The 72,089-nt window shown below is 35.4% G+C and overlaps 4 protein-coding genes across 6 annotated transcripts; 1 reads left to right on the forward strand and 3 right to left on the reverse strand.

Moving 5' to 3' along the window:
* Positions 1-22,117: 22,117 nt before the first annotated feature.
* On the reverse strand, positions 22,118-23,165 carry LOC122275899. The gene is made up of 2 exons (XM_043085220.1): positions 22,669-23,165; positions 22,118-22,458 (listed from the first exon to the last, which is right to left on the reverse strand). The coding sequence occupies exons 1-2, from the start codon at positions 23,072-23,074 to the stop codon at positions 22,397-22,399; spliced, it is 468 nt and encodes a 155-aa protein (XP_042941154.1). The 5' UTR covers positions 23,075-23,165; the 3' UTR covers positions 22,118-22,396.
* Positions 23,166-35,148: 11,983 nt separating this feature from the next.
* Positions 35,149-38,824, reverse strand: LOC122275900 (uncharacterized protein At5g39570). Of its 2 annotated transcripts, XM_043085222.1 has the most exons (2): positions 36,402-38,824; positions 35,149-36,132 (listed from the first exon to the last, which is right to left on the reverse strand). In XM_043085222.1, exons 1-2 carry the CDS (start codon positions 36,415-36,417, stop codon positions 35,381-35,383), a joined length of 768 nt encoding a protein of 255 aa, XP_042941156.1. In that variant the 5' UTR covers positions 36,418-38,824; the 3' UTR covers positions 35,149-35,380. The 2 variants fall into 2 exon arrangements, with proteins under 2 accessions (XP_042941156.1, XP_042941155.1); XM_043085221.1 differs by having other exon boundaries at positions 35,149-38,824.
* Positions 38,825-38,968: 144 nt separating this feature from the next.
* LOC122275901 (DAG protein, chloroplastic-like) lies at positions 38,969-42,298 on the reverse strand. Its single transcript, XM_043085223.1, has 5 exons — positions 41,875-42,298; positions 39,975-40,072; positions 39,816-39,881; positions 39,524-39,700; positions 38,969-39,277 (listed from the first exon to the last, which is right to left on the reverse strand). The coding sequence occupies exons 1-4, from the start codon at positions 42,228-42,230 to the stop codon at positions 39,528-39,530; spliced, it is 693 nt and encodes a 230-aa protein (XP_042941157.1). The 5' UTR covers positions 42,231-42,298; the 3' UTR covers positions 38,969-39,277; positions 39,524-39,527.
* A 19,129-nt stretch (positions 42,299-61,427) lies between these two features.
* LOC122277663 (transcription factor bHLH112-like) lies at positions 61,428-64,635 on the forward strand. 2 transcript variants are annotated; one of them, XM_043087750.1, is made up of 7 exons: positions 61,428-62,072; positions 62,256-62,874; positions 62,988-63,104; positions 63,252-63,317; positions 63,430-63,489; positions 63,701-63,757; positions 63,871-64,635. In XM_043087750.1, exons 1-7 carry the CDS (start codon positions 61,714-61,716, stop codon positions 64,024-64,026), a joined length of 1,434 nt encoding a protein of 477 aa, XP_042943684.1. In that variant the 5' UTR covers positions 61,428-61,713; the 3' UTR covers positions 64,027-64,635. The 2 variants fall into 2 exon arrangements, with proteins under 2 accessions (XP_042943684.1, XP_042943683.1); XM_043087749.1 differs by having other exon boundaries at positions 61,430-62,072; positions 63,430-63,495.
* Positions 64,636-72,089: the final 7,454 nt, after the last annotated feature.

Consider the following 72,089-nt stretch of genomic DNA (forward strand, 5'->3'; position numbering starts at 1 on the left):
CTACGGGCTTTAGACTGATTCATCGAGGCCCAAATCACTTCTATGGGTCGGAATGAATCTTTTCCCCATTTCGACCTATCGGGAGATTTTACGTACTGGCAATTTGTTTGTTCTTTTCTAATTTCATCGAGATGTTTTGAGTCTGCCGATCGAAAACATAAGTTTTCTCTAGAAATGTTGTACACTTCCATCACAGGACGTAAGTATGCCTCACCATTACCCTCTCTTCCCTTCGTGTCCATTCACCTCGATTGCCTTCCACTATCGTTTTTAACACGTTGATCTGATCACATGCCGTCACAAATGCTCATCACACTCCGCGTGTTAATTTCCTGAGTCTCATGAAAACTCAGATTCTATATATTCACTGGTGTGCTAGTAGCAGCCACTAGTTCTTATTCCGACACAAGAAATGAAGATTTTTGTCGGCTGCTTCACTCCATTATACGGGGAGGAAAATGGTCGATCGGGTCATGTTCTACAAATGTGTTCTTAGTGTATTTTATTTTTTTTATTTTTTTTAAATGTTTGAAAAAGTTATTACTAGTGAATTTGTGTGTATATTTTTTCATATTAAAAAAAAAAGAAAATAGTAACACTAGATCGAGACACTTTTGAGGGGCATATTTAGAGGACATCCTAACATCATCCATACCGGAAAATCACACTTTATTTCCTTAAACTACCATTTTTTTAAGTATAATTTGTTGTAATTCACTCCCTTGTTAGTACCATATATTTAACTTTTAAGGTAGATAAAAAATTGGTGACATGATATAATTTTGATAATTTTCTTTTTTAAAAAATAAAAAAACAGAGAATAACTTTATTGATTATTATGAAATACAAACTTTGTCTTTCACTACATATTCTATAAGTGAAATTGGTGCTTCTTCTATCATAATACGTTCCTCTTCACAATGAACTCCAAGCTTTGCAAGATGATGAGCCACTTAATTGATTGCATTCCCTATACGATAATTTCCACAAAGACCTCCCTTGTAGAAAATCTTGAATATCATTTATAATCTGCCCATACCAAGACCAACATTCTTCATCATTATTACATGCCTGTATAACAAATTTGCAACCCCTTCCAAATTACCACATTAAAAGCCCAAATCTGCACAAAGTTGTAATTTCTTAAGGGCCAAACATGCTCCTAATACAGGTTCAAAGTTAAAGGTTTTTGAAGCACATAGAGAAACAAGAATATACCATCACTATCTCTGATAACGTACAGAACCAATCCCTATCTTCAAAGATTTAGAATCAAATAATGCTTCCCAATTAGCTTTAACTGAATTCCCATAAGGTTTTCTCCATGTATATAGATTTTTGTCTTCCATTCTTATATTCTGATATTGGGAGGTATTGGCTTGATGATATTATACTAATTCTGCTTGTGCTGATTGAATCCCTACACTCGGACTCCAAAATTGATCATGGAAGACATAGTTATTCATTCTCAAACAAAATCCCCTCATGGTGATAGCTATACGGTCTTCCACCTCTTCATTTTGCAAGTTTGTAAGTAATTGTTTCCAGAGTTGTGTGAAATCCATCTCATTGCTAGACCATTTATGAATTGGACTATATTTATTTAGCCACACATCACTAGCTATTGGGAAGCTCCACAAAACATGTGTAACTGTGTCATCTTCAAGCTAACAAATTGGACATAATCCATTTTCAACAATTTTTCAACTAAAGAGATTTTTCATTGTATTCAAGATGATATTTCCCTTCCTTCCACATGACATTCTTCACCTTACCTAGTACATTCATCTTCGACAACTTATTCCATCTATCATCCGCACAAATTTTGTTTTAGGTTGCAGTTTATGCTGCCATCTTCCTCATCAAAGCCACATAATATGCACTTATAGTGAATTGCCCACTCTTATTATAACCCCAAATGAATTTCTCGTCGTTGCCCCTCTTACTTATGGGAATGTTACATATTATCTCAGCTTCCTCTTCATTAAATATTTCTTTAACATCGTCCCCTTCATTAAATATTTCTTTAACATCATCCTCCTTCCAGCATTTAGAATTCTCATCAATCAATTCACAAACAAAAGACTCACTACCCATATTTTTTTGCTTGTGATTGGATGCTAAATGATGTTGGCACTCACTGCCCATACTGTGGAATATGATCCTGGACTTATCTTTGATACAACTTGACACTTCTACAGTTGAAAGAGCATATTTGGGACCACGTCAGGTGGCGCAATTAATGTGGCGTAGCTCCCTATCCCTTCTACTCTACAGGTCCACGTAATCAAGCTCTTCATCCTCTATCTGTCAAATGATCAAAGGTTCTCTGTGTTTTGCATCCCTTTGTCTATACAGTGATATTTGAGGCTAGGCTCCATAGGGGAATGCCAAGGTGGTATGTTCCTCCTTTCCTTGTGTTATGGGGGTTTCCTGCACGTTTAGGGTTGTGGGCCGACCTCTACTCCAGTGCGGGGCTCTAATGGGCCAATGAGTCGCTGGCTAGTCTGGGCCTCCTGTATTTGGGCCTACGCTTTAAGACTTCGACCAGAGAGGAAAAATCTCCTTATAGTTACCCTGCCAATCCCCATCAGACCTGTTCGATGAGAATTTCTCCATGCCTTTGCCTTCATGCCTCCATGCGGCCTCCCTTGTTTGATATCTTCTTTCCTTTGGAAATGGGTTATCCTTTTGCTTCTCAGTCCTTCCACGTATTAGGCTCTGAGGCATCCTTACTCTAGTTTTTTCATCATTTGATACAATGTGTGACGATTCCCTTTTGACTTTATTGGTATTTCTTTTTATTGTTGGGCTTCGATACTTGATTATGTCCATTATATCCCTTTTGCATTGATGCTATCATGCGGCACTCCTCATGTTGCTTTCTCACTCTCTCCCTCTTGACTCCTCCTTCTATCTGTTACTATCCTTGTTCTTAACTCCAATGGCTTCTAAGAAGACCATTCAACCCAAGATTCCTAGGGAGCTAGACGGGCCTAAGTTATGTACTGCGAAGCAAACCTACGCTAGTTATCACCGGGTCATGGAAGCCACCCTTGATTTCTTGGTGTCACTGATTTCTACCTACCATGTCTCCGAGAAGGTGGTCTTCAAAGTTCCAGGACCACGTGAAGGGGAAGTCAACGTCAAGGGTTTTTCCTTACATATTGCCCTCTTCCCCAACATGTTCTCCTACGAGTTGAAGTTGCCCTTTCCTCACCCCGTTTGCGATGTATTGGACCTCCTCGACTTGGCTCCCTCCCAGCTTCACCTGACATTTAGAGGATTATGATGCATTGCTACATCATATGGTGATGTGCCTTGCTAAACTCTGATCTAGAGTACACTGACCTGACCGACTGTGAATTCCTTTTAACCCACAACCTCATAAGGCATGATGGGAACCTCTGTAGCTTTAGGGAGATGCCCGCTGTTCTCGTCCTTAAATCAAGATACAGCAAGGTCAAGGATTGGACCAACAAGTTTTTCTTTGTGTCGAGTCAATGATGGGAATTTTCTGTCGTGCAGATAAACAATACAGAGTTCCTGGTTAGAGTCTTGTGGGGGGTTGTCCCTGATGATAAGGTGGTGCGACCGACAGCTTCCCCCAATGAGTTCCACCATATTGCCATCGTCAAGGAGTGGGTGACAAACGTTGTTCTCTCGGAAACCCACCTCAAGGAGGAAAACAAAATGGCTCATCTGCATCACCTCAGTCATACTATCTTTGGCGATTAAGGCATTCCCATGCGATCGCCGACTGTTCCAGCAAGGAAGCATTCCCCCAGCCTTCCCATTGTAGGCAAGGGGAAGAAGCCCCCCCCCCCCCCCCAAGGGTTGATAGCAACCCCAAGCTCCCTCCCAAGTTCCCTCTAGGTCAATCATCAATAATGGTCGAGGTGTAGAGGTCGTTGCCAGCAACGCCTACTCTGCTCCTAGCTCCCCTAGTCCATCCTTTCAATCCTCCCCATAGGCTGGAGGGAGAGAACCTCACAAATCTAAGCATGCCGGTTGCTCCTTCTCCCGTCCTTGCCTTAGTCATGGAGCCCGTGATAGTAGTTGCTTCAAAGGGGCCTGCTGCGCCCACAGGCCCTCATGAACTGTTTTGGGGGGCCAATTTGCTCCAACTGCATTTCTATGGGGGCCTTTTAGAGCAAGCTCTCTGGTGATTGACTTTGGTGGAGCCCCTTCTTGAGGTGGATGTGGAGATGATCCCCTCTTCTTCTTCTACTACTCAATCTGCAATCAGGGGCCAAGTCTTTAATGATGCTACCGAAGACCTTGCGGAAAGGCCCACCCCAAACAAGGAGAGAGTGAGTCCTGCTGAGCCTCTTCACCTTAGAGAGGGTGCCAAGCTTGCTATTACTGCCGTTAAGCATACAACGGCCCCGGTCAAGAGGGCTCCTGAGGGGGAGACGAGCCGAAGTTGGCCGCAGTCCCTAACCATGTTCTCGAGGCACCAGTCACCCCAACCTCTCCATCGCTTACTGCCGACTCACCAGTCGTTGAGATAGATGGCCATGGAGATGAGGAACGAAGAAGGAGGTCTACACGTTTCTGGTGAGGGGAGAGAGCACTCGAGTCTCCAAGAGGGGCAACCACCCATCATTGTGAGCCCTTCTCACTCTTCAAGCATTGAACCTGTTGAGGAGGCCATGAGCGTGGTTGAGAATGTAGAAACGGCCATGCGGCCATCTCCTGTGGATTTCCCAATGGAGGCCATCCTTCTTTCCACCCGATCTAAAGCTTGGGGAGCTAGGGAGAGTCCTTAGAGCAGGTGACAAAGTCCCTGATGGACTTCTACATTAAGGTTCCCTTTTCTCTCCTCGATCTATCTTTTTCCTTCTTTTCTTCTTTTTTCTTTCTAACCTTTCTAGTAAATGTTTTTGTTGGCGACAGGGAGCAACCCAATTAGCCACCTTCGTAGTGAGTGGCCAGAATGCAGTTTAAGAGAAGACTCGGGCCCTTCGCTCCTTGGCATAGCTAGCCCTCTGATGGGCTTGTGGAGAGAGGGAGGAGAATGGGCGCTTGGAGGATAAGTTGGTTGTGGCTCAACTCACCCATTCATAGAGCCAAGAGTAGATCAAGCCTCTTCACCAGTGGCGAAAGAACCTAAAGACTAAGTTGGCCTCAGCGAAGGAGCACACCGAGTTGGCTTGCAATGACGTCTTGACAGCTTCAGTGGTGACCATCTCAGCCTAGGAGTCAGTGGTTGTTGATTGCCAAGGTGACGACCTTTAAAGAGATGCTGGGTCAACTTCTAGGGGAGAATACGTGAGGGGCCACCAAGATTCTAAGGCTTAGTGGCTCAAGTCACTGGAGGAGGAACGTCGGTCCTTATTGGATGCTTTGAAGAGTCGGGAGGGGAGGACTTGTTATCAATCACACAGGTAGTGGCTGGCTAGGAGAAGAAGAGGGCCGAAGAGGCTTCGAATGAGTCAAAGAAAGCCCAAAAGAGGGCGGTTGCCCAGGACATAGTCATTGAGGACTTGTGAAGTGACCTATCCCAGGTCCAAGAGGTCATCCCCGCTTAGAGGGACAGCTGAGATGGGCCCTATTTGTCATCCTCAGGCAGATTCAAGGGTGCTCGAGGCATATTTAAGTGCCCTCGACATCCACAAACTCCTTCCAGATCCCGATGCCCTTGAGCATTGCTGTAAGTTGGCTCGAGACAAGATCCCTGACGCCTTCCTGTCAACTCCAAAGCTCCTGCAGATGATCTTGAGGGGGCCGCGGCAAACCTTGATGCTTCTGAAGTCAACCCCATCATGCCCAAGGTAGATCTTGATCCCACTCCATCGTAATTTTTATATTTCCTGCTTTGTAACACTTCTATGGTGATATAATTTTCCTTCTATTTCTTCTCCATTTGTAAAGACTTTAATCGTAAATAAACATGGATTTTGTCTCTTTTTTGCTCTTCGTGTGTCTTGATTTGTTGCTTTTGCTTTACTTGTTAGCTGGCCAGCTGGGTGGGCTCAACAAAACCCTGCTCTCCTCGTCGATTTGTCTGCCAAGACAATGATTAAGGTAAGTCCATGGAGACCTTGCTTCCTCTCGCCGCCTCTTTTTAAGATCATTTCCTTCGCTTTCTTCTGATCTTACCTTGCACATATATTTTGCATGCTCCGAGTGGGCACATTGGGTGAGAGACAGCACTGTCAGCACTATGGGTGTGCATCCAGATCCAGCTTTATAATAGCGGGCAAATATCCGCCTAGATTACTCCGGCCAAAATCCAGGCGGCATATGTTAAACCTGGATATCTAGATTGTAACCGGACATTCGGTTTTATACCTCTCTTTTTTAAATCTTATTAACTCTTTTTAAAAAACTTTTTGGGGTTTTTTTATGTTTAAAATCTTATTAATAGAATTGTAACTGGACTCATTCTATGTTTATTATTTAAAAAAAAAAGTTAAAAATTCATTATTCTGGCTTTTTTTGGGCCTTTTATGTACACATTTTTTAATGGTTTTTAAATTACTTTTTTTAAATACCTTTTTTATAATTCTTTTGTGTTACTTATTTTTTTAGATTTTTTTTTTTTGAAAAAACTTTATAGCCAATTCAATTTCTTACATGAGAAAGATATAAATAATCTTGAAAAAATACATGCAATAACAAAACACAAGCCAATGGCGTATATTTAATATTTTCTCCACCAAAGCTATTTTGTTGATGTGATAGCTCCTTTGGTTATGAGTAATCCCTTTGAAAACAACATATGTGAGATTTTCCTTTCCTTTGAAGCCAATGTGAAACTGTGATCAGAACTTAAATATCTTTCAATCCTCAAATTGAATAGAAAAACTAAGAAAGAAATGCAAGAAGTTTAGTGCATAAAAAATGAAAAACCATCCAAAGCTCATGCCACTTTCAATCCTGCAAAAGAAATCAAAGAGACTTCAAAACCCCTGTTCACTCGAGATTGGAAAGTGATTGGCCTAAGCAACTTATTATGAAATTAATTAATTGCCCCCTCACTAAAATATTACTAATCTAGTGAGTTCACTAAAAATATTCATAGTTTTAGATGCTGCATTGTAACATTTTTTAAAAGTTAGTCTAGAAACAAGTAAATGTAAGTCTATCTTCATTGGGTTCATCCAAACATTTGTTAGTGTGGTTTTAAGAGTCATTTGTCTAGTGAAAACAAATGACAGGATTTGTTAGTCATTGCAGTAGCCTCCATCTCTAACCTGACCATGTCTTGACTATACTTTGAATGAATGTCTTAGTGTTTTAGCCATGTATCATGGAAATATGATAATGTAGCAATGTTGTACAGTAGTAAAGCTTCAATCGGGTCTAAGTAGAAATTTGTGGTATCGTACCATGCTCTTTGTGTGCCACAATTGGGTGAAATTTTGCAATCTTATTTTGGGAATTAAAAAAAGTGAAGTTTTAGATAAATATAGATAAAATTCTATCAAATAAGATTACTAACAAAATCTCCAACTTGGATTGCATCAGATTGAACTATAAAGAGTAAACCAGCCTTGTTTTGCAAGTATTTATGTTGATTATAACATATTGTAAAACAATAACATATTTAGATAAAATTCAAAACCCGGATCAAATGAGCAAGCCAAACCCCTGCTCCATGTGTGCATGTCAGTGATGTTATTTATTTATTAACAACTTGATGCAATCTCATCTTCATACATACTTACCCACGAAACTTCCCAAATAATTACCCACGAAACTTCCCAAATAATTACCCACGAAACACTCAAACTCCTATGGCAAGTGATAGAAAAGACTTGTTCAAAACTTTCCAAATAGTTACCCACCAAACAGTTAAACTTCCCCAATATTCTTCATGCCCTTTCCATAAACACTCATAAGATACAAACACAAACAAATGATAGAGGATTTGTTAGTCATTGCAAAAGCCTCCATCTTTGACCTAACCATGTCTTGACTATACTTTGAATGAATATCTATATGGAATAACTCAAATGTCTCAAATCAGTTCTTATGTAGCAATAATAGATATAGTGGGTTACAAATGGAGGTCTAGGTGCAATGTCTATGTGGAACTTCACTGCCAAAGTTCAACACTGTAAGTGAGATTCAATGTATATGTGCAAAAATATATAGTGGGTTACAAATGGAGGTTTGGGTTACAAAAGTCAAATCATGTCTTCTTGCTCTAGGTTACAAAATTTTCAAATAAACAACAAAAAAATGGTCTCAATAGAAAAACAAAACAATCCACAAATACAAATCCAAACCAAAAGGAGGGGGAAAAAAAAAAGAAGAAGAAAAGATAAGCTGACAGATTTGAGATCGAACAAAAACAATTACCATATCGACAGATTTGAAAGAAAAGGAGTTAATCACTTAATACAACGATTCAAGATTAGAGAGAGAGAGAGAGAGAGAGAGAGAGAGAGAGAGAGAGAACCATACTGGCAGCAAGGACGGCAAAGGAGTTAGGAACTTAGGGTTTTGGCGACCCTCAGTTGGATTAAGATCAAATATTTCATAACAAACTCTTAGTTGCATTAACAATAGATGAAAGAAACCATGGCAGATTAAAATTGAAACCACCAAGTCAATGGAAACTGAGAGACAAAAACATAAATCATACCTATGAATCTAGGGATTTAAGGTTCTGTGATGGCACACACAGAGAAAGCAAGTGAGAGAGTGGTATACCTTCAAGGGCAATGGTGCTACATAGTGGGTGAATGGTGACAACATGAGGTAGAGAACAAATGAAAACTTAAAAGGAAAAGGAAGGCTTTTACAATGCGGGTATCTGGTATCCATACCTCCAATCAGCATCCAGTTAGGTTGTGGGTGGGTATAATATTAGTTTTACCCAACCAAGTGTAACCCAGATTTCTAGGTTTCGAATTGGATTGGAAAAAAATCTAGTCCAGATGCACAACCCTAGTCGGCGCCATGGGTAATCCGCCAGTGGGGTTGACCTTCTCTTCATAGTTAAGTAACCTCAGGTGGTCTCAACCGCGCATAGTGAGCACAAATGCGGCCGGGTGGATAGGTGACTTACATGCCCTCTTGGGCACTTGGTGGCTGGGCAGTCCCTAACCTTTCCTACTTGTTAACTTGTTATGAGACCAATGACAAGCCAGGTGGTTAAAGGGGAAGCGACTTGCTTTGACACTTCAGTGAGGGTCGAGCAGTGCATGAAAGCTGAACTCTCCTTTTGCCTTTGAAGAAGGTCAAGCAGCGCGCTTAGACTGAAATTGTCTCGCTTACAATTGCGTTTGGCAAGGGGCCAGGCATGCATTAAGGCTAAATTCACCGTGAGCTATGTCGAGCAGTCGGGGGACTGAGCCCGCACATCCCTGTGAGGTAGGTCGAGCCAACTTGTCGGTCCTCAATGGGAAGGTAAGTAAAATTGTTTGTTCAAATTGTGAAAGTCAAACCAGTTAGTATAAATAATCCCTCAAACTTGCAAACCTGAGCTATCTTCCTGTAGTGTGGCAAAGGTTTGAAGTGTTCCATTGTGGGAGATTGCATTCCGGAGTTGTGTCGGGCAATCAATAGACTAAACTTACACTTCGCCGAGGAAGGGGCTGGGATGCCTTAGGCTAAGTCCTCCCCTTTGGTCCCCTAGAGAGGTAATCTATTGAACAACTGAGAAGCTAATCCACACTTCAACTAGATGGAGACAGGTTAAGTTGTTCGGGTAGCCGAGAGGGTGGACTTGCTCTTCTCAATTAGGAGGTCAAGCCACCACAGGGGCTCATCCCTTTAGTATCTAGCGGGGAGGTAAGTTGTTGCTGGAAATAATGTTGGTGGAGATAGCGTTGGTGAAGATATCATTGGCGGAATGTAAATAGACACACATTATAATCCTAAAAAGATCATGCGTTCATTAACAGAGTTTATACAAGAATGTAATCTATAAATTACAAAACTTCCCCCGACGAAGAAGGGTTATAAGAGTGAGAATTTCCATTCTATTTTCTTGTTTGTGATATGCACCCCCCCCCCCCCCCTCCCCCACTCCTCCTCTAGTCGAGGTTTCAAGCAAGGACCATATTTGACCCCTTCTGATAGCCCCTTTTTGCTTCCTCTTCTTTTATGACCAGGGGATGGACCACGTGTTCCCCCACCAGATCTAGCCTTCAGTTCATGCATGTAACACTCCTGCGCCATAACCTATTCTCCTCTAATTTCCCCCATCCATCGAGAGGTGGGGAACATCACCTTCAAGTGGTAGGTGGAGGTGATTGCCTTCAGGTTATTGAAGGTCAACCGGCCAATTATGGCATTGTAAGACAACAGGGCCATCACCACCAAGAAGTCGACCATGACAGAGGTTGTGTGGGGACGCTGCCTGCTAAGACGGATAGGGCTATGGTGTTGACTGGTTGGACTACCTTCCTGAAGAGTTCCTTTAGTGGCATGAGAGCCGGTTTGAGTCAAGCAGCGTCTTTCCCCAACCGAGTGAAGGCTTGCCAGAAAAGAATGCTCGTTGAACTACCGTTGTCAACAAGGATCCTTCTGGTAGTGGAGTTGGCTACCAACATGGTCACTATGAGGGCGTCGTTGTGCAAGTAAAGGACCCTTTCCTCGACACTTTCTCTAAAAAATATTGTGAGGGCCGGCTCACTTGTTCGATACTTGTTTTGGGGGGGGGGGGGGGGGGGGGGGGGCAGTACTCACTATCCTGTAATGAGCCTCCCAAGCATGCGCTTTTTGCTTGGGCGACGTTGCACCTCTAGCAGTTAACCCCTTACAATGGTCCTGATTTTTCCAAGTGGGGTCCCTCCTGACGCAGCGACTAGGGGAGGTGACGAGGGGGGCCTTTGCTCGACTTCCCATTTCCTTGAGCTTTCTTCCCTCCTCGACTTATTGCCCCCCTCGGTAGTGAGTCAACACTTCTCTCTCAAGACCACCTCTTCCACACTTGCTTTAGCCAGCGAGTGGGAGGATACCTCTGCCTTGGCCAATCTGCTTGATCCCTTCCCGGTCTCAAGGAGTGGTAGTCTTCATTATTATGGGTGGTGGAATGGTGGTAGGTGCAATAACAGTGAGCTAGCTGGCCATCTTTTTTTATGGCGAGCACTAACTAGTCAAGCTAAAATCCCAGGCCATTTGAAGGGGCTTCTTCCCTCCTTCCGTCATGCAGCCCTCTCTCTACTTTCTCTCAAGCTTTGCCTTTGGATGGGGCCTTCCATTTCCTGTCTGTACACTCCAGCTCCTTCCTTCTCGGCTCGGTTAGGGCAAGAAGCGTGTCCTTGGCATTGATGAAGTTGTCAGCTTGATCCATGAACTACCGTAATGTGGCGAGAGTCCTCCTTACCAACTTCTCCATGAACTAGGACTGGGGCCATACACCTCTTAGCAATAGGGCTAGAGTTATCTTCTTGTCCTAGTCATTCGTAGTCATGTACTTCTTATTGAACCTAGAAAAGTACGCCTTTAGGCTCTCATCCTCCCTTTATTTGATGGTGAGGAGGTATGCTGTAGGGCGCCTTCGTTTCTGCTTGCCATGAACTATTTAAGGAACAGGTGGGCTAGTTTCCAGAAGCCGTCTATGGATCTAGGCACTAGGGACCCAAACTACACCCTCGTTAGGCCTTTCAAAGTCAGTAGGAAGGCTCAACAGGTCACCTTCCTCAAGAAACCATGCAGGCATATGAGTAGCTCCACATCATTTCCTGGCTCGTTGGTGGTTCCTTTGAGTATTTTATTTTCTTTCTAGAGGGTCTCCACCTTAGTGGTCAACTTTCCCACCAACTGTTCCATTGCCACTAACCTAGCTTCTATATTCATTGATGTTGCTTACTCTTGTCCCCGGGTCATTTAATAACGGGTTGTCGTGGGTATACAAATGAGACATGAAGTTTATGGAGATGCCACAAATGGTCCCACTAATAACGTTGTGTTTTGCACACTTTTAGGTCAAGCTCCAAGCAACTTGAGACTTCCGTCTTGGGCCTACAAATACTGAGAAAATATAAAGAGATGGAGGCCTTAGTGAAGGGCAAGGAATTCTAATGCCTAAGTTAGTATCGTATTAGTATTTTGTGCGAGTGAATAGAGAATTCAGAGATACTTCTTCGTACCTGAGAATTACCTTTTTACCTGATTTCTGGGGGTCAACTGCCCATGATCTAGGTCTGGGGGACATATCCCCTCAACAGTTCCTTTATTCAAATTTCTTTAATGCGGCGTGGCTCCCTATCCCTTCTAGCCTAAGAGTGCACGCCGCCAGACTCTTCCTCCTCTGCCTATAAGACAATCAAAAACTCTCTTCATTTCGTGCCTCTTTGCATGTACAGTGCTATCTGAGGCTAGGCTCTGTAAGAGAATGTCGAGGTGGTGTGTTCCCCATTTCCTTGCATTATGGGGGGTTTCTATAGGTTTACGGTCATGGGCCGACCTCTGCTCCAAGGCCGAGGGACTCAAATGGGCCGATGGGTCGCTTGACTGGTCTATGCCCCCTATATTTGGGCTTGTGCTCTAGGCCTTCAGCCCAAGGGGAAAATCCCCTTATACACAATTTTAATAGTTGAGCTAGTCTACATACAGTTTCCATTTGGAGATTGCTCATGTAAGTTCATATAATTATGTTTAAAAAGATTTTAAAATTACAATAATATCCTTTACAAAATGATATTTGTTTTTCCTTTTATCTTCATTTATCAATTAGACTATATACGCAGTCTTCCATTAAGGACTGCAAATAAAATTTCTCTTAATAATTTGAATTCAAGGAATAAGCAAATTAGAAAATGACTAAAAGTTAGTAAAGTAAAGTAGTGACTTTCACTTTAAAAAATAAAATAGTGACTTTTGTATTTTAGTGTCCATATTGCAAAAAAAATAAAAAGTACAAAATAGTAGTTTAAAGGAGGAAAATCTAATTTTCTTATAAATAAAAGCGGACTCCCAAGATTTTTCTAACAAAAGAATAGTCTTCGTTCCTCAAATAAAATTTGGATGAATCCGTGGATCTCCTCCCTACCATATATATTATAAAAGGGGTACGTTACTCTTTTGGTTTTTCACAATTTCAACTAGAAAATTCCGTAGAAATGTAATTCTTGTGTATTACTATGTCGTAGGTGAGCTTGCTAAAACCTTTTACAGAAGCTACAGGGAGAAGCACAATAACCATCGTTGCATGCATGCCACCGCTACTTTATCGAAATAAAAACCAAAGCCAGATAGCCCAGACCATTATTAATGTTGCAGATCATGATGTACGTTGTGTTGGTAATTTTTTAATAATATTTATTTTTTTTACCGTTACTTTTTTCCACTTTATGTGTCTGCATTCAGGTAACATATAATGATATATGTTTAAGTGCCAACGGGCTTGTTATTTAGTTGCCATTGCTTCGGGATTAGGTATTAAGTTAGCTTATTTAAGTTGTAGGCGTTGGCCTATTTAAGTTCTTTACGTTGGCCATTTATTTTAGGGATGTAAAAATAAATTGAAAAATCGAAAAACCGACTTGGTCAAGATCAGATCTATTGATTTGGTCCGATTTTCGACCGATTCGATTTGGAATCAATGCCTCTATTTTAAAAACCGGTCAAATTCAATCCGAAATAGGTTTTATATTGTTTAACACCAGACCGGTTTACATATTATATATATATTTTATTAATTTTTAAGATTCTATATAATATATTTTATATTATATATAATATATATAATTATATATGAAATAATATATTATAATTTATAACATAACATTTTAATCTTAAACATGAATATTTATTTGATTATATGTTTTAAATATAAAATATATATATTAAATACATTTTATTACCTAATAAACTCTCAATATATTTCTTTTGATAAATATATTAGTAATACTAACATACTTAAAATATTAAAACCAGAAAACCGGACCGGAATCAGTAAAATCAGACATACCGGTTTAGAAGGTAACCAGTTTGTAATCGGATTTTAAAAATACAAAACCGGTACATACCGATTCGGTCTTAAATTTTGTCTAAAATCAGACCAGACCAGATTGATTACACTCCTAATTTATTTCTATTTTATTATTTTCCTGTTTACGTTTTTGTACGTCCTAGTTCCTTCTAAGTCATATGTATATTTTTTTTTTTGTTTAGTTCTTTGTACGGTACGATTGAAGAAAAAAATAATACATTAGAGAAAATAAGATAAGGAAAATAAGCTAGTGAAAGTATATTTTTTTAGAGTATATTTCTATATAAAAGAAATGTGTTCTTTTGGTAGAGTTTTAAACTCAACTACTTGTATAGAGTTGGATCAAGTTATACAGTTGAGCTGTTGTATTCTAGAAGAGTTAAGTCAAGATAAATTCTGTTGCACCGATTAATTTGAGATTTTGTACACCGCAGAGGGCTTGAATCTCCTTAAAAAAGCAAGATTTTCATGCTTCAGTCAAAACTGGTTTTGTTTAAATGTTAATTCCATTGTAATTTTTTTATATTATTGTATATTTCACGAAAAATTTTAAGAAGATTCTAATAAAGCTACAATCAAAAAATGCACGGAAAGCGTTGGAGATCTCGACAAGTTTTTCAATTTTAAGGAAACCTATTTCAAGAGTTAGAAGTGTAATTTACTCTTCTACCTAAGCCTTTTGAACGTTTTGTACGTTCTCACGATAAAGGTAAATTTGTTTTATGAAAATTATATCTTGCCCAAAGGTCAAAATTTAAGAAATTGTTGTTTGAAGCCTCAAAGAAAAGTTTTTAGAAAAATTTAGTAGGCCTCAGAGAGAGAGAGAGAGAGAGAGAGAGAGAGAGAGAGAGAGAGAGAGAGAGAGAGAGAGAGAGAGAGAGAGAGAGAGAGAGAGAGAGAGAGAGAGAGAGAGAGAGAGAGAGAGAGAGAGAGAGGCTTTCTAACCAAAATGGTAAGAACCAATGACCCTTTTCACAAATTCAATCCTTTTTTAATGTGGCATAAGTGGGCAATTTGCTCGAACTTGCAAGTTTTTGAAATAAGAAAATAATCCTCAAGTTAATGTAACTGAAGAACCATTTATAAAATGATTACAGATTTTAACTTGCTTCATGAATTTGTTGAAGGGTGGTGGGCAGATTACGGTGCCAATAGGCATGTCTGCTATTATAAAAATTGGTTCAAAAATTATCTCCATTTATAGAAGAGAAAACAATTATGCTTGGTGATTTAAGTAAAACCAAAGTTGTTGGGAGTGGTGAGGTTGAGCTGAAATTCACCTTTAGATGTATATCGATGCTCAAAGATGTACTCTTTACACAGTCTATGAAGAAGAATTTGATATCGAGTGTTTTACTCAACAAAGTGGGTTTCAAATAAACTATGGAATCTAACCAATATGTAATTACAAAATTGAAAATTTTTGTGGACATGGGTTATGCTTGTGATGGAATGTTTAAATTGAATATTGAGAATAAAGCATAGGATGTTTCTCTTTATAGGTATTCTTCTTTAAATTTTTGGCTTGCACGTTTATGTCATAATAGTGATTAATACGTTCATCTCATGTAGTTTATGATTAATTCTCAAACTGACAAATTTTTTTTTTTTTTTTCAAAATGTGAAGTTTGTAGTCAAGCAAATACTACAAAATGGCCTTATAAAAGTGTTGAAAAATACCAAATTATTAGATTTAATTCACACCGTTCTTTATGAATTTGAAGGAATTCTAACTCGTGGAAAAAATGTATATTTTATCACTTTTATTAATAATCTCTTGAAATACACATATGTTAATTTATTAAAATAATAAATTTGATGATTTTGAAAATAATCAAAGAATTCTTCCATGGAATTGAAAATCAATTTGGTAGAAATGAGTTTAATTCATTTGTTCAATTATTAGGAATTATCCATGAAACTACGCTTGTGTTTTTCTTAGAGATGAAAGAAAAAATAGTAGTCTATATTTTTTTGGAATAAAGTGATTTTTTGAAGAGGTGTGTTAGTGTGTGTGTGTGTGTTTATTTTTTTTTTATTTTTTTATTTTTTTATGAAAATGGAGATTTATTTTTAAATTCAAAAATTAGTGAGGGTCTAAGATTTTAGGAAAAAATAAAATAAAATTCAAAAGATTTTGGTTCGAATGTCTTTCTTCTGTGTGGCTCCAGTCAGTTTGACACAATGGAGACCATAGAACTTGGTGACTAGAGTGTTCTCAAAGGCCTGGGATGTTTGTAGTAGGTTGGGAGCATCCGTAGAATCACCTGCAACATGTTGGCAAGTGATTATTGTTATTAATTTGTTGGTACTAATTGTAAAGTATGCGTTCAGTGAATTTAGATGAACGGGAAAACTTTTCCAAACGATTTTACATTTACGTCCGATGCATCTATTATATTTGTTGCCGTTTGGTTTGTTTAAAACATATATGGTGTTAATTTTGGAGTTAGTGCCAAAGCCAAAAGTTTTCCAACGTTCAGCTTTTAACATAAGCCGTTTTAGAATTTAAGTGTGCTTCATTGCATGCTTTGGCTGTCGTATTGTTGGCAAAATTCAAGTATAAAAATTGAGTTGCTTTGGCGTCAATAAGAAAGCAAATTGATTGAAAGATTTATTACATGATATTTTCTTGTGAGAAAATCAACTTCACTCATATTAATATATTGTGATATTACTGCTACAATTGGTAAAGTACAAAACCGTTATTATAATGGTTAATCCAAATCCTTTAGAAGGAAAAAGCATACAACACTATGAGATTTTATTTACTTGATGGTGTAATTAACGTGTATTATGTTAAGTCATGTGATAATCTTGTAGATCCACTAACCAAGGCCTTGACAAGATACTGGGTCTAGAATATATCAAGGGGAGTGAGATTAAAACTCATGATTCAAGAGCCATGTATGAGGATACCTAATCTGGAGACTAGAGATCCTGAGAACAGGGTTCAACGGAAAAAAGGAATCATATGATAGTCATAAGAAATGTACTATTTATTTTATTTCTTATTCCTACTATGTGAGTGCATTTATCCTGTAATGTTATGGATGATGCGTTTTTGAAAAAACTTTTAATGAAATTCTATAGCTTTTATGAGTAAGGTGTAAGAATTATATGAGCACCGTTGATAGATTTTATCTATGTGAGTGTGAGAGTGGGGCCACTCTCTATGAGATTTAGGTTTATTCTCAAATACACTCATGAAACTGGAATTAGCACAAGGCCATGATATGCTTGCTAATAAAGCTCATGTCAAAACCTAGATTGCTATGTGTGAATAATAATTCTTTATTTTCTTTAAACAATCATAGTTCAAGTATGAGACTACTATTGACTTTAGAGTAAAGGTTATTATTTCACTAAGTGAGGGTTCAATGGAGAGCACACATTCATTATGCATAATAATCTTTCTTTGTATGGAAGTGCCTTTTTTTTTAATTAAAAAATAGTGGGAGAATGTTAGTAATTTTTTAATAATATTTATTTCTTTACTGTTACTTTCGTCCACTTTAAGTGCCTGCATTCAAGTAACATATATTGATACATGTTTAAGTGCCAACGGGCTTGTAATCTAATAAATAACTAAATACTCATAAAACTCCCCATCGCCTCACCCAAGAATCATCTCTGTTTGCTGGGGGAGGGGGGTTAGTGTTTTGGCTCCACCCACCTCCCATTCTCGCAGGCCAAGGCTTTATCTTTTTCTATTTATTATTGTCTATTTCTAGTTGGTTTTTTTGTTTTTTGTTTTTTTTTTTTCCATCAGCACCATCACTTGCCAATCTACTGCTTTCTAGCGATCTAAGGCCGACACGCACCCCTCTAGCAGCTTCTGCAAATGCCGATGGTCTAGATGGTGGAAGAAATCTGCTCATATGTGCGGCGCTTACGCCTTACACGCAATTTATGATACGCATGAGATCCACGCACCTCCGTGCCTCAGAGAGTTCTCTACTTCCACTCACGGTAGTTTCTGGACGAGCGGCTTCAGATCTTAAAGACCTGACTATTCTCTTTTCTCTAGTTGTGGCGCGTGGCCTGTACGTGCTGCCACCGCTAGTGCCGATCCCTTGCCGGCAATTCGTCACAATGTTTGGTTGCTACAATACACAGTGTTTGGTTGCTACAATATGTTCATGTTTTTCCTAATCAAGGATCAAGTACAAGTGAATGTGATATTTCCTTCCAACCAGTCCAAACCAACATGTTACATAACACCCTTTTGTACTGCAGCTTCCAGCTGCAGTTTTATAGTTTATTTATCAAACTATTTTAAAACTGTCACCAAGCGGTTTCCCCTTGTAGGAACTGAGTGGGAGCCAAATTTTTTATTCCATTTACCCACTTTATTTTTTCTTTTTTGTATTGTAATGTGTATTAGTTTTGAGAAGACTATAGGAGATTCTCACTCTATCAAACTTATATCTTATATCCCTTACTTTATATATAAATATCTAACTTGTTAAAAAAAAAACAAGAAAAAAAAAAAAAAAAAAAGGAGGAGGTGCGAATGGGCTTGTTATTTAGTTGCCGTTGCTTTGGGATTGGGTATTGAGATAGCTTATTTAAGTTGTAGGCGTTGGCCAAGTGAAGTTGTTAACGTTGGCCATTTATTTCTTCTTTATTCTTTTCCTGTTTACGGCTTTGTACGTTCCTTCTTAGTCTTATATATATTTGTTTTGTTTAGTTCTTTGTACGGTACGATTGAAGAAAGAAATAATACATTAGAGAAAATAAGATAAAGAAAATAAGCTAGTGAAAGTATGTTTTTTAGAATATATAAAAGAAATGTGTTTTTTTGTGGAGTTTTAAACTTAACCACTTGTACAGAATTGGTTTGGTCCATATGACAATCAGTTAGACTGTTATATCCTAGAAGAATCAAGACAAAATGAATTCTGCTGCATCGTTTAATTTGAGATTTTATATATTGCAGAGAGTTTGAATCTTTTTAAAGAGAGAAATTTTCATACATTAGTCCAAACTAGTTTCGTTTAAATGTTAATTTTATTGTAATTTTTATTATATTATTGTGTATTTCACTAACATGTTGTATTTGAGCACCTACAAAATTGATCTCACATTAACCTAGACCATAAGCTCTAGATCCCTCCATTAGAAAGAAGCACACAATGTTCAGCTAGCCTGGAAGCCCCCCATGCACTCGGGCTAACAAAAGCTCTTTTTTCTGTGGTTAATGTTTGTTTTCAAAAAATTTCTTAAAATATACATAAAATGGTAAACAAAAGATTCATATAGAAGCGAGATTGCAACAAAAAAAGAAAAAATGCAGAGATAAATGTCATTTTATGAAACTTTTTGAGCGACGGAGAAAGAGAAATGGGCGGAGGTTGGTTTGTTCACAGCCATGACGAAAGAGAATAGGAGTCATATATAGAACCCAAAGAACAATAAGAAATGATATTTGCAGTCGTGGTTGTGGAAGCGGTGTATAGTCGTTTTGAAAAAAATGAATTAATATGAAACCCACATGAAAAAAAAAACTAACTTTTTAATCGTGGACCTCACTCTTTTTCAAAACGATTACGTGACGTTTGTAATTCCATGAGTGTCCATAACATTGCTCAAGAACAATATCTAAACTCCACAAGTACTTTAGCTACAATGATCATGATATGCTAACTGTACAGTACTACCTGAAAAAAGATGGCCTACCACTTCACACGACATCGTAAATATAGAACTTTGTCCATGCTGTTTGGTCACAGGTCTAGAATATTTAAATAGAAAAATCATTTGATATTAAAATATCAAACTAAAATTAATTTATATTAAACAGTCTGCAACATGCAGCGAAAATGAGACACACGGCTCTCAAGTCTCAATCTCCTTTTAAAAAAATAGAGTTAGATAAATTATATTTATACAGTATGCAAGTGCTACATATTTATTTAAAAAAAATAAAAAAAATATAAAATTCATATAAAAATTTTAACTTTTTAAATGATAGACCTTACTTTTTTTTAGAATGAGTGCGGAGAACTTACATAACTCATGACTAAATATAATATTCAAATAGTTAATGTGGTTTAAGAAATCAATATCAATGGTCCCCCAAATATATATATATATATATATATATATTACTTCACAATCAACTACATATATTATATATATCATGTTCTAATACAATAATGGTGTGGGGGTAATATGGAAAAAATAAAAGAAAATATGAATGAAAACTTAATTAGTAAGCAAACTAATAATAATGTGAATTTGCATGTAAAAAGTCATAGATCACGACTACCCTTTTTATTCAAACTGCACGCGCGGAATGACCAAACAGACATGTCTCCATATCTATCTTGAATTCCCTGCATTAACTTTTTCCCCGGCCCCTACTCTGCAACGGTTCTCATGACTCCTGCAACCTGCAAACTTTAGATCCAGAAAATACACTGTCTCATATGTGAGCAGGAGCTAAAGACTGCAATACATCATCCTCAACTGCATGCCCATTTTTTAATTCTCAAATCATGTGGAGAGAGAGCCCTTGTCAATAGACGCTTCCCATTTCTTTTGATCAATACATGGAAAAATTGATGCGGATCATGCCAAACTGCAGTACGGAACTAAAGTTCCCTAAACTTCTCTAGCTCCTCTAGTATTATGTTTTTGGCTATCCAAGCTTAATTTGGATGTTACCTAGCCTACAAGGCGCACGGGGTTCCCCGACGTAACCCCAAGAGACATTTGAGAGCAAAAATTAGGGGTGTGTATACGAATAGGGATTTAAAAATTGGGAGTGAATACCCGCTTGGGTAAATCCAGTTACAACCTGGGTAGGTATCCAGTTCCTAAAATTCAATATCTGAATTGTAACCGGTATTAACCAATATCTAATTTTAACTCTTTTTTTTTAACTCTAGTTTTTGTACATGTCTTTCTGCATATACATAAAGACATCATTTTAAAACAAAAGTTATGTTTTAAAAAAAAATCCGATTACAAGTAATTAGATATGGGCGGGTCCAATCCGGGTGGTTATTCTAGATTTCTGAATTTTAGACTGGACAGGACAAAAATTCGGTTTAGATGCATATCCCTAGCAAAAATGAGTTATGAACATACATAGGTTTGGGAAAATCACCTATAGTTTTGAATTCTGTTCAGTTTTGGCAAGAACGGCTAGGTTTTCTTGTTTCAGTGTATTATTTGGTATATTATACAACTTCATTTTGTTTTGTTCTAAATTATAGTCCATTTTAGTTCATTCCGATCATTCCAATGAATTTCGGCCATTTTGGCCAAAATTTGCATTCAGACTACATTCTGTTCTAGATTATTTTAATGAAAATTTTGTAATTTTTTTTAACTTTATATGACATTTTGTAAATTTCAGATCTAAATAGTATTTATATAATTCTAAAATCTAGAAATAATTTATACAATTTTTTTTTTTTTTTTAACTATATGTCTCATCATTCTCCACTTTTTAAATATCATTATTCTTAATAATTTTTTTAGATTTTTTTTGTCTTTCTTTTTTCTTGTGTTTTTCATCTCAAGATTGTATTTTTTAATATTATATATTAATACCAAGATCTTTAAGTTTTTTTTTTATGTTTTCAATGTATATTTATCTTTTAAATCTTTAATTTATAATATATATAAATGTATTTATATTTATTTTATTAATTATATAACATAAATAGTAGGTGATCAGAATTATTCTATAATCATCCAAAAAACAATCTGTCATTAGAATTTGTAGGCTCCCCTCCCTGTAGATAAATTACGTTGTCACGTCACATATAACTCGTCCATAATTAGGTTTTTTGTCGGGACTCAGGCAGGAAAACTCTCCACCATTGGGTAAAAAATTGCCTAACAACTGCACCTCGTCCTTGGGTGTAGCCCCTCCGCCTCGTACCCCGGTTGCTCTCTCTGCCCCATCAAAAGTTCATTGACTCCGTCCACCATTCCGGTCATCCTCAGTATACAACTTGTATTGGAACCACCCCTACAAAAGTTTAGCAAATGTGCGTAGAATTGACTCCAATACGAGGAAACATTCCATATCTTTGCCTGTATCGTCTTTCCCAGTTTCCATGGTGATAGAGAGACCTCCCTGATAAGTGATAAGCCGCATCCATTTGTAATAATGTTTTTGAAGACGTTTGGCTATTAAAACCAACATACCGCAAACTGCTGTCATAAGAATTTGGTTCCCAATTTTTGCAAAAGAAATTAATGGAGCCGACTTCTTCATTTCCGAATTGCAAAACTACATACACATTCATCACAACAACCAACCAAAATCACAGGTTTACAGATAAGAAGGTAAGTGACAAACACGATCCATCTAAGAGTTCGGAAGTTTTTGCTCTAAAATTCCAAAATATCACACTCAGTTCTCAATTTTTACAGCCCTAACATTATCGGTAAACTTTACTCCAAATTTTCTTTGCTGACAAAAGAAAAACAAACAAAAAGAAGGACATGATCTCTCATATGAAAGAGTTTCGATCATCTCTGAACTTGAAAATCCATCTTGTTCTTGTTTCTCCCATCCTTCTTCAATACCATCCCTGCACTCCAAATTCAATGTCAGACCTTCCAATTGTAGAAAGTTTTCAGAACGGAATCACAGATTCAGAGAGACAAAATGGAATAACAACGTAACAGAGGAGAGAGCAGATCAAGAAACCCAGAAGGAGATTGCCCCAGCAATAAAGAACCCAGACCCAGGATCAATCAGAGATCGGAAACCAAATCAAAATCAGAGAGAAAGCGGTTACCTTGAGATTTACACACTGGAGGGTCTTCAAAGAGAGAGAGAGAAAGCTGTTTATGAGCAACACCAATATCAAACAAAATGAGCCCCGAAGAGGGATCGTTCACTATGATATCCTTCACCGGCAGCCAAAGAAAGAGTTCTTCCTGGGACAGACCCTCCAACCCTTTAAGCCCACCAAAACTGAGGTTAGCCCTGACGACGCTGTCAAAGTACACTCTGGTCTCAAACTTGGCCAAACATGGCTGTTCCAGATGCACCTCCAGCCGACCCGATTGGTCAAGACTGTATGTTTTCACGCTTTCTGGGAAGAGCCCCGCCGGGAGGCCTTGGCTCTGGAGGAGATCGTGGATGGAAGAGATTGCCGTGAGAGGGAATAGGAGGAGAAGAAAGAGAGTGAGGAAAGACATGTCTGTCTGTCACTGAAATTTGTCACAGAGTTGGAATTTTGGAGTAGGCTTTAGGTTTAGTTATTTTTAAGAGTGGTTTTAGGTTATCATGCCAAGTGGGGGCCAGAATAGACTGTCTATATTATGTTTTGGCATGACATATCGATACCAAATTACCTTTGATTTATTTTCGAGTTATGAGGAATGTTTCGAGAAAATTCATGTTTTGATTAGTGAGAAGACCTTTATAGCCAGGACTTGAATGAATCAAATTCGTTCCAAACAATTCAAGTACAAGGCCTTTGAGAAAAATAAATACTTCAATCAGTAGATAACTCGTCTTGAAGAAGAAAGAATGTTCTAAAACTTGAGATCATGGCACCATGCCAACAAAGGAGTGAAAAGGTGGGTTGTCGTGGGTTGTCTTGGGTTTTGGCATTGAGATGAACTGTCATCAGGGAAACACAACTCTCTTGGGACAACATGTTCCAGTCATGGAAACAAAGGAAAGGTTTATCTGTAAGTTTAATTATTGACATACCGACCACATCAACTAGTAAACAATAAGTGTTTGGATTTTTTTTTTTTTATTACTGTAATTAGTTAAGTAATATCTTCAAGCTGAATTATAAGTATCAAAACTCAAAGGTGTAATAGAAGGGTAATTTAGTCATACTAGACTGAAATTGTAAATTAGAATCAGACAAACAGAGCAGAAACTCCTGTATAATTTAATTGCTTCTGAAGAAAGGTAAGAGAGAGTACAGAAATAAAGCCAGGAGCTTGCTGGTTTGGTATGAGACATATGGTTTGAAGCAGACTGTTGGCCGTGCATGTAAAAAGGAAGGGTCCAAAGGGGAATCCCATGTGATTTGTCGCAACAGCTACACATGCAGACTGTAAGATGGTCAGAAAAATACAAGAAGGGAAGGTGCTCATCTCATGATCCCATGGTGAAAACTACGAGGCTTGAAACTTTACCCCAACATTGAAAGATTTTGAAAAGGGAAAGAGAGGTTGAAGAAACTATTTTCATTCAAACGATTTCCTTTGTAGTGGAGATTAATCTAATCATTATAAAGAAGTTAGCCTTACAATATTCCCACTTAATGATATCATCACTATACACCAATTTAGAATGAGTTCAACTTGTGCTGTCCACCTAGAAAGGGAATGCCCCATTCCATTGGGATTTTGGTGTGCAAATGCTTAACATGGTGAAACAAATTAATGTACTATATATCCAAAAGTTCTCATCTTGCATCTCACACACTAACATTCTCTCTAACTAGCCCACTTATTAATACATTAAATAGATTATTAATGTGAAAATCTATTACATAAATTAGAGTTATTATATTTTCAAGCTCGTGTACATCACATCATTCATATTATTTAAAATTTTATCATTTAAATCAAATTATGTCCTAGAAACACTTTAGTATGTATGTTATCCACACTGACTTATAAATAGAATTTTTTATAAGTTAATATAAAAAATAATTTATTTTTACGTCTTTATGATTATAATATAATGAGTTACACTTATAGATAGCATAACTCTTAAAGAAATATTTTAAGACAGGTTTGATAAGTGGGATGAGATACAAAATTCTCATCTCATAATTATAATTTTTTTAAATTTTTACATAAAATATAATAAATAATTCAAATTTTTAAAATTTTAAAATAATAATAATATTAAAAAATAATATTTTAAATTTTTATCTAAAATAAAAAATTCTCATAGTCCAAATATGTCCTGAAACTTCATATGAAAGGGAAGGGAGGTGCAGAAAGCATCTCCCTCCGTTCTACTTCCTTGTTGTTTGTCTTTTCCTCTTTAGGGACAAAAAAGTTTGATTTACCGCGTAGTTATCTCCAACAAGTTGTGCATGGATCTTAGGCATTGCTGACACAATGCTTAGTTCACGATTGTAACTCCTCAATGTATTTGATGAACGTTGTTCATTCCTTCAGTTATGCTGTACAGTTGTTACCGTTGGACGCACTATCTAGTACTGCAATCTCTCTTTCTTTTTTTTCTTTTTTTTTAAACATTTTTAAAGTATATTAAATATTTAAAAAGAAATACACAAATTCATTAGTAATAACTTTTTTATAAAAGTATTTAAAAAAATTTAAATATAGCAATCAAACAAAGGGGCAAACTAGTATTTTCCTTGTCATGAAACATGAATGCAGATTTTTTTAATTAATTGGCTGAATTTTTTTATTTTTTATTTTTATGGACCACATTATTTGCATGATAACTTTCTTTGTGAGGCTTCCCACTCTTCTTGTATTATAATGCATTCATTGATTAAAAAACTAATCTATTACACTAAGCGGTCAATTAACGGAAGGTTTTACTCGAAATTGAAAATTGGATTAATTAAGATACGGATTAAATTATAATTTTGTGGTGTTTTATTGTGAGACGAAAATTAAAAAAAATACAAATATAATGTGTATATATATATATAAGTTATGCACGATATATATGAGTTAGTCTACATACAGTTTTCAAATGGAGACTGTTAATGTAAACCTATACAATTATGTTTAAAAAATATTTTAAATTATAATAATATCTTTTTTAAAATAAACTTTTTTTCTCTTTTATCCTCATTATTAATGGGACTACACATGTAGTTCTCCACTTAAGACTGTAAATAGAACTCCTCGATATATATACAAAGAAATAATATTTGTAGTTGTGGATGTGTAAATAATTTGCAATCATTTTGAAAAAAATTAATAAATATGAAACTCACATGAAAAGAAAATTAATTTTTTAATAATAGACCACTCTCTTTTTGCAAAATTATTTTACGACGCGTGCACAGTTTACAACTATATGTAACATTACTCATATATATATAATATTTACCGTTATAAAGTGTGCAAGTCTCGTACACTCTTTTAAAAAAATAGATAATTATGGAATTTATGTAAAACAAATTATTTTTTAATAATGATATATATATAAAAAAAAAAGAAAAAAAAAAGGAAGTAGTCATTGTCCATAATTCAGTTACATTTTTTAGTATTTTTTTTAAGCATGTATTTTTTAAATATATTTTTATAAAAAATAGATTTCATTTCATTTAATAAAATTAAAATTACAGCTGTAAATAATAAATATAAAGAACATCTAAATTACAAGTTAAACGACACATTTTCAAGTATTTAAATGGTCACGTAATTACAAACTCCTGAAATTGCGGGCATGTTGATTCTAAAAAATACCATCAAATATTATTTTAATTTTGTTAAAGAAACTAAAAAAGAATACTTTTATCTTAATTAACAAACAATATTATAGATTGGTTAGGCATGTTATCGACAACCACTTCTATGACTTCTGTAACCTTTTTTAACTGTTCTGCTTTCCCATGACATTTCGTACATTTGTTCATTCGAATTTATTAATTTTGTCTTGGTCCGTACTTTGATAGGTCCTCGTACTCCTTAAAACCTAAAGGGTGAAAATAAAAAGGAAAATGCTACCATGCCGATCCCTTATGCCCGCTTTAGATGACCATTTCAGGTGGCATATGATGTGTAATGCCTGAGGTGGCATATGAAGACAAAACTTGTTAAAATTTCCTATCTCGCATTACTTTCTTCTTCTTCTTCGTGTAAACAAAAGTCGCGCCCCTACCTGCTGAAACAAAACCCCTCCATCCATTTACCCCACCTGCCCCACCATAACGACACTAACCACCACCGTATTGGGCCCCATCTCCAGGGACAGAAGGCTCCACATAGAAACGCGATTCGTGTGAAAGTTGAAACCCATCGATCCACCTACTTGCACCATCACAACGGCGACCACCACCATACTCAACCCCATCTCTGGTGACTTTTAGGTCCACATAGAAACTCCACCACCGATTGACTACAAGCTCGACGCCCCCTGATTCGGATTTGGCCCCCTTTTGTTTCTGATTCAGCCCCCAGAATTTCAATCTCTCCATACCGGCTCAAGGTAAAAATTACCTGTTACTTATACAAGTTTTGAAATTTGTAAGGAACGTGACCCCTGAGATCCCTCACATGACTAAAGAACTATCATTTCCGTCTATTTTGTGCATGAAGAACATTCATGAATTTTATGAATGGAAAGGCCCCAGAAATAATATTGACTAACCAAAATGTGTGACTTAAGGAAATATGATTTGGGCCCTTAGATACTTAATATGTTCAATTTCTGTTGGATTTCTGATAACACTCCAATCTCATGAGTTGATAGAAGCTCATTTGCAACTGTAATCTATCATTTGATAGATGGATTACTGAAATCCACAAAAACACAGATAGATATATCTGAAACAGAAAAAACACCGAAACAAAATGAATGGGAAACAATATCTAATTTTTGAAGCGATTAAAAACAAAAATACACAAGTTTTGGTCTAGGGATGCTCAAGAGGGTGGAGGAGGCAGCCAATGTTCGGCGACGGAAGCACTCGAGACGGTGTTCTGCAACGGGATGGCCACGGCGACGACGAGGAAGGACACAGCGACGGGAGGAAGAACACAGCAATGGGAGGGTGAAATGGGATTTTCTATTCTGAATGTGTTTTAAACACAGTAGCCCTTTTCAATCCATTTCGATCGACTGTTTTTTTCTTCTTCTTTTAAAATTTTTATTTTAATGCCATGTGACGTGACACGTGACGTGCTACGTCAGGTGGTCAAACGTAGCGGTAACAAGGAAGCGGCACAGTAGTTAGACCCAAAAAAAATGAAGTGAAGCTTGTGGAGAAATCTTATCCATTGTTTTTTGGTATTTTTTTTATTTGTTTTTGATAAAATCAGCGAATGGCCCTCTGATCAAATATCCGAAAAAGTAATATTTGAGCCATTTATTAATGTGATGTATTAAATTATAAAATTAATTTCTAATAAATCATGTTAGACCAAGTTAATATATAATTTTTTTCGCATAGGATTTTTTGATAAACTTAATACTTCTTTTAATTTATAGAAGAAAGATAGCGAGATAGTGAGATTGCACCCGCTAGTTTGAACATCACATACAAACCCTATAAAGATTTTTGCAAAATCTTTTTTTATATGGTCAACATCCGGATTGAAGAGCATGTGTGGAATAAGCGTATAAGATCGCAATGGCAAAGATAAATGTTTATTCAGTAACTAGACCTTACACTACCAAAGTCTACAACACATTTAAAAATAACATTATTGCTATTCCTTCCCAGCAACAATCTCATAGTTAAATATAACCCAAAATTTTGTGTTCATTGACTAATAGGCGGCAAACTGAATACAGCGGTCGCCCATTTTCAAAGGTTAAAATACAACTCAAAATAATGCATGGCACCTCCAACAGAGGCAGACCTTTGTCTTCAAGGTTTGGAAGGGTTGGCTCTTCCTCCTCCAAAGTCAATTTTGGTCCTAACTATGCATCAAAGTCTGTGGTTCCGAGAGCAAAACCATAGGCCAATTAAACATCCATAACAGATATTGCTAATGAAAGATAATACTCCTAAAGATGCAATAAACAATTCATGTAAATAGCAAAAAGATACATGCATGTATGCTTTGGCAAGGAATCACTCTCTAGGACAGAGACAAATGGGTTTGTAAAATATGGCTTGGAATCATCCTCTGAAGAGTTACCCTCTTATGCAATGTACTTTAAAGCATAAGTACTATTCAGTCTATGAATCACCCTTGGCTCTTGTAGATCAAACCAATTGCATCATATTGGATCCAAAGGCACAATTTTCATAACATAGATACTCATCACATAGATATTTGTCACACAGACATACGTCACCTGATGGGTAAACAAGGGATGAGCTGATCCACTGTCTGAATCAAGGAAATCCCTTCTATACGTCCAACCTAGGGCAAGTCAACTCTCTTGAACCCAACACAAGTCAACTCTCACACAGAGACAACATGTTGTACTAGAAAAACGTCTACCCAACCAACCAACTTGAAGACAACATCACATGATGCATTGGGTGATTCTACATCCCGACCATCAAGAGGCCAAACACGATACCATCTCACTCCAATCGCTCATGGGGAATCCCTCAACCCATTTGAAGCTCATGGCGACATCTTGCAAGAATGGGCACAGGGAACTCCATCCTGCCCCATGAAGATTAATGCATGGTACACATATCCACATATAGATATAGATACATACACTCCAAAAATCATGAATCAGCAAGAAAACAATCAAACACATTCACAGTTTCAGAAAACATAAAATAAACATAAAGCTCCAAACTATATTTATTTTTGTAAGAAAGGGGGGAGGTTATAGAAATGCAAATGCCTTTGATAAACAACATTCACTCTACCTTCCCCAGTCCTATCTTAGAAGCTAAACTACCTCACAACATTGGGCTTGCTACTCAGTCTCGTTGCTCCCTTCCTTCTTCCTTTGCAGCTTTTGGCTACATGAGCTCGAAGGTGTCTAAGATCTTAAAAGTGAAATTTTGTCCCAATGTTCAAGTACCTTACATAGGGTGAGGCCGCCAAATGTTCTTCTGACACATCTCTAACTCCAAGCATGTTTGAATAGTAGTTCTTTGGCCTAGACTATCATATTGTAGGATACCAGAGATAGACGACCAAGGCATAATCCGGACTTCTATACCGTTTGCCAACTCCTCAATTCGTCCTTGCATTAGGATCTTCACAACGTTGGGCCATAACTCTGGATTCAAATGATATGACTTCGCAACTTCTAATCCCTCTAACAAACTCACTCTGGATGTGAAATTTCAGTTGAGTGTGGGCTTCTCATACGACACTGTCACTCTTCTGAGCATCTACTTGTTGTTCCAGAAAGCTCCAATACTTGATCTGCCTTCTCCTAGGCCATTGCTCGTCTAGGGTGAGTAGCTCTTGTCTCATTAAAGCCCCTCTTCATCTCCTTGTTCTTGCCTGCACGATAGGTGACCTTTCAAACTCGCCTACCATGGGATGAGACATTCATTTCCATCTTGCTCTAGGGATAGATCTACTAGGAAGTCCACAAGTTGCTTGCTCGCCCAACTAATTGCATTTTGCAGCATCCACAACAATTTTTTTTTTTTTTTTCTGCCACATCAATGAAGTGTCTCTCATTTTTTCTTTCTTTCCACTCAACTTCATTAGTAACATGTCCTCTTGCGCTGGAATGGACCTCACATTAATAGAGAATGATAAAAATTGAAAATATTATCGTTTGTGAAAATAGGTTAAAATTTTAAAAAATAATCATTAAAGATTAATAGTTGAGAACACAATTAAGATAAATAACTATTGTTTAAAAAACATTGAGAAGAAATGAGTTAAAAAGTAATAAAGAATTATTATTTTAATATAATGGAGAAAAAAATAGAGAATTGGATGTGTTTTTACTAAAATTTGGCAAATAATATAGGGAAGTGCTCTTAGAGGATGACCAATTGCATGCAACAGTGTACGAGTAAATAAATAAAAAATAAATGCTTAAAATATTCTTAACTAGTAGGATAACTATGAAATTATAAAAACGAATGAAGTTCCTTGTCACCTTGTGGTTCAAGAATTGCCCCCTTCCTATGTATAGCGGCAGCCATCTCATGTTGGTTGTAGGGTGGTCTACTGCAACTCCCCTGGGGTTAGGATGACCTACAATTCACTTTGCACCTAGAAAGTGATCCACCTGCTACCAACACAAGGGGACTGTTTTAAAATGATCACCACTTGTTCTAAAAATTTAACCTAATAAAAATAAATATATTTAATTATTTATATTTATCTTAATAGTTGTAAGTTTTATATTTTAATATCAAATTTTAATTTTTTAAAGGATGTTTGACAATATATACTATGCAATATTGAATCTAATGAAGTAATATGAAGTGATAGTGTTTTTGTCTTCATAATTGTATTTAATGTTATTAGAGAAATCATAAAATATAGTCTAAATATCAAATTATTTAAGATTATCAGTTATTTTAAAGGCAACAAAATAGTTTTAATTTGCTTGCAACTGGTGCTAGCTTGACAAGTGATTTCATACTAACAAATTTGTTTTGATGATTAAGGATGGGCGTTGGAACTGCATAAGGTTTATTACGGGTGGGCTTCAACTCCAATAGAGTCAAAATGCGGAACTCCATCTGCCAACTCTAACCAAAGTTGGAGCCCAATTTAGCTCCGACTTCAACTGTGAATTGGAGCAAATTCCAACTCCAATCAGAGTTGTCGGAGTCAAAGTTGGAGCATCGAAGCCCAACTCGGATCTGGGTTTTCTTTTTCAATTTCTTTACCACTTTCCTAGCATCCAAACAATATCCAAAGATTCCAAACAACACAAAGCATACAATAAATAAATAAACAAATCCAAAAACAACATCAAAGATGAGATCAAGGGATAGATCGAAAAGGCTTTCCCAGCATCCAAACAACATCAATGGACTGATCGAAAAGAAAGTTCTATGGCAGAGATGTGATCTAGATTGGGCATAGATGAGATCAGAAAGGAAGCTTTGTGGAAGAGAAAAAAAATGAAGTTTCTGTCAAAATGAATGGGAAAAAAAAAAAAAAAAAGCATTTTCCTTAATCAAGGCTTTCCCTTGAACTAGTCTCTTGAGAGGCTTTGTTGAAACGAAACTGCTAACAAGGGTGTCCTTGAAGACAGAAATGGTGAGAAAGAGGTTGAGGTCTGAGTAGAATGAAAATAGGGGTTAGGGTTAGTGAAAAGAAAATGATGAATATATATATATATATATATGAAAAGAAAAACGACATCATTTAAGAAAGTTATAAAAAATCAAAAAAAAAAAAAATAGAGACTTCGGTCTTGTGGGAGTTCAAACTCGTATATGGGGTTTAAAAATTCAAAAATTCTATGTGCAGTCATTTTTGCGCACTCTTTTGTGCACTCCAGCGATATGATTGGTTGGATATTAAAATAAAATTAATCCAGCCAATCATATCAATGGAGTGCACAGAGAGTACACAAAAGTGATTGTATGTATCATTACTCTTAAAAATTTATATCCCAACCGTTAGGCTACTCAACCATCTACCACATCTATTACAACATAAAATATATTAACTATATTAATCAGAGCCAATACTCCTGAGTCTCATTCAACTCTGAACTTCGACTCCAACTATTTTTCACCCTCTAATTTTGACTTTGACTTTAAATTTCAAATTTTCTTATTTCGTTAAAGTTGAAGTGAGTGTCAATTGGAGTCAGAGTCACTGGAGTTTTGCCCATCCTAAGGTTTGCCATAGAAATCCAGTGGGTTTGGATATTAAGAAGTATTGAGAATAGTTATGAATAATAGTAAAAAGTAGGTGAAAAGTAATAATAAAATAATGAATAGTAATAAAAAGTATGTAAAAAGTAATTAATAGTAGTAAAAGTATATGAAAAGTAATAATGAAATAATGAATAGTAGTAAGAAATGTTGAGAGTACCTGAAGTAGTCTTAGTACACAAACGCAACCGTAACAATCCTATTGTAATCTGGACAAACTCCAAGGGCATATGGATGAATTTACCCAAATGAGTTTTGCTATTCATTATTTCTATATACCACACACCAAATTTACTTCTATTTTTTTATTTTTTGTTTTAATTTTTTTTGTTTTATTCTTCCTAAACTAATTAAATTTTTCTACTCATCATTCATACACCACACATTTAATAATAGAAAAAAATTAAAAATTAAAAAAATATATGTGGTGTGTGCTTAAGGATGATGAGTATAATTTTTTTAAATCGTGTGTAGATAGAATAGTACACTGATGAAGCTAATCAACTAGATTGACATAGTAGCTACCATGGGCCATGGCCACCAGCCTTGAATGTTGGACTTCCAGCTCATTTTAGGAGGTTTGAATATTAAGTTGAAATGAAATGAATTGAAATAAAAGTTAAAAATTAAATAAAATATTGTTAGAATATTTTTTTAATATTATTATTATTTTAGGATTTAAAAAAATTAAATTGTTTGTTATATTTAGTATAGAGAATTGAGAAAATTGTAATGATTAGATGAGATGAGTTGAAATGAGTTGGGGGACTTTTGTATCAAAATGGGGGAGTAAAATTGTTTTAATTTTATATAATTTTTGTATGAATTTAATGAAATAAATATCATTATGTTGCCCAGATAACTAACACAAGAGAATGGGTGAATTTGGTTGTAAAAAAAATTAACAATAATAAATCAATTACACAATATAAAATATAAACAAAATATGAAATAACAATAAATATAAAGAGTAAGGGTAAGAGAGAAGCAAACTCAGTATGTTAACGAGATTTGGCCCCACTGCCTACGTCCTCGCCTCAAACTACCTCTTAAAGATTTCCAAATTCACTATTCAACTTTTTTCAGGTAGAGATGAAACCTATTGTACATTTGAACAACACCACTATAAAGGATCCGTGTAGAATACCCTCAACACTTGTAATCACCTTAAACGTGGTGATTCAACTATTTCCTGTATAGAATATTTTCTACACACACAAGGGTTATACACACCTTTTACTGATACAAGAGCTGATAGTGAGTAAATTATTAGAAAACACTCCTCAAAGAGTGAAATAAAAACAATACAGCGCAAACTATATCTATCTCAAAATATACATAGATTAAGGTTCAATGCTTAGAAAAAAGATATTGGAAACTTTGAATGAATTTTGTAAAATTTGCAATGATATGTGTATGCTCTTAGTATTGTGAATTTGAATATCTCAGTTGAGCTATTTATAGGTATATGAAACTTTATATTCAAATTTGAAAAAATTCACATGTCAAAAACAATATCATTTACTTTTTTAAAAAATTCAAATAAAAGTTTCTTCTTTTTCAATTGTCAAAGATAATATCATTCACTTTTCAAAAATTTCAAACCTAATCGTTTTACTTTTCGCATATAACAAAAGGAATATTATTTACTTTTCAAATTTTTCAAACAAAAACATCTACCTTTTACATAAATTAAAACGAACATCAATCATTTTTGAAAATATTCAAATAAAACATACACAAGTGAAAAATGACAATCAATCATCTTTAACATTTTAAAAATTTAAACTTTTAATCATATCATGCACATGTGAAGGATGGCAATCAATTATCTTTCAAATTTTCAAATTTAATTTTCAGAGTATTCATGCACATGTGGAAAATGTATTTTAATGTTTTATGATAAAATATTAATTTTGATCATTAACCCTAATTTCCAATAGTTTAAGAGATGTACAAAATTAATTTATGAGCTTTAATGTGAAGTTGTTTCCTTTCTTGCTCATGCTTAATTTATTGATGTGTTTGGCTCTATTTGTGTAGAAAACTTGAGGGTGACTCTTTTATGCTTAAATTTATTTATTATCATCAAAATTTATATGTAAATATATAATTACAATAAACTTGAAATCTTATGTTTAACAAATTAAAATACGAAAAATAATTACTTTTTCATTTTGTGAAGGATAATTAATTACAAACATTTGTCTTAATGAAATGGCTAACAGAGATACTAGATTCCTAGAGCCAAAAAACAACAAATTAGCAAACAGGGTTGTTATAATCTAAAAATCTCAAAGCATAGGGAATATCGCTTTTGTTTTTTCTTATATATGTTCAACGTGTGTAAGCTAAAACCACATGGAATTTGTCTTTTGTTTTCAACGTGTGTTTACAAAGGATGGCGTGCTTATACACATTTGTGTTAATAGTCATGATGAGTTTTACAGCAGAAAGTTGTTTAGAAGATGATGATGCTGATGTGCTAGGAAGTATTTTAAAATTTATCTTTTAAATTAAATTATACCATAAATAGTATGTGGTGTAAATTCTTTCAAATAGAATTATTACCATAATTCCACTTGTTAGATAATCATCATTCCACTTCAAATAGAATTCCACTTTAAATAATCATCATTACCCTTAAAACCATTCACTTTCTTTTAATACCCCTCCATAGATCAGGCTGTGTGGCCATATATAGCATAATTCCAACTCCCTAAAGAATGTGCAGTACCTAGTAATTACTCTCCATTAGCCAATGTAGATAACCAGAAATTAAGATGTTCTCAGACAAAACAATGAGGTTCATCCTACTAATTCTTTGAAATTTAAACATGGAATCACTTACACTAATCATATTTCACCAAACAATGGACCTTATTTATCAGTTACAATTTAGAATCTCTCAGTCATTTGATATTTAGGTAAAAAAAAAAAAAAAAAAACAAATTATTTTCAAATGTTTTCCTAAGATGACTAACATGGAGCATAGGCTCCTATCTGAAAGGGTAATCTTAAAAAGCTATTAGTGCTAATTCAGCCATGAATCCTCATCATAATCAGCCTGCATGTAAAGGGGCTGCTGCTGATAATGCCTTTCATAATCATAATTAGGAACCCCATAGCTACCTCCAACATCCCTTCTTTCTCCATATGGATATGAGCTTCCAAAGAGATAATCTGCAGTTCCCTTCCACAGATCTTTGTTGCTTCCTTCATCTGCAGCACATTCTTGACCATAACCTCTCCTTTTCTCACGAGAGATACAGGGCCAATAACCAAACAAACTTTCACAAAGATCCATGGCTTCCAAGCCATAACCACTTGGAGGAGGGTTGGAAGGCACCCAATTGTCGTATTGGTAACCGTGCTCTTCAGCTGCAGCTGCTCCATTTCCGTATCCACTTCCATAGCCAGCCTGCGGATGGTAATCATCGCTTGCATTTCCCAGACCTGTTTCACCTTGATAAGGCTCCTCTTTGTGGCTGTCATGATCTTTGTCACTGCCACCATGTAATTGCAGCCCTTCTTCATTCTGCGGGGGCTGTTCTGTTCCATTGCTGGGTTTCAGTGCTTGCCCATCAATTTCCTCTTTCTCACTGGGCAGTGTGATGGAACCAAGAGTGACACCATTTACAAACAAGGCATTTGGATCTGTCGTCATCCGGGGATAACAAATTTCGTCCGAAGCAGGGAGGGGCTTGCCATAGGTTTGAGCAATATCATAACCACCATTATAAGGTTCTGGATCATAATCTTCAAATTCAGGTATATTAAACTCCACTGCAGAGTATGAAATCACAAAATGAGTATGAGGAGATTTGTAACTGCCACCGTAAGGATTCGGATCATACTCAATAAATCTGGGTTCACTGAAAGTGGAGGTAGAGTATGCAATTGATGATGTAGAATGAGGAGGGTTAAAAGCACCATAATAGGGGATTGAATTATGCTCAAAGAACTGGTGGCTGCTGGAGTCATAGCTAGAATAGGGCATAAAATCATGTGTTGGAGCTGAATCATAGACAGGCTCATAAGGGGTTTGATTGTACCGATCAACAAGATCATCCTCGTAATAGCTGGAGCTGTAGTAGGCCATTCTGATTCTCTGAATCAATCAAAAGCTTGAAAATTTTTGCAGCAGCTAACTCTTGGCGGCCGAGTCAAAGTTGGGGAAAATGAACTTCTTGAAGAAAGAGGACATGACACCTTATCCTCCTAACAGTAACAATGATAATGATAATAATTTTTATGCATGCACGTTATTGGTACAAAAAGCTTATCTAGGTACCCACCCACCTATCAATTCCAACCACATTTAACAGCCAATACTTGAAGTTCTACAAGTTGTGGCCCACCTCTTGGCCCTTAGTCTAAAGAGTGGACAAGCATTTCAAAATCACATGATTGAAGACATGTTTGCTTTTGGGAGCACTACATGCCAAAATGGATTGAGATGCGACTGGAAACGAATCTTGAGAAATTTCGCTTATTAAAATTCTCTATTAATTTCGTAATATTTGCTTAAAAAGATTGCTAAGACTGGTCTCTTGAGGATTTGTGGCAGGGTACAATTATTTGTCGGTTGATCAATACGATAACTTTGTACCATTGTATGGTGCTCTGAGTCTCTGGCCCTACGATCGTAAGGTGGCCAGCAATTTGGACAGATTCCAGTTTGTGAAAGATGTAGGATCCCAAAGAAAAAGAGAGAACGTGCTTATTTTCCTTGAGGCTAACTTTTTGGAAAAGGAAGTGTGGGACTTTATCAGCAAGCTACATTCCTGCATGCCTCGTGGAGATCCCCAAATGAGCTTAGGTTTATAGAGCCAGTGCAAGTTGAATGTGGTCCAATTACAAAAGCAAGAGATCAGCTTAGAGAATCCTTCTCCTCTCTCCCTCTAAAACCAAAGAAAAGTCGACTCATCCATAAACGGACCTGATTACTAGCTATATGATAGGAGATCCAAAGCTAGCACCTTTATTACAACCGATACCAGCTGAAAAAGGCTCAATCAAAGTTGCAATCCTCAAGTGAAAGAAAGGCAACAGAAAACTAATGTAACAAAGGCATCAGTCTCCATTTATAGAGGCAATCAATTCATATTTTTTGGGCTTTCTTACATATAATTCAAGTTTTAATTGAAGGACTAAAATTCTATACGAGTTTCGAATCCAAACAATTCATATGGTTTGTCTTTTAAACAGATTGCTCTCCATATTCTATTTGTGAGCTTTTTAGCTCCTTGTGTGTCCACTCTAATCCTTTTAATTCTTTTAAGCGGGTTGACTCGTTTATAAACCATATCTTAACACGTCAATCTGTTTAACTCGAATTCATTAAAATTAAATCCAAATCTACTAATTTTGTATCGTGTTCATATTATATTACCACCTGTACTTGGCGTGAGTCGTGACCCATGCAGCAAACACTTGGAGTCATCTAGGCAATGCAAGTGCACCACGAGTCCTGACCAAGTTAACTCAAGTGATGCCTCCATCGCACTATCTAAGCTGCAACCCAATCACCATATAGGAGCAACCTATGAATAACTAGAGGAGACCCAGGAAACACGTGGATGACATCCATTTGACACTTTGATCGCAAAACCCAGGCGTTGGCTGTAAACAACTTTATAAACATTTCACACAAATTCTAAACTTGTTTATTTTGTTACTTATAGCATATGAAAGAACGCACGGGAAGCAGTCATTAGTGTTAATATGGCATTTTCCCTTGTTAGAACAAAAAAATAAAGAAAACTTAAATGATAAAAAGTTGAAATCAAAGGAATAAAATGATCAATCTATTCAACATGAATAGTGAGTACAAATTAGAAAATTAAAACCAATCTGTTCGAAAGGTAAACCATAAAGATTATTTAGGAATAAAAAGATCAATCTATTCAACATGAGTAGTGAGTATAAATTAGAAAATTAAAACCAATCTGTTCTAAAGGTAAACCATAAAGATTATTTAGGAATAAAAAGATCAATCTATTCAACATGAATAGTGAGTACATATTAGAAAATTAAAACCAATCTGTTCAAAAGGTAAACCATAAAGATTATTTTAGTATCTAATCTCAAAATTTGATAGTCTTATGTCCATAATTCACTGAATCTAAACTATGAATTGTAAGTGATAACCATGTCTATGGGTTTACCATGAAACAATTGCAAGAATGGATCTCACCTGAACTTGCAGATGGGTCTTGGCTAACTTTTAGGGGCTAACGCAAGAACTACACCTAAGAGATGGTCACAAATACCTTTTATGATCATCAATCAACTAGCAAAGAGTAAGGTGACATGCTTCAATTTGTTTTAAGCTGTAATACAAAATTGTTGATATAAACAGTATTTACTCCGCTGCTGATTTTTTATTTTTATTTTTTTTTGTTGGGAGGGGAACGCAAAGAAAATTGACATCACGAAAGTAAGGTATTACGCTTCTCACCCCCCAACTAGATATGTCTTTTTACATTGCACCTCAATCTACCAAGAGTTTTAACATGCACTCTAAACCACCAAGAATTTTAAATTGCACCCTAACCTACCAACACCTACCAATATTGTCAATTTACTCTACTGGTTAAGATCTAACCCAAATTCGAGGTGCAGATAAAAAATTATAGGTGCTTTATGATGCAAATCTAGTTCTACATGATTCAATTCAAATTAAGCACAGATTCGTTAGCAAAAATTTTTATGTAACATACTCATGCATCAAAGGTACATATTCCTTTAGAGATGCTACTAGGTTGATCTTACAAAAAAATGCATCTGACCAGATTCACTTCATAAGCAGCGTTTCTCTGATCTCAAGTTGAACTATCTATGCTTGTAGTGCTCACAGATACATGGTGAAGAATGACATAGAGTAACACCCAACAGGCTAAGAACTTTAAGACCAAACATAAAAAACCTGCAATAATAAGAGCATTAAATAAAGTGAGTTATAAACTGATAATCATGATGGGAGTTTTTGTGTGTAACAGTGGCAGATGCCAATACAATTCCATGAAATAATCAATTTTACATTTGGGGAGAGTATTGAAATCAAGTATTAGAATATGTTTCTATAAGGGTGAAGCTTGCATGGAGATAAGAAAAAAAAAAAATAACAATGAATCATTGAAAAGAAAAGCATATTATCAAATGAAAATCTCACCATCTCATCCAGAGGCTGAGTCTGAAGTAGTGGTCTCTTGTTTGGGTCTTCTCCTATCGGGAGGGGGGCCATCCCTCCGTCTTTCATACCTTCTACTTTCATATTTTGATCCACTGCGCTTTGGTTGATAGGTAGGGTACTTGCAGGGAATTATCTCTCCATTGATATATTTATCCCCTAGAAGAAGAAATAAATAAGTTAAAACAAACAGGGAGAAGTTGTCATGGTAACATTGATGCATAGTAAGTAAAGCATACTATTTCTCAGTCCAGAAATCAAGCATATAAATCACCTCCATAGTCCTTATTTTTGACATCAATGTACGAGTCTGGCAAAACCCATAGAACCCCAGGCAATCCTACAATGATGAAGTCGAAGATATAATACAATAAAGCAAGCATAGAAATCCATGTAGTGCTAACATGAGTAAGTGCTTGACATTGGTAGATACCCTTAAATTTCTCAGATGTTTCTTCATCAACAGTGCACTGAAAGCCAGTGTAGGTGGTGGTACTGAAAGCATACATATTCTTCTTCGCTTCTTCCATGCTGATACATGAACAAAATGTCATATAGATGAAATAATTGTAACAGAAAAGACGCCAAATACATATGCACAGGTACAGGTACAAAATTAACAACAATAATACAAAATAATTATTTTTATTCTTTATATTTTATTGGTACTGGTTTTCCGAGAACAAAGTCTCGACTAATCCCAGTAGTGTACAGGCCATCGGCAAGAAGTTTCCCACAAGTACATCTAGGTTAATTCAAGAGGAAGTTCCCCTAGTCTGATAGCCCCTAGAAATTGTTTGCACCAAAGAAGATTCGAACCTTTTTGATAGGTAATCAAGAAATTTTATTTATAAAAAGAGAAGATAATACCCTAGTACACATGAAGTATACCCAAGAGGATTCGAATCTTAGACCTAGAGGGAGCATACCACCAAGACTAAAGACCTATTTACAATTTGCATCTTAAGATCATGACTAAGATAATATTTTTGATAGGTATGACTAAGATGATATTCAACTAGAAGGATAATCATTGTTGATAAAAATGAAATGTGAAAGCAATTTAATATATCTTTCTCCCTTAGGAAAACCAAAAATGTTGATGTCATAGATGTAGGAAAGCAACAACAGCAAAGTTTTAAATTTCGTGCCATATCGGCTGGTACAGCCGGTATTTCTCGTACCAAAATATTAATTGGCATAGGAAATGTATGTGATTCGTACCGGGTCAAAAACCGACCATACCGGTGCATTTCGGTTAATACCAACCCATTTTTGGTGAACTGGCCAGTTTGGTGTACCGGTTGAAACTAGTTAATTTTTGTAATTTTTTTTTTTTTATATCCTTGGGTGTCCGGGCCAGTTTATGCCCACCTCGACTAATCCCACGAGGCCTTGAAGTTAACAGCCAGATAAATCTGCAGTGGCCTTGAGGGGACTCGAACTAATGACCATTAGGGAGAATTTTTGTAATTAATGTTAAAATTCTGATTTTTTCATAATTTTCACTCCAATTTTCACATTTGAATACTATTTTCTGAACTTTTTTTAATTAATCCCCTTGTCTCAAGGACTGAAAATCAAATCCCTATTTCCCTTTTCGTGACGAAGATGAATGATTACTTTTTTAAGGAGTTGGATTGAGAACTTAGAAGTATTATTGAGTTTTATAAATATGTATTTTAACCTTTTAAGACTTGCATTGATATTATTTTAAAATATAATTTATACATATATAATTTATTTATTTATTTTTGATAGGTTATAATTAATTTATTATATATAAACTATCCCAAAACAATACTGGTATTGAAATATTTCGTTCCAGTGCCTTAACCGAATCGGCCACCAAAATGGTATTCAAAACTTTGAACAAAAGCCAAAAAAACAACAACACCAATAAAATCTAAAAAAGAACAATACTCTACAAATTAAAATTCACAAAATAATTTACGAGCAGAAAATAGCATCCAAAATCATCGTTTTCAAATAAAACCCTATCATTTACCCAATCATTCATTATTTTAGTAACATCTTCCTTCCTAAAAATATATTTCCAATATAAATGTTTTTAATATATTGCATTTTAGTCGCATACAAAGAGCACCAATCAAACAACGTCAACCAAACTCATTAAACTCCGTTCGGAAGTTTACAATACAGCCATGTCAAACCCAGAAACCAAATACGTCTACTCAACTGACACTAGTGCGACGATAAACCATGTATCTCCTCCACTTTTCTTTACCCTTCCTCCGTTTTTCTCAGCCACCGAATTGAAAATCACACAAACAAGGCGATAAAAAGGAAAAACTCAATAAAATTGAACATACCTGCCCAATACAGTGGCGAGGGTATTGAGGTAAGTATCAATCATCTGCTCCCTCGTGGGCGCAGGGTCCTTGGGGAACTCCATCACAATCAGCCAATGGTTGTAATCGCATCCCGGGAGCATGATGGTCTCCCTGGGCTCGCTGCTGCTACTACCACTGCCTCTCCTGGTCGAAAAATCCCCATCAACGGCTGCTGCTCTGATCGGCGGCTGTGAATTTATCGTGATGGGTTTTAAGTGCGGGCGAGCGTAGCCAAAGTGGGTACGAGTCGCGGGAGTGGTTGTGGAAGGGGAGAGTTTGTGAAGAGAAAGAGGGGTTAGGGTTTTGGAGAGGAGAGAGAGGGTAAATGTCGCCATTGTAGGATTGAGACAAACTCGCTCTCTTCAGAGAGACGAGAATTTTGGGGGTTAAGAGGGAGATAAGGTGGATGGGGGTGTGAGTTAAACGACGTGGTTTTATACTTTAGTGATTGTGACCTGTCTAGCCATATAGCATGGGTTTTATTGAAACCCAATGGGCCTAAAGGATTTGTATTTGGAGAAGGAAGTTTAGAAGGGTATATTAAATTAGGAAGCAAACTTCTTAAAGTCCAATACCAATACATTGGTCGAGAATGCTAATTCTGGTCCAATTTGTAGTTGGGTTTAACCTATTGACTTAAAAGGAATTGGGTTTTTTCGATCATAATGGTTCAAAGAATCTCATATGGACACACAAAGGAATTGGAATAAATATAATTTGAAGTAATGAGATACAATATCAAGGTGTGCAAATTTTGTACTTTTAAAAAAAGAAAGTACAAATTGTGAAAATTTTGTACAATATCAATTTTTAAAAGTGCAAATTGTGAAAATTAAAATAAAATAAAAAATTTGTATCTTTTCACACACGTTCCAACTTCCAGGCATGTCCTATTTTTTAAAGGGCAAGACTTGCATACCCTAGCACTATATATATTGTATTCCTATAATTTATTAGAGTAATTTTATATACAGTCGTAAAGTATATAAGTGTTGTGCAGTCGCTTTAAAAAAGAATGAGGTCTATTATTAAAAAATTATATTTTTTTATGTAGATTCCATATTTATTCATTTTTTTTAAAGTGATTGCATGGTACTTGCATACCCACAACTGTAAATTTCATTTCTCAATTTGTTATGCCACAAATAGGTAGGAGCTGATCAAGAACAAAATGCTAGTTGCAATATTAAACGGGTTTTATGGATTTTATTTATTTATTTATTTTTCCAATTTTAGATTCAAATGCTTAAGCTTAAGGGATGTTACCTTAGTTTGAATTTGTATATTCAAATAGAGAGAAGCTAGGGATCAGATGAAGTGAATAAGGGGGTTTTACACCCTCCGATCACATTTTGACATGTATGCATTTCAAGTGGGGCAGAATGGAACTGCACATAGGGAAGCAAATCTCATCCAAACACCCCTTGTCTCTACTCTCTCTCTCTCTCTCTCTCTCTCTCTCTCTCTCTCTCTCTCTCTCTCTCTCTCTCTCTCTCTCTCTCTCTCTCTCTCTCTCTCTCTCCTCATAAGCTATTGCAAATCTCACCATCGACCCTTTCCAAGCATTCTGTTTTTAGCCATGACGAAGAACTACCCCTAGTTGGTGGAATCCCAAATCCAAGAGGGCAAATTTGATGATCCCTGATGGCATTGGATTCAATGGGTTGGCCATGAAAAGATGCCCAAAAAGATGATCTTCACCTTCAAATCTAGCATCCATGAATCAAACTAGCTCCCTAAACAACATGTACCCTTGAATGATGGAAACTTGTGGTGCTTGAGAGGGAAGTAGGAATGCTTGGAATGGGTCGATGGGGAGATCTACAATGGCTTGCGGGGGGAGAGAGAACAACCAAGCAGATAGAGTAGAGAGAGAGAGGAGAAAGAGAAAGCCGCGACGGGGGTGTTTGAATGAAATTTACTTCCTTGTGTGTGGTTCCATTATTCCCTTCTTGAAATGCATGAGTGTCAAAATGTAATTAGAGGGTGTAAAACTCCCTTATTAGGACTGTTCCTCGGGGCTGAATTTTATCCAGCTTGGACCGGAACCTGGATAACCGGGTTCCCGGTTATGGGTTTCGGTCCGGATCAAACTCAGGCCAAAATCCGTATTCCTAAAACCGAGTAAACCCGGTACCTGGGTTTTTGGTTTTTCGAAAATATCATCAAAACCTACTTTCATTCCTTACGCCTCTTCTCTCTCTCTCTCTCTCTCTCTCTCCGAAACCCTAGCTTCCCTCTACTATCCGAATCTTCGTCGCTTGTGTCGTCGTCTTCATCATCACTCTCTGTTGCTCCATCGTCATCTTCATCATCACTCTCCGTCGCTCCATCGTCTTCTCGGTTTATTGGGTCATTTCGTGATATATGTCGTTACCTTTGTTGTTTGTTGTTGTCGATTTTTTTAGATATATGCAAGTGTGTATGCCGTTAGTGATTTCTCTTGCTCGAAATGTTCATTTCTGTTTAGGTAGTTCAGATTTGTATGTATCCTTTTTTGTATGGGTGTTTTAGGGTCAGATCTGTGATAGCATCTATTCAAGTTCAGATCTGCAGCACGATTTTTAGGGTTTTTTTTTTCCTTTTATTACTTTGTTGATTTGGGTCTGTTTTGTTTTCATTTCTTTGTGTTTTATGCCCAGATCTAGGCTTCTTATTACGTTCTGTTTTGTTATTATTCTATTTTTATCGTGGCTCTTAGGTTAGTATTTCCTTAGTGTTTTAACCCACTTGAGTCCTATAATCATAGCCCATACCATTTTAGTTCATTAATATTTATGGTTTGATTTGTTATTGTGTTGTCAAAAGAGTACAAACCTTAATATTCATAATTTTTTTGTTCATTGTTAACTTCCCAAAACTTGTAGTTTCAGTGTCTTCCTGGTCTGTTTTGGCACAAAACTGGTATGTTAATACCCAGCTTTAACAATTTTCTATTTATTTATTTTTTCTTTTTTAATTTTTCAATTTATCTGCCAATTACATACCTAGAGTATGTGTCCAAAATAAATCATGTTAGCCCATCTTATAGTAGCATATGGTTGTATGCTTGTATGAATCTAATATATTTACTTGTTTTTAACTATTAGATTACATTCATAGATTCAACTTGGGGTGGATGGAATACAACAGGATACTGGGGATGGGACACAACTAGATCATTGTAGAGCTATAGATAGAGATTTTGGTTTTCAATTCCAATGATATTGAGGACGTTATTTTGACTAAAGTTATTCTTAGGACATGATTATGTTGATTATTTGGATTCAAAATATTCTAAGTGCTTTTTTAATTTTAGGTGATAGTGAAGTTACAAGTTTTTTTCCTTTGATTCCAGAATACTGATGATATGGAGCAATAGATCACAGTGAGGAGTTCTTTCTCTATATACTGCAGTTTAGGGCCACAAATAATTTATAGTTTCGAAAGAAGACTATTTAGCAAAACAAGGTCTTCCACATGGAGATTAACATGTTGACAGACTGTAAGTAATTGTGTATTGATGTTTCTAACTACATCTTTGTTATGCTATTTTGTGTTGGAAATGAAATTCTTATAAGAAATTTCTGTTCTAGTGGTTTTGAGAAGGGTTTCTTACATCAAGTTCATCCCATTACTGAATGAGATCAAGGTTTCTTATTCTGCTGGGTTTGTTCTTTTTGTTCAAGAGTAAGTTTGTCATTTCCTTTCCTTTTTCCCATTCTACATGATTAGTGGTTAACAATTGAAACATGTTTATTTTTTTAATAAGGGCTTTGCAATGATCAGATGTGAATGGGTGCATTTAGTGACTGTTTTATAGCCGTTGATCTTTGGAATATCAACCAAGTACTTCATGTTTGATATGTGTAATATAGCAGTAGTAGTGATGGTCCTGAAAATCACATATGATCAATGATAAATCCTAATGAGTTCATGTTGCAAGTCTCAACCATAAATCCTAAGATGTCTGCAGCCCACATAGGTATTCTATTCAAACGTGTCTAGACACAAAAAATAGAGAATAAATCTATGCGCTTAACCATGTTTCTATGAAATTCTGGGTTAGATCTATAATGTTTTGATGAGAATGTTGATTGTTTTTTTCATTCTATTTTATTTTTTGCAGGATCACTTTCAAGCCAATCACTTTGAAGTTGCTATTTGGTGTGGAAATTAAATCACTGATTTTCTAATTCATATATTGTAATTTAGTATTTTGTAATGTAATGTATAAATAATAAATAATATAATATATAGTAGATTGTATTGTAATGCATGAATACTTGCATAGATGAATATTGGAATTTTTTTTTAGTTTTACATGCATTTTTATTGCTAGGAAAATTAAGTAGAACTTTGATATAGGAGTTGATGATATTTTTCAACCTCTAAAGTGTACAATCAAATTTATTCTTTTTTTTTTTTTATAAAAAAAATCAGAGCTATATATATGAAAATATTGGATACATTTAGACTTTTATATGGGTTTTTTTATTTTTATTAAAAAAAAAAAGATCCGGGTTCAATACGGAATCCGAAAAAAATCCAGATTCATCCGGTTTCGGCTCGTTTCTGACCAGGCTGAAGGGGACATTGTTTGGCTTTTGTTTCAGGTACGTACCCATGGAGAAATGAATTTCTTGCACATATGCAGGGAATTAATTAAAAGTCAAATATTATATAGTAGTCATTCTCACTTGAGAGACACCCAATATCTAATTTTCTTCGCCGCCGACGAACGTTCACTCAAACCACATAGAAAACGCGTCAAATTTCCGTGAAAGATATAAGTCCAAGTTATCAAGAATACAAATATTACACCCTTCATGCATTGACAAATTGCTGCTCAATTTTCCCTTTCAAGTACTTTCAAGGTTAGGTTCCTTTTGCTACACCAAAACCATTAAAAATAAATAAATAAATAAAAAATAAAAAAAAGGTCAACCAAAATCAAGAAAATATATATGCCTAACTAAATATGTCAAATGTATTAATTTTAGTCTCCTTAGGGTCATATATTATGACAAAAAGCGGGTCCTAATTGCCCTATATATATTAGGAAAAACAAAAGAAAAAAAAAAAAAGAGTAGGCGGATCTTTTATATATTCTATATATATATATATATATATAATATGAGTGTAATTATATGACCAAATCTGATATGATATTCATGAGTCATTAGTTTAACAGAAACATGTTTATTTTAGAGTATATGCAGACACTACAAGAATTATGGTCATTTGCATCGCAAGAGTTAGAGAATAAAGAATAAAGAATAAGAACAGACAGTAGTGATCAACAGGAACTAGCTAGCAAAAGCCAACCAACCCTTTGTACATATTATATAAATAATTATATATAGACAGTTCAATATATATTGACTCTTTTAGTTCTTTTTCTATATATATAATTACTTATAACTCGTGTTTTACGCAGAAATCTCTGATTTCTTTCTTAAAATATGAATTTAAGTAGGATCAGATGACATTCGCAGGAGCAGTTTAAACATCCTTAATTTGTTGGACTTTTTGGAATGTAGCTGTTGGAGGAGAGCAATGATCTCGACGGCCTTCTATTTACATATATATCTCAGCTCGCTCTTGTTATCTCATTTATAATTGTTTGACTTAAACTAGAATATAATATGACAAGATTATATATGTAATCGCGCTTATTATTTCTCATTCCCATGCAATTGTCTCCATTCTGAGATAATACAAAAGCTAGCTAGCTGCTGCATGCATGCCGTTCTCATTGATATATATAATTTGTTTTGTGTTGTCTATCTGGGGGAAAGTTATTTAACCATCCCGGCCAACCTGATCTTTACCAAATCATGCAACTGCAGCTGTTGTATCCAAATGTATGATGCATGCATGCGTGTGATTCAGGAGGCCAGGTAGGGATCATCGAGGAGCAGGCCGCCAGCACTGTCGGTCTATATATATATATATATGCAAGTTATTGGGAATTTAAGATGAGCCGTGCATGTATAACGTGTCAAGTTTTGGCATTAAAGATCGAGGATCTGTTAAGCGAACCCGATCGATCGTATATTCTATCTATAATTAAAGAGCAAAAACACTTGACTATTTCACATAACTTGACTTAAGGGCAAAGTGATCGCAAAGTGATCTTGTAGATAAAGGGACAAAACCAGAGGGAGAGAGAGAGAGAGAGACGTCTAGGAAAATGGTTAATGAGCATGAATAAATTGAATTGTTTCCCCAGCAATAATGAGAGTGCAGAAAAGAGGCCGAAAGAGGGGAGTACTGTAGGTCCAACCCATGATCTCTCTCTCACCTCCATTTTATCATCATGAAACCAAAAACAAATCCCAACTTCTTGATGATCAGTCCATAGCTTTTCAAAGTCCTTCGATCAATTACAATCAGATTGACCCATCTCACGAATATTAACATCGTAGGCGCTCTCTCCCTATATGTGATGTAACCACAATGTCATTCAATGGGACCCGTCACCGCCGTGGGAATTAAGGAAATTTAGAATTAATTGGACATCAAATATATATAATGCCGCGCCCATGTGAAAATGTTGGTTCCTAATTATAAAGCAATAGCGCTCAGATCATGAACTATATAAGCAAAGTCCGACATTAAAAGCTGTAAAATCCATCAAATGTGCGACAAACAAATTCATTGCTTTATAAATAGGACAACAATGGATCAGCATTAGAACTTGTAATAACTGCAGTCTGCTGGCTGCAGTATTCTTATGAAATGATGGCGTTGGCCGGTTAAACAATGTTGGTTTTTTTTTTTCTTTTTTTTTGGGAAGGTTTAATTAAGAATATTTTAATAAAATTAAAAAATAATAATATTTTCTTAGGAAAAACTATTCAAGTTAATTAAATTCAAGAGGTCTATTAATTGCAGCTAGCTAGACCATGAGATCAAATTGAAAAAAACAAAAGAAACCTGCTGGCTAGCCTGTAAGGAGAATGAGACATAGAGTGACCCATGTTTCAATCGATGTCCCAAAAACCTATCTTCTAAAAGAATTTTGAAGAGTTTAAGAACGTGGGTCGATCAATAATGACTCAAAAGAATGTTTCATGATCAACGAGAGTCAATTATCATGTCAACCCCACCATGGGGAAGACTAATTTGGTGACAATTCACAAGTCCACAAAGCCAATCATTATTGACATATCACTCTTTGAAATTTTGAAACACCCTTTTTTCTAGACAATGCTAATTTAATCAAATAAAATAAAATAAATTGAAAATCAACTTGCTTGTAGAAGTCAATTTTGAGCGAAATGTGATTTCCACAAAGGAAAGAAAACCTAATTTTAATAGAGAGAGAGAGAGAGAGAGAGAGAGAGAGAGAGAGAGTTAGGTGAAGACGGCAATTAGGGTTAGAACAAGAACAAGAACAAGAACAAAAACCAGTGACGTCACAGACCCATCTAGACAGTAATTATTGGTATAAAATGATGAGAGTCTGAGGTAGGATGGCAGGAAAAATTAAAATAATAATAATAAAAAAAAGTAACTGATCTCATGAGCAAGTTAGTTTATATAATTATTAGTTACAACATTAATTAATTAATTTGCTCTAATATTATATATTTTTCTCATTAATTCATGAGCTAGCGTGCCATAATATATATATCCACATTTAAGTAAAACAAGCATGCATGCTTAGAAAAACAACAATATTATATATTATGTATTAATTGAAGTTAGCTAGCTAGCTATAGCCTGTCTCATGCTCTAATATTTGTTTATCTTCTAATTACATATTAATTTCTCCATTTGTAAGGTCAGCCCACCTTATAATATAACTAATATATATCTTATTATATTAATGTGGTGTTACTAATTTATTTTTAGATTACTTTTTTTAAATAATAAATTAAAGATTGACGGACAATTACACATTTTTTGTTTGAGCTGTCCCCGCCTTCCACCTCATTCTTGCTTAACATGCATATGAATTCTTAACTCTTAAGCCACCATTTGTTATTAAATTGTTGGAAAATTCTATAGCCACAAAAGAATTATACAAAAGTAATCCTACAAACTGATATGACTTGATGTAGTACTGGTTCATCATACTATAAACTTACTTTTATTATAAAGTAGAGCTAATGGATCAGATGAAACCATGTCAATTTATAAAATTATTTTTGTGATGTAGTGGTACTTTAAATTGCTTGCTTCCAAACAACAACTATCAAACTCGGATGATAATTAACCATCATTCCAATCAGATCACTAACAAATGATGACCAAATATTAAGTTTTAGAACTCCAAGCTGCTAGCATTAATAACATTTTAAAGTTCAAATTATAATACAATGTCTCAAAACATGCTAACTAATTAATTACGTCTAACATTTTTAGTTACTAAATTCTATAGAATAAATTAATTATAAATATTTCTCAAATCATATATATATATATATATATATATATATATAACTATCTATAGCAAATAAATGGAATAGGTCCAATAGGATTATCTACAATTATTATTTGTAAATGTTGCAGTACTCGTCGATATATTATTTCTATTTCTTTTAAATATATATAGAAAAATATTAGACAAAAACAATTATAAGATGAATTGTGTTACATACAGTCATTTTTTATATTATTTACACACTCTATTGATATGATTGGCCAAAGCAGTTATTTTATATTAAAAAAATGACATAACCAATTACATTAATAAAATGTATAAAAAATATATAAAAATGACTATATTTAAAAATTTTATTATAAAATATGTTAATCCGTAAATAAACACGTGTTTTCTATCTTTGACAAGCATCTCGTGGAAAACACACACCTACACGACGCACACAAGAACTACAGGATTTTTTCTTTTTTCTTTTTCTGAAAGAAAACTGAATGGCTACATAGCTAGGTAGGAAAGATGAGAAGATCAGATGTAAAATACAGGATAAAGTGGGCGGCTGTATTAATGGTGCGCGTTGGAATCATGAGTTTGGGGTTGACTAAGCATTATATGAAGGCACGCACGCCCGATTAACCTTTGAATTGGACTCCAAATCCACATGGCCGGTCAACACATGGCCGCAAGCTCCCATTGCATTAAAATTATTCTTTACATTTGAAAAAAAAAAAAAAAACACATGCTTATATAAATTAGTGAATTTTCAAACTAATTGTAGAAGTTTTTGTATACTCATGAATTCATGGCAAGAAAAAAATATTATTTGTGACGGATTATTTATAATAAAAATTATAATTATTTTATTTTTAATATGGATGAAAAATAAGTGAGGCAAAACAATTTCCATAGTCAAAATTAACATCAATTGAGAGTGAAAATACTAATTATTTTTTTATAATTTAAAAGTATAATGTATTATTGGCTTTTATTGTGTAGGGCGGGAGCGTCATGAAAAATCCTTATAATTCGAGGAGGGGCCGGACAAAGTGTATTCACCCGTTGTGTATATGATCCGTCCGTTATCGTTTCTTTTTTAATGTGGGTCCTTTCTTCACGTGTGTTCCCTTTTTCTCCAGACTGCCACATGATGATCGATCCCGTGGTACTTTGCCTGCATGGGACACTATTCTTTCTTGCTCTCTATCTTTCCTTTATGCATGCCCTGCCCTCATGTCTTAACCCTAACCAGCTGTAGAACGTGTTTCATTTTCTTTCTTTTCCATCCTTTTTATTTTATTTTATTTTTTGTCTCCTTTCACACCTCAATACTACCTAAGGATGACATCATCTACGTATAATTCTTCGTATTATGGAATATCTAGCTGTACCTCTTCCTATATATTCCACCAATTTAATCATATACATATATGTATGTACCCACTTCGTTGCATGCCAAGGCGTTTCCTACAATTTGGATGCATGCGTACGTACGTACGCTAAATGCTTAAATTTTTTCTAATATTTATGCTCGTATTTGTATGATCGTTATGTTGTTGAGATTAGCTGGGTATCAGTGGGTAAGTTAAAGAGAATTAGCAGACGTAAAACAAAATAAAATATGACAATCACAAGACATATTAAGATATAAGTGGTTCGGCTCAATGTCATGAGCCTAGCTATATCCATTGGCTGATGAGTCAGTCTCAATGAAGTCACTATCAACAAAGATGGAGTACTACAAGAGATCAATTACAAAATTATCAATCCCAAAGCCCCAATACATTCAGTGAACTCTCAAGATTTTCACAAAATTAAGTATCTCTCTCTCTCTCTCTCTCTCTATGTAGTTTGACTACTCAGAAGTGTCAAAATCACAAAATACAATGAAAATAATATGTAGTTATATATATTGTACAGTGCAGGAAGCCCTAAAACTGAACATTTGCTCGACATGCGATCAAGCAGCCTGTTGAGTGAGGCTCTAGCTAGCATTAGGGCTGGAGTGTTGCTTGAGTTGAGTGTCGAAAAACTGATGAACGAACTCTCAGGTTGGCTCTTGCTCAAGTTGAGTGTCGAGCAATCTCTTAGGTTGGGTCCTACTTGAGCTTACTGTCGAGTAAGTGATGAGCGAATTCTATATTTGAATCTTCACTCAAGTAGCAAAACCATCGCTCGAGCGAACAATCTGTAAAGATACTTTTTCAACAGGATTAATCAACCCACCTCTCAACAAATATTCATTGAAATATACTATCATGGATATAATAATAGTTGTAGTTAATTAGGTATAGTTCTTATAATTAATATCCATGATAGTTGTAGTTAATTAGGTATAGTTCTTATAATGAAACTCATAATGACATGGTATTTTTTTTTATGGTTCTTAATGTTGCATTAATAGCTAGCTCACTTGGATTATATAAGGTTGTATATGTAATATTGCATGTGCTATATATGTCGAGTAGGTATGGTACCATGTGCTAGAAAGTATAAACCCTCACTACAAGAGATTGGGTCTTTTGGAATGAAACTTTTTGTTCCAAAAGATAGTATTTTCGTCCCAAATTATTTTATGGTACAAAAAAAAAGAAAAAATGTTCCAAGGTTGTCCCAATATCATTGTTTCAAACGGTATTTTAGGACGAAAATATCAGTTTTGTCCCAAAAAATCATTTTTTGGGATGAAATTTTGCTTGACCATTCAATCACGTTTGAATGCCTTTTTTTTTTTGTTTTTTTTTTGAGACAGTTGATTTTCATCCTAAATGAACATTCAAATGCCATCAATAATGTTCGAACCTAAAACGTGTTCGAACGTCTCCTTCAAATAAACATGAAGAAACATTTTAACAAACCAATTGATGATCAAACATCAATTATATTAATTTGAGCGATTGAGTTAGATGTTTGAACATCTAATGAATGGACCAAGCTAGTTGCTTGTTCAAATGATTGGTCATTACTTCCAACCATTTGAACGTGTTCGAACGGAGGACAACTGTTCGAATGATAGTTTATTTTAGTCAAAAATTAAAAAGAACATAGGTATTTATATTTCAAAAATACATTACAAATTGTTCAATACAAATAAAACTAGTATAAAAATTTCACACTAAATAAATAAAATAGTAATAATACTAATATTATTATCTGTACAGAATTTTGTAAATCTTAAAATATATGCAAAACAAGAAATTAGTAACTTTGAGGCTGGAACTGTTGCATAAGCATTTGCATTTGTAGTTGCATCTCTCTATTGAACTCTTGTTATTGTTCTACATGCTGTTTCATGTGCATTTCCATATCTGCATGTTTTGCCAATTGAGCCTCTAACTCTTGCTATCTTGCAATTAATTGTTCGATCATGAAATTCGTATCTTTTAACATTTTGGAGGCAATACTTGACATTGATGAAGAGCTTGAAGGTTTTACACAATAACCCAAACTCCTCAAATATCCCGAGTATTGACTCAGAATTTGTGTAAAAATATAAACATCACTTGTTGATGAATTTTGATCTAACACAATTTTAGCACGGAGGGCAACCATAATTTTATCATACACAAAATATAAAGAATTAATATTGTGACAAAAGTTAAAATATTTTTAATTGAAATAAATTATAATACTTACATAATTTTTATGAGCATCTAGATGAGTCCACTCTCCATTACGATCAGCATGTGAGGCAGCATATAATTTTGTTAGATCATAATTGGTGTATAACTCTTTTTACAAGAAACATTGTTAATTAGATATAAAGTGAAAATTAAAAATTTCGTCCCTATATATTATCTTTTAGGACGATTTTCATTTTGTTTAAAAGGAAAATTGTCCCGAAAGTTCAAATTTGTTGTAGTGAGCCTAAATGGTCCCGGAAGAAAACATTAATTATTCAAATCAATGCTACATAATATTATTGGGTTATAAGTAAACTATTAATTTGTTTAATTAAGAGACAAAACGTTTATGTATAATAAACAAATTAACCCTCTAGATTATTGGCCTCTAAATTATATATACATGATGATGACATTGTTGAACAACCCCAGCTTGCGTTATGGTAGCTGGGAGTCACGAGACATGACATGAGCATAAGGGTCCAAAGTGGTCGTTTTAGTCAAGAAAGGAACATTCTGAAAGCAAAAGACGACAAGAAGAAAATCCAAGGGGTGGATAGGGATGATCTTTCAGCCCTTTTCTCTTCAAGATTAAAGGGAAAGCGACCACTTTGGTGCCTTCGACACAGATAGTACATAGGAGGGTCAATGTCTTGGTTATGTAGCCACTAAATTATTAACTCTCGCATCACTAGCACCAACCTCTGTTTTTTTTCGTTTTCTTTCATCATGCTTTTCTCTAATTAGCCCACGCATATAACATTACTCCACTTATTCTGACCTGTTTCATACAAATACAAATACGACAATTAAGGATATATAAATGCTGTTTTTGCTCTAAAAATGGCAGATTTCCATAAACTATGGACTTGCATCTGTCGGGCATCCCTAGAGCACTAATGCATCCACTAACATGCGTTTGATTGAGACAAATTATGTAATACTAATTAATCTATATATTGTCTTAGAGTAAGGCCGGTACTACTGCAAGAATCAATTCATGGCCGGATGGACCATATATATAAATATATATTCTATATATATATGTGAGGTGTGATTATGCTTGTCCATTCATAATAGAAGATATTTTGAAAGATATCTTAATTAAGATAAATGATATTTACAGTCGTAAAATACATAAATACCGTACAATCTTTTTTAAAAAAACAAGTAAATACAAGATCTATATAAGAAAAAGTGAGTGACTCGAACTGCCCGGTTGTCATTAGTATCTAAAACCTATCTAGTTAATGTTTATGTGCTATAAAAAGGTAGAAAAAAAATAAAGAAAGAAATTAAACAGTACGCCTCATTCATGCATGATCTTTGCCATTTTTTGACTTGGAGAACAAGAATTTATTGGGCCAAATTAGCCAATTATATATTCTGGTCAATTTCAAGACAATATATATATCACATGACAATTAATTTATGAAAAATGCTAAAATGAAGTTCTATATAAAGATAAAAATAACAAATCACATATTGATTAGGTGAAAATATGTAATATAGACTTCTATATAGAGTTATTCCTTATTTATATATTCTAACCAAATTCTCCTACCTTGCTTTGAAGAGAGAGAGAGAGAGAGAGAGAGAGAGAGAGAGAGAGAGAGTGTGTCAAATGATAATTTAGTTTTCTTGTTAATTTTTCCCTTGACTTATAATTGGAGGGGTTGCCAATAGAACGGTCTGGTTGGATCTTGACCGTCCATGTCGGCATATGGGCCCACTAGTAGCTAGTTAGTTGAGAAGAGAATTAGAGGGCAAGGAGACTAGGACGGTCATTGACGGTTGAGGATGAGTACGTGTTTTCTACGCCAGTTGGATTTGGAGAAAGAAGAGAAACCCGCCATTTGACTCTTTGCCACACGATCCAGCTAGCCGTATATATCGCTCCGATATCCTGTGTCGCACACTCGCGTGCCGACCCGTGTGGGTCCTGAGTTGACCCTTACCTACTCGAATCAAGTAAAGGTCAATAAGCATGCTAAGAAAACTAAAATTAAATAAATAAAAAAAGGAATTAATTTAAGGTCATTATAAGCATATGACCTTCAATATATATATTAATTGCTCATTATCTTAAAACTTTTGTTAGTCATGTTCAAGTGTTGCAAGTCATGTTTAATTAATTATTGATATTAGTGATTTATTAACCCACTAATTGATCATATTATTATTATATAGGTTTGCATATGTTTTTTCTTTGTATATTTTTTGGGATTAATTATATTTTCTTCATCGGTTGGTTAAATATATAACAAATTATTATCAACCGTTTATATAATTTAAGGAAAAATATAGTTATAAGTACAATTGTGTACTAATCTGTGTATTAATATGATGTGATTGGTCAAAAAGTAGATTTTATTAAAAACAGCGTTAATTTAAATTTTAAGTATGAATGAATCAGTATTAGTACACAGATTAGTACGCGACTGTGCTTGTATATAGCAAAATTCATAATTTAATGCGGTACGTCAGTTTCTAAAACTGATCTTTTTAATATCAAATAGACATCTTTGAAAAATCTTCTGCTTGCCCTTAATTGAATATGACTTGCGTGTTCGGGAAGAAAGAAAATTTTTAGGGGAGAAATAATAAAAAGAAAAAAAAGATTGACTCTCTCTCTCTCTATATATATATATTATCATCTAAGGCACAAAAAAAAAAAAAAAAAAAAAAAAAAAGGAAAAAAAAAACAGAAATCTCATATATGCATATATTTGATGATCATTCAATTACCCTAGGAATATTATTATTCATGTAGTACTACGTTGTAGTTGATATATATTAGGTGGTGGCAAGCATGTATGGTCCAAAATAATGATGTGGCCGGATGATGAATTACAAAAAACCAGCTAAAATAACCCTATCATGATGTACACATACAAACTTTTATATGAATATTAAAACGTATAACTACTATATATTTAGTTTCCACACGTGGGTTGCTCGCATGCATATGCATGCAGCAGCTTGGTAAAAACCCTTATTAATTAAAATAACTTCAAAAACATGCAATTATATATAAGGTCGACTTTCATGGCCAATATATCTTACATGACTTAGTGTCAACTGATCAGCTTGCTAGCTTTCGGTGATCATGTTAAAGAAAAACAAGTCGTTTTCCTTACATTTTCAATGAAATGATCTGTACGTAATTTCATGGATCTGACCTAACTTGCCTAGCTTTCGACTTTGTATATATACTACTCCCAAGTCAACTCAATTTTACACTATTTCTAGGCAATTACTTGCAAGTTATATGGATTTCGAATCTTTCGACTATATAGGCAAAGAAAACCATACACTTTCAGAAGGAACGTTTCATGTAATTACATCTAGGGGAGAAAGCGTTTAATTAGGCCAGCCGGCCGGGGGTGATAATCCTACCTTAAACACCTTTTCTATCAGAAAGACAATTCCTAATTAGACATGCACTATAGCATTTGAGCATTAATTAAAACAATAGAAATTTAATTAGATTTAACTCTAATTTATTGAAGGAAGCTACAAGAAAAACGGTCTTTTACGACCAATTTATTGTCACGAAAAGACTATTAACAACTAATTTTGGTTGTTAATAGTCTTTTCGTGACAATAAATTGGTCGTAAAAGGCCTTTTTTCTTGTAGTGAATTAAATTTATATATATATATATATATAGGATTCATCAGGTTCATCCTAGAAGGCATGATTAGACTTTTGTTAAATCTCATAATTAATTGTTTCATGATAATTAATTAGAAATAATCGTTTCTGCCGAAGGCCTATGGATTGATTGGTATAACCCTCAACCTTCAAAATGGAGGTCTGGAGTTTGAAAACCCCCTCCCCAAAATGTATAAAAAAAAAAAAAAAAAGAATAGTCGCTTCTATGGATATTTTGACATTGAAAATCACAAATGCGTTACAGAAAACAATTAGGCAGTTGATTGTTTAGTCAACTCATGTGCTATATATTGCACTAAACCGGACATGATATATGTATACCATATTGGCCTTTAGTTATAGTCTTTATGTTTCTCCTAACTTGTTGGCTTTTAAAGTAAAACTTTCTGATCTACTTGTTGGTCATAAAACACAAAGTAATGGTGAACAGAAAATAACAACAAATTAGATAACAATTTTTTTGGCTTTAAATGTCAAAGTACCGCCTTTCTCATTGCAAGAATATGGCTATCCATATCTGTTTTACTTGAAATTGATATATAATATATATATTCAGTTAGTATAAAAGTACTATTTGGTGTTTCGATCATTTTCTTCCTAAAAATAACTAATTGTATTTATAATTCATATGATCAAAACACAGAGAATTTTACATTAAATAGATGTATCGATCCATTTAAAATGAAATAGAGAGGATCACTGTCTATTAATATTGTAATCCACTATTCTAAGTACTCTTTGAAAGTGCTTTTTTCATATCTTTTCCCCTTATAAAATTATACGGGAAAAATGCATGCAGATCGAATTCAGGAAATTAATGTGAGCTGTAAAAAGGGAATGTGAGCTATAAAATTAGGTTCCAATTTTTATTTGTTGTGAGGTTCACAAACTGTTGACTATGATCTCCCTCCAAAATGTTGGAAGTGTTTGGATCAGAAGATGATCATAAAGAATCTTAGCTCCAGTACTTCACGAGATGGAAGGTGGATGAGCTAGGAGACCTTTCCATAGACAGGATATTGATATAGGATATGCAGTGAATCAGTTATATATCTAGCTATGTGGTTTAATGTGTAAAATTGTAGAAGAAACCAACTCTGACTAGAAATTAGACAAGGAGACCTTATAGCTAGCTAGCTATTTGGCAATTATCAACCAAGATTTAGATAATACCGATACATATACAATTTAAAAGTCATATAGTACAAGTCTTGATTTGAGGATAGGCCAAAAGTACTAACCTCTATAATACAATTGGTCTTTTATGAGAGAGGAAACCGTCACAAAAAATAACCAAAATGTCACTAAAAACATTTGGTGACGGTTTAAAACCGTCACGACTACTGTCACCTAATGTGCATCACAAAAAATAATTAGGGACAGTTTATTGTTCAACCATTACAAAAAATACTTTTAGTGATGGTTAGAGGTCTTTCGTTTGATGTCACATTCGAACCTGAGATTTTTGTGACGGTTAAAATCTGTTACAGAATGTAACGTTCGAACGTTCGAACGTTGACCTGACCAATTAACACTTGAATGAGAATAGTTGACATTCTTTGATTATGGTTCGAACGTATCATATTTACATTCAAACGCAAGTGGTACATGCGGAGTTAGTTCGAACATTGTGTTCATTTTGAGGGTAAGTACGTTCAAATGTTGGGTCGTACATTCGAACATTATTTTGTAATTTTGTGTAATTACGTTCGAACGCTTGTTATATACATTTGAATGTACAAATCAAAAATGTTAATTTCATAGAATTAGAAAACATACAAATTATATCATCGTATTAATATATTGTTAATATTATTTAATGTATCTATTGTTTTCAATTTCAATTCTCAATTATCTTTCATGTTAGTTTATCCAATTTAATATTAAATTATTGCACTTCAAATTTCAATTGTTTTAACGCTGTAATAATTGTTCCCAAATGATGTATTATTTTTTTAAAAAACTACATAAAATTTAAATTATAGTCATATTTACTAAATACTCTATCCAACGTTTGAATGTTACTCACTAACTTTCGAATGTCACTCACTAACGTTCGAACATCCTCACTAACTTTCAAACTTCACTCAATAACATTCGAATGTTGGCGCCAAAAAGTATTATAAAAATCTTTAATGTTCGAACGTTCATGTAACATTCGAAAATAAATTTTACTACATTTAAATATGAAAGGAATTCTCGTTTGAATTTAGTGACGGTAACTATTACAAAAACTAATTTTTTGTGACATTTTGAAAATTATCACAAATTCTAAAATATCACTAAATCTCAATTTTATTGTAGTGCCCTAGGGCGCTTAATTAGCTAGGTTACTTTCTTTCTAAATTCTTTCTAGTACTACTCTTTGAATAAGCTCTTCCGAATTCTTATAATATTCATTTTAAATATTTTTTGTGTGAACAATTAGAATGGGAATCAATTATATATGAGTTTAGTTATATATATATATATATTCTATGAGTTATGAGTTGAGTTATTTACTGCACTTTTGTCCGACTTACATCACATTGTGTTGATATGACATTATCCATCAACTATTAAATTATCTTTTATTTTTTAAAATATTAAATTCAATGGTCAAACCTGAACTTGCTACCACTAAGCTTAGGGTTGCAAGCATGCAGCCTCGGCCCCCAACCAGACATGGCCATGGGTCTATGAAGAGACCCACTTCACGTCGTGGGACATTCATCAATATGGCATGAAAAAGAAGAAGCAGAAGGCAGAAAGAGAAGATGAGATTGTGGCGGATTTGGAAAAAAAAAAAAAAAAAAAAAAGAATGTTTCTATGGATTTTAGTATATTTACTATGCAAGCGGGCAAGTATGTATCCCACTCGTTACTTGCCTGCTTAGGTTAAAATATTTGTACTCTTTGTTAGCTCGTTCCCTACTAGGACGACCAGGGTGGAGCAAGTGGACGAGTTTGTATCTATATAAGCCACCACCCACTCGACCAGGTTATTTTTGTTAAGGAATAAATTTTATATTATTTATAAATAATATTTTAGATATGTTTATAAGTAATGAATAACTCTTTTTTTGAATCAGTTTAATGAGATGAGTTAAACTCATGAATTTTTTCATGATATCAAAGTCTGCCACAGGACAAATGGAGATCCACGCTGTTTACTTCATGATAAGGACCAGAAAAAATACTGGTCTATACTTGAGGAAGAGTGTTAAAAAATAAATTTCATATTGCCTGTGAATAAGGTCTTAAACATATTTATAAATAATAAACAATTCTTTTTAAACTGATTTAATGAGATAAGTTAAACTCGTAAATTGCTTTAATTTTGGCCTATAGTCATGTTTTTGGTCAGATAAATATATATATATATATATATATATAACGATATATATGGAATTGATTTCAAGCTGTGAGCGTCACGTACGACACGCGCACCTGTCCCAGCGTTGAAGCGCACATACGAATAGAATATAGAAACGTATGTAAACCTACTTCATACTCGATCGGCTTCTTTCTACAGCAATCATACATTTTTGGACCATCAAACACCAAATACTCCTAATTTATTCATCTCGATCTCTGATTAACAAAATTAAAGCTCCATTAATATTATTCTTCCAAAACCCTGGCGTGGCAGTCAGATGAAACCCCATCGTCATCATACCATATTCCTTTATTTATAAGCAACATGAAGAATTTTCTCCTCAAGATATATAAATATTATATGTATGCATACATTAACAAAAAGCACTATGAGAGAATTAGAAAAAGAAATTATTATTTTTTTAAAAAAAATAATCAAAGTTAAAGGAAAAGACTAAAGGGAATTCGATTCAAAATGCTCTCTCTCATTTGTCCAATCATCCATTGAAATGTCAACTGGATTCCTGTAATTAAATTTCCTCTGTCCGTACCCTGTCTCCAACCATTTCATATATAAATCCTACCCCCACAAAGGAATTTTGCTATATACTAGTTGGAACTGAGATACAGATAAAGACAGAGGGAAAGAGAGAGAGAGAGAGAGAGAGAGAGCTCAAGACACAAATTAAGAAGAGGAACAGCAAAAGGGCCGGTGAAGAGTACAATTCATCAAAACATTCACAACTTAGCCACATATATTGTACTAGGTTGGAAGTCTCTTGATTATCTGTCCATGGCAGAGGAATTTCAGACCGGGGTTTGCGGGGGAAACTGGTGGATGAATTCATCGAGAAGCGTGTTCACGGGGACTACATCCCCGTGTTCCTTGGCGCTTGGTGAAACCGGAGGAGGAGGAGGTTATGCTGCTGCTTGGCCGGATATGGTGGACATGAAGGGATCAAGGTCTTGTGAGGATTCGGTTTCTGATCATCATGGCTCCTTAGTTTTCACAGATGTGCAGAAGCCTCCTCAGCTGCCTCATCCTGATTCTTCCAGTGGCAGCAGCAGCATCTTGATTGATTCTACCTTGCAAATGATGGGTTTTGGTTTTCCACCATCATCAACAACATCGGACTTGAACCAAGCTTTGCTGTAAGTTTTGTCTGCTTTTGCTTAACCCTTTTTTTCCCAGTCTTTTTTTAGGAATTTAAAGAAGTCAATATAGTTGAACTTCTTTTTCGATTTGGATTAAAAATAAAAAATAAAATTCTTTTCAAGGTTTGTGGGCGAGAAATAATTCCATCACTCATACTAGTTTATCTTATCCTTTTGTAGTCGTGGTGGTACTGGAAGAACGGAGAGCAATTACAATTCCATGCTTCAAGAAGATTTGAATTCAAGGTTGAATTACCAACAAGAAAGATCATCAGGAGTAGATCATAATTCTCAAATCCATAAGAATTGGAGCCCCACCAAGAACTTCTCCAATAATGGAAGTGAAGATTTATCTATCACTTCTTTCAAGTCTTTAAATCAAGACTTTCCTCTGGTCGACACTGTCATCAGTACTAGCTCCGCCGGCTTTCCTGTGGGTTCAGTTTCTTATGGATACCCTTCAACATTGGTACAAAGTTTATTTGATTCTGATTCTCAATCACAGCAATCTTTATTCAACAACAATCGTTCCATCATGAGCTATTCATCCACTGCTAATAATTATGGGACAAACTCCAATGAATTATCACCTTCTTCTTGGACAAAGTTCTCAGCTCCGTTTTATCCAAAGCAGCAACCTTGTGGCCTGCACTTCTCTAACAAAACACCCTTTTGGAATGCCTCCACGGAGGCTCTGACTGACAATAATATTCGACCCGGCCTTCATCCTTCATCACAGTCACAGTATCTAGTGCCAACATTTGAAGAGAAACCCAAGTGCTCCAACCTCCCCACAAAGGTATTTAAATATTAGAGATCATGAGTTCCTGCAGATTAAAACCAAAGCTAGCCAGCTAGCTAGGGTTTTTGAGTTTTGACCCTAGCTAATATTCTTTATAATTTGAATTTCAGCCCAACATGGAAGATGTCCAGGACTCCGTCTCAGTGGTGAAGAAAAGTAGCAGTAGTCCTGAACCAGTATTCAAAAGGCCCAGAATTGAAACCCCATCACCGTTACCAACTTTTAAGGTACCATATATGTTCTTGGATCGAGCTTTTGACCAGTACTGGAAGTTGTGGGAGCTTTTTCTTTGTGTTTATTGTTCATTATATTATTATAAAATTTTTATTTTTATCTTAAAGAAATAGTTGAGAACATATTGCGTTTTCTGTCAGGTTCGGAAAGAGAAGCTAGGGGACCGAATAACTGCACTCCAGCAATTGGTTTCACCTTTCGGAAAGGTGAATTTTTGGATTTTTCCTCTACTTTTTGCTAAGAGTACAATGAGAAAAAAATCTTTACTTTTGTGAAATAATTGAAAGCTCACCAGCTTGATTCGTATTCTTGTTTCAGACTGATACAGCCTCCGTTCTCCATGAAGCTATTGAGTACATCAAGTTCCTTCATGATCAAGTCAGTGTATGTACATTCCATTATATATATATATAAATATTTATTTATCTTCTTCTCGCCATCTCATGACTGTATATAATAAAATGGAAACTCTAATCATGTGTAAAAATTAACAAGTTCAAAGATAAGATCAATATATACCAGAAAGAAGATCACTAATCATTGACTAATACTTAAATCCTAATAGACGTACTTATGTTTGTAATTTCAGGTTTTAAGTACTCCATATATGAAAAATGGAACTCCAATTGATCAACAGTACCAACAGGTACACAATTTCTGATTCATTTGGTTCAGCCTAAACAATGATAAGCATTTTTACTCCATTTTCATTACTCAATTGATGGTAATAGGTGTTCAAATTTAATTAATTATGTGCAGGGTTCTGATAAACTGAAGGACAGTACTACTGAAGGCCCAAAACAAGATCTAAGAAGCCGAGGCCTCTGTTTGGTTCCAATCTCAAGCACATATCCAGTTGCGAACGAGACAACAGCTGATTTTTGGACGCCTACTTTTGGAGGAACATTCAGGTAGAGAACAGATTAATGAAGCTAAAGATGTTCTACATACCAAACTGCAAGTAGTATATTGTCATCAACGGCCAAATTAGAAATGATAACTTCAGTTTAGAAAGAGGAATGAAAACTGGAATACACAGAATTAAGCCACAATTTCTGTAGTACTGTACCAGTCATGAGGAAAAGTTAAAGAAACAGAGAAAAGGACTGAAGGAAAGGACTCGGCCTGGGCCAGCTGCAAGCAGAATGTAGGCTAGCAAATGATTAGAGGCCTGTGTAAGAGAATATTATAGTTGCTAATTTAGTGACCCAAATATCGATTAATTTGAGTTAGAGGTGGTTCATTAGGAGCAGGAACAGCTGCTAAATTCAGTGGAAGTTGACACTAGTTTATAGAAAATTTGTTGTTGTTGTTGTTGTTGTTGATAATAGCTGAATTTAGCAGGAGGGGGATGGATAAAGAGCCTTTTGTTCCTGTTGATGTATGTCTAATTAATAGAGCTGGCACCACCTTTTATTTTACATAAAGGAAGCATAAAAAGAGATAAAGAAATAAATCAAGACATTATTGTATTAATTCTTATTCAAGAATGGGAATGAGTGGAGCTTGTTTGATTGGGATTTCTTTTTGAACTTTTGCATTTGTTTATATGTGTGGATTGTATCCTAGTGGAAGTCAGAGGGCGGCCCACTGTTCCTGCTTTTAGGGTTTCTGCTAGATCATAATATGAGAGAGAGAGAGAGAGAGAGAGAGAGAGAGATGAATGTGCATGCGCGCTTGCAGTACTTTGTGTATGTATGTAAAGAGTGGCCCACAATTAAGCACAAGCAAAGGGGGTGAATAAATTGAGATTAGAAGGTAATGGTTATGATCTATTGGTATACCAACCCTAGTTCTCGGCCTCTGATCTTTATCTCTTTCCCACTTGCTCGCTCTCGGAAATTTTTGGGTATATATATTACTCTTCTAATTGTAAGCTCTGTTTTTTTTTTTTTTTATTATTTATTATTTTTTGAGGATAGCACCTCCATAAACTTTATTATCCCTCTTATAGTGGAGGAATACCTTTCAAACAAACAAACCAATTGCTCAAACAATAAAAATGCCTACTTACCTTCCAACCTTAAACACTAAACACTCAAGAACTTACATCTAACATAAGCTGTACCCATTTTATCCAATCTAGACAAACCCCTAATTAAATGAGGAAGCTAAAGATAGTTCATGAAAAAATTATTCACACTAGGCCTGTAACTCGGCCTTGTAAAGCTAGTTTTGTACCCGATCCGACCCGCAAGACTTCATTTTAGGCACTAACCCGAGATGAATCGACCTAGAAAAACTAAACTAGGTCGAACCAGTATGACCCGACTTTAAAAACAAGGGCGTTTTCCACATAAACGGAAATTATTCACAAACCATGGGAGATGAAGAGACCTACTCTTGTGAGCACAACCATCCATGGCTGGCTTCTAGAAACCACCAGTCGACGAACAAACTTGTAAAGCCCGCGCCAAACCCAAGCCAGAGGAGAAGTTCGCGAATCTAGGGGACAAGTCACCGTACGAGTTCAGTTGGTTCGGTGGAGATGACGTCTTCGACAGTGATCGAGAGCCCCATTTTTGTGGAGAGGAGTTTAGGCGATGCTGATGTGGTGAGTTTTTCCTGACGAGTCGCTCTATGTCGATCTGGGGGAGCTGTCGGAGTGCTCCATCGTCTTAAGGAAAGAAGATAAATCTGCCTGTTTGATGCTTTTCGTCCCGTCATACGGTGAAGCATCTGGACCGACAACCAAATCCCTCACCTCGTGATCAGCAAGGGTATCGACCTCATCAGTATAAACTGATGCCTCCTCCTCAGCTGTCTCCGCCTCAACTGAAGGATCAGTCTCTCTAGGCACCACATTCGGATATGCATCTGGCAGCCTAGGAATACCGAGATGCTCAGCAAGTCCATCTCGTGAAAATACAACGGGTACTCCTCGGATAGTGATACTGTAGGCCCCAGAATCATCTGCGCTGGCACTGCCGAGTTCTCTATAGAACTCAGCAACAATGTCAATGTAGGAGACTGGCTCCCATGCTTCCTCCCGTTCATCCAAGATAGGTCCCCAACCACTATCACTGAATATTGAGGGCAATGAATGACCCTCCCAGAGAAGACTCTGGAAATCAGAAATCTTCACTGGTCGCTCCAGTGAAACTGTCCTCTCCCGAACTGGACCACTACTACTCTCACCAAGATTGCGTCGCTTACGTGCCGGTCTAGAAGTAGACATTATAATCAACCTGAAATTTATAATTACAAACTAGATATATAACATTAACAAGAAAAATACAATAAAGAACAATTTACAGTAGTTTGAAACAAACAACAATTTAATAATATTTGATATTCTGAACAACATTATCAACAATAAATATATTTCTCAATATCAATATTAATAATATAAATATAATATTAATTACCGTTCGAACGTTTACTGTAACGGTCGAACGATTAAAGACAAACCGTTCGACCGTTAAGCTAAATCGTTCGAACGTTTAGTCTGAAACCGTTCGACCGTTAAGTTATATCGTTCGAACGCTACGCATAGCGTTCGAACGATATTCGTGTCGATCGGGATTCCAGGCCGAGTCGACTCGGCCATTGAAATCCATGGAATCCTTCGATTCCCTGGATTTTACACCAAAATAAATGCAATAGAAACCTAAATAAACGTTCCTAATATGGATTTATGAAAATCTACCGATTATATATATATGCATGTGATACATATAACCTTATGCTATGATACCATATATATGTTATATATAATAGGTTAATATATGTAGTACTTGACTATAATATTAGATGTAATATGATATTTTATACTATATATGTTACTAAACTATATAATATATGTTTGATTATATATTATATAGTTATATTACTATGGCTCTAAACTATAGTACATTTAGAAATTATTATATTTAAAGGTATAGTGCAAAAAAAATACTTTATGCAACAATATAACGTAAACGTTTGAACGATTTACTATTGGCGTTCAAAAGTTTAATAATACGTTCGAACGTATATATTAACGTTCGAACGTTAAATTAGGGTGGGAAATTTTTCCCGCTAGTCGATTTGACGTTTGAACGGTCTAATATAACCGTTCCAACGTTTAACAAAAACGTTTGAACGCTAATTTTCACGTTCGAACGTTAAATTAGCGGGGGAAATTTTTCCCGCTAGTCGATTTGACGTTCGAACGTTCATTAAACACCGTTCGAATGTTTTTGTTCTACATTTACACGACAGAACCTCACAATCTCGCACTCGTTCCAGTCAACCGAGCATCACTCCCACGCTCATTTTGTTCCAACCAACGCCATTATTCTTTAATATAGCCCTCAAATATTACTAACTCCTATCAATCTCTTATATTTTCGGATTAAGAGGTTGTTTTTACCGTTTGGTGGATTTTCCGCTTTATCTCTCCAAATCAGATATTCTCCTTAAATTTGACCTCATTTTAGTTTTTATATAAGTGTTTTTGTTTGCTTACATGAGTTCGTCATATAGTTTACTATCTTTTGATGTAATATGGACTGTAAATTTTGGGGTTTTCGGAGGTTGAAGACGAGTGATTTCTGGAAGTAATCCGTTCGAACGGTATTCGTGTTCTGTTCGAACGTAATATATTAGATCGAACGGTGACGAGCACTGTTTGAACGATTTCTTGGGCAGTGTTAAAATAATTATCATTTTAAATGCAGGAGTGTAATTAAAAATTAATTAATTATAATCTACATTTAATAATACTTAAATACTTAAAAGATTCAAATAATCAAATGAGAATGAATTAAATTACAAATCATCTAAGATTTGTTACAAAACTTAATTATTTATGATGTTGAATTATTTGTTTGATACATATTAAATATTGGTATATCTTATATTGCTTGTTCATCAATATTAGCCTTAGACCCGTTCGAGAGTTATCAATCCGCCTTAATTGAAAGATTGATAACTCTTGAATTGTCCAGAGTGGACAGTTTGGAATTGTAAGATCATTCTCGCAAACTATCGATCTATATCTGTTATACGTCCAGCATTAAGATTTTGGCAGATTTATCCCTTGTTCTCCGGATATGCAGTTTCGGTGATGTTGTATCGACGATGGATAAGTCGGTGCACACAACCAGACGAGCATATTTGGAGAACTATGGGGAGATGCTGCCGAAATTTTGTTGGGCGTGACAGATTATAGAGGATAGGTTTGCGACTATGATCTTACAATTCCGAATGGGATAGGACCAACTACCCGGTGTAAGGTGGCATACTCCTTGATTGAATTTGCGCTTGCTTGTTTGTTGATGCACACGTGATTGTTTATAATGAAGATAGTCAGCATGGATAAGAGTTGGATGCGAGTTAGCGATCGTTTGGGTCAGAATTACAACGTATATGCTGAAGGTGTTAAGAAATTCTTAGAGTTTGCATTGGGTACATGTGATGGTGATGGACGTATTAGATGCCCATGTAAAGAATGTAGAAATTTGCGCTCTCATAAGATAGACTTGGTGAGAGAGCATCTGTTTGTAAAAGGTATTGACAAGGGTTATACTGATTGGGTCTTACACGGGGAACCATATCCAACTTCATTCGATGCTCCACATGAAGAAGAAGCTATCGATGAAGATGTACAACCAGATGTTGTTGGAGATGAGTATGATGAGGATATGGAAGAAATGTTAGGTGACATCGGTGCGGGAATGTTTATGAATGAAGGTGGCACGGACACATCAAGTTCAAATGATGGGGGTCATAATACTTTTGCACGATTGTGGAATGAGTCACAACGTGAGCTATATCCAGGATGCAGAAGACACAGTAAGTTGTCATTTACCGTAAGACTGCTACACATAAAATCAATGTGCCGATTATCAATTAAGGCTGTCAATATGTTACTCGAGTTGTTTAAGGAGGCACTGCCATCAGATAATACACTTCCTCGTAACTTCTATGAAGCAAAAAAATTGAAACGAGGACTTGGATTTGATTACAACGTAATACATGCATGTAAGAATGACTGCATATTATTTTGGCAAGAGAATGAGCAGTTGAACGAATGTCCCATATGCCACGAGTCAAGATGGACATCTGACAAACAAAATGTGCCGCAAAAGGTAGTACGCCACTTTCCATTGACACCTAGATTATAACGATTATATATGTCACGTGCAACAGCTGCAGACATGATATGGCACTCATCAGCCAGAGTTAGAAACGATGATATTTTATCACATCCTGCTGACTCTCAGGTGTGGAAGGAATTTGATAAGGAGCATACATGGTTTGCAGAAGAACCACGTAATGTGAGACTTGGGTTGGCAACAGATGGATTTAATCCGTTTGGGAACATGAGTACTAGTCACAGTACTTGGCCAGTCGTACTTATGCCGTATAATCTACCACCGTGGAAGTGTATGAAAGATCCATATTTCATGATGAGTTTGCTCATTCCAGGTCCGAGATCGCCGGGAAATGATATAGACATACACTTACAGCCATTGATTGCAGAATTGAAAGATTTGTGGGAGAATGGGGTTGTCACATTTGATTCATCAACAGGCAAGTCGTTCAAGATGCATGCTGCCGTTTTATGGACAATAAATGATTTTCCAGCATATGGAAACTTGTCAGGTTGGAGTACTAAGGGGAAAATGGCATGTCCAACTTGTAACAAACATACTAAATCTGAATGGCTCACTTACGGGAGAAAATTATGTTTCATGGGTCATCGTCGATTTCTACCTGGTGATCATAGATGGCGGGGAAATTCGCAAATGTTTGATGGTACTGTTGAATGGGGCCAACCTCCACCATATTTGTCTGGTGAAGATTTACTTTCACAATTTGTAGATATTGGTTGTAATGAATTTGGTAAAAAACAACGAAAGAGAAAACGAGCTACATCTGAGTTGAATTGGACTAAGAAGAGTATATTTTTTGATCTTCCATACTGGTCAAAGTTAAAATTACGGCACAGTCTTGATGTTATGCATATTGAAAAAATATATATGCGAATCCGTATTGGGAACATTGATGTCAATCGAAGGAAAAACGAAGGATACATTAAACTCAAGGAAGGATTTGAAGCGGTTGGGAATAAGACCGGAAATGCAGTTGCAAGAAAATGGTTCGTCCGTTTACATGCCGATTGGGTGGTATACATTGTTAAGGAATGAAAGGGCTACTTTTTGTGAGTGGATAATGAAAATTAAATTACCGGATGGTTATGCCTCGAATTTGACAAGGTGTGTGCGAACAAATGACTGGAAAATAACTGGGTTAAAAAGTCATGATTGTCATGTCCTTTTGCAGCGTATCTTGCCTATTGGTATACGTGGGTACTTGACTAAAGACATGCGCGTGGCTTTGACTGAGTTGAGTTTATTTTTCAAAGACTTATGTGCACGGACATTAAATGTAGAAGCTTTGGATCGAATGGAACGGGAAATTCCCATCATATTGTGTAAGCTAGAAAGTATTTACCCACCGTCATTTTTCGATGTCATGGTTCACCTGGCCGTCCATTTGCCACGTGAGGCTCGACTTGCGGGACCAATTCAGTATAGATGGATGTATCCTATTGAACGATTTCTTGGGAAGTTGAAACGAACAGTTGGTAATAAAGCTCGCCCAGAAGGATCAATTGCAGAAGCATATATTGATGATGAGTGGCATACCTTCTGTTCCAAATATTTCCACGGAGTTGACACTAGGTTTGATCGGCCAGAAAGAAACTTTGACGTTGACAGAGCAAGACAACGAAATGTGTTTTCCGTGTTTTCCCAACAAGTACGTCCACTTGGTACAGTGCGTGGTTATGACTTATGTGGAAGAGAGTTTAAGAAAGCTCAGTGGTACGTGCTGAACAATTGCCCTGAAATAGAGATTTACTTGAAGTAAGTATTAATCTTTTCTTAATTTAGTATTCGCTCATTTACTTTCGCAAAATTCTAATAATATAAAATACATGTGGTAATCATCAATTTCAGTGATCATATTAACATGCTCAAGGAACTAGGAGTAAATGATATAGACCAGAAACATGAAGAGAAGTTTCCGAGATGGTTTGAACAATGGGTAATGACATTACATATGCGACACTTCATTTAATACAAATAGAAAATATTGATTGTTTTTTTATTGATATAATAGACGTTTTACTTAATATGTAGGTTGTACAAATGCATGCCAATAATCCAAACGATATATCAGATAAATTGTATGCATTAGCGCGTGGCCCATCGAGACGGGCTACAAGATATTCTGCATGTATTTCTCGTGGTAGTAGGTATCACACAATAGATCGAGATCATTATAGGAAAACACAAAATAGTGGTGTACTAGTTGAGGGAAGTCATGATGGAGAAAATATTGATTTCTATGGAGTGATTGTTGATATAATTGCAATGAAATATTTGGGGGAGCTTGCAGTGTATCTTTTTAAGTGTGATTGGTGGGATTTAAGCAATCCTCGAACTGGAGTCCGTGATGATGAATATTTCTTGAGTATTAATACATCAAGAAAATGGTACGAGGATGATCCATTTATTTTAGCTTCTCAAGCATCTCAAGTATTCTACTTAAATGACCCGAAGTTGGGAACTCAATGGCGAGTAGTACAAAAATATGCTCCAAGAAATATATATGATGTTATCCCTCAGGCAGAAGGGCGAGATGAAGAAGAAGATGATGCCTCTACTCAAGAAGCATACCAAGAGAGTCAGCCTGTCTTTAATTTGTTTGTGGATTTGAGCCAGTATGAGATGATTCCATTGAATAGAGAAGATATTGAGGCTGAAATTGTTGATGCGACACTTGAGCAAAGTGTTGATTCATCTGAAGTATCTACAAAAGATGAGACTGAATTGTCAAATGATACTGATACAGATAGTGATTGACGAATTATATTTTCACATTACGTGATGATGAACACTATTTTACTTAATGAATATTGTATCAGTCTTTTGAAATTATGCCTCCGAAGAGAAAGGAAGTGCGCAACCCATCTCCACCTGTTC

This window comes from Carya illinoinensis, chromosome 9 (genome assembly GCF_018687715.1).
Source record: "Carya illinoinensis cultivar Pawnee chromosome 9, C.illinoinensisPawnee_v1, whole genome shotgun sequence".
Taxonomy (NCBI): Eukaryota; Viridiplantae; Streptophyta; class Magnoliopsida; order Fagales; family Juglandaceae; genus Carya; species Carya illinoinensis.

Bases quoted from the DNA above. Each gene is read 5' to 3' on its own strand.
- LOC122275899 (XM_043085220.1), bottom strand. From the start codon at position 23,074: ATGTCTTTCCTCACTCTCTTTCTTCTCCTCCTATTCCCTCTCACGGCA. The intron at 22,459-22,668 runs GTAACCGCTTTC...TTTGGAGTGCAG, and splicing joins TCCAGTGTGTAAATCTCAAG to GGATGGTATTGAAGAAGGAT.
- LOC122275900 (XM_043085221.1), bottom strand. From the start codon at position 36,448: ATGGCCTACTACAGCTCCAGCTATTACGAGGATGATCTTGTTGATCGG.
- LOC122275901 (XM_043085223.1), bottom strand. From the start codon at position 42,230: ATGGCGACATTTACCCTCTCTCTCCTCTCCAAAACCCTAACCCCTCTT. The intron at 40,073-41,874 runs GTATGTTCAATT...TTCATGTATCAG, and splicing joins CTCGCCACTGTATTGGGCAG to CATGGAAGAAGCGAAGAAGA. The intron at 39,882-39,974 runs GTATCTACCAAT...TCATCATTGTAG, and splicing joins AACATCTGAGAAATTTAAGG to GATTGCCTGGGGTTCTATGG.
- LOC122277663 (XM_043087749.1), top strand. From the start codon at position 61,714: ATGGCAGAGGAATTTCAGACCGGGGTTTGCGGGGGAAACTGGTGGATG. The intron at 62,875-62,987 runs GTATTTAAATAT...TTTGAATTTCAG, and splicing joins GCTCCAACCTCCCCACAAAG to CCCAACATGGAAGATGTCCA. The intron at 63,105-63,251 runs GTACCATATATG...GTTTTCTGTCAG, and splicing joins CACCGTTACCAACTTTTAAG to GTTCGGAAAGAGAAGCTAGG.